Source organism: Giraffa tippelskirchi, chromosome 12 (genome assembly GCF_054371585.1).
Source record: "Giraffa tippelskirchi isolate mGirTip1 chromosome 12, T2T-mGirTip1v1.2.pri, whole genome shotgun sequence".
Taxonomy (NCBI): domain Eukaryota; kingdom Metazoa; phylum Chordata; class Mammalia; order Artiodactyla; family Giraffidae; genus Giraffa; species Giraffa tippelskirchi.
The window spans coordinates 57655813-57727901 of NC_137286.1; the positions used below are offsets into that span (position 1 = coordinate 57655813).

The following is a 72089-nucleotide window of genomic DNA, read 5'->3' on the forward strand; positions in this document are numbered from 1 at the left end:
CTCCTCCGGGGGATTTTCCTGACCCAGGGATCAAACCCACCTCTCTGTCATCTCCTGCATTGGCAGGTGGGTTCCTTACCACTAGCACCACCTGGGAAGCCCTGATCACTGCATTTATGAACTCTAATCTCCTCTAATCTTCAAACAATGTCATTCACATTTACCATGGGTTTGCCACTCTGTTATTGGTAACGCGTTGTTTGTGGCACATGCTCAGTAAATGGAGACAGACTAGCATGCCAAGACGACGCTACTTCTCCTTAGGAGCTTTTCTGATCACTTTATCACTTCACACACTTCAGCTGAGATTTTTTTTAAATGAACATTTTCTTCAAGGGAAAAAAAATGCTTCAAGTGAAGTCACCAGAAAAACAACTAGGAATACATTTTTTTCAATTTATAATGCAAGGCACTGATTTCCTTAATCTGCTGCTGCTGCTGCTGCTAAGTCGCTTCAGTCATGTCCGACTCTGTGCCTTAATCTGCAAAGAACTCTAAATCAATTAGGGAAAGGGTAAAAACTCAGTATAAATTGGGCAAAAGATATAAATAAACAGCTCACAAGCAAGGAACTACAATGGATATTGATATCTCATTAATAATAAAAGGAATGTAATTAAAACTAAAAACACATCTGCTTTCATTATAAGTCTGGCAAAAATAAAAATATTTAAGACATACATTCCAAAGGATGTTGAGAAACATTGTTCTCATGTACCACTACTGGGGATTTACACTGGCTCCACCCCTGTGCTGGAAATGAAACAATTTGCAACATTAAAAATGCATGTGCCCTGTAATTCAGTCATTCCAATGACTGTTCTAACTGTACAAAGATATCCACTGCTGCCTCGTTTGCAATAACGAAAGATTAGAAAGCAACAGGGACCAATTAAACAAGTCACGGTATATACACACAATGGAAAACTGACCAGCCAATGGAAAACTGACCAGCCGTTAAAAAGAATGAGATGCCTTCTGTACACAAGGATATGGTAACGCTGATAAGATGAACTGATAAATGAAAAGAACAAGAAAGAACAGTGTGGATCACATACTATCATCTACCAATGCAAAAAAAAAAAAAGAAAAGGTACATTTTTGTAATTGTATGATTCCCTCTCTCCACAAAAACAGAAAGAAAGAAAGAAAAGAAGAATCACTAGTAAGAGTGATTGCTTCTGGGAAGAAGAATTGGATTGCTAGGATTTATGGGAAGGAGACTTCTTTTTCACTGTGTATTTTCTCAAATCTTTTGAACTGTGGACATAAAGCACTGATTACAAACAATGAAATTAAAATAATCTAAAAAATATATCCAAAAAGGCAGAGACTAGGAGAAAATATTTATCAAATGCATATCTGGATTCACATCCAAAATATATCAAGACTTCTCAAAGCTCAACAATAGAAAAATAAAACAAAAATGATTTTTAAATTACAAAAAAAATACCTCATGTAAACCAACACTCCAAAGAAGAGATATGACCAAAAGCATATAAAAAAGATCCACAGCATCATAGGAGAAATGAAAATTAAACCCACAATAAGATACATTTACACACTTCTTAGAACGATTTTTTTAACATGACAGTAACTAGAGCTGGTGAGTATATGTAATAGCTGAAACTCTTTTGCCCAATACCTAGTGCTGACAGGGATGCAAAATGATACACCTATTTTGGACAGCACATTTTCCTTTAAAAGTAAACTGATGCCTACCATATGACCTAGCAATCTCACTTTCAGGTATTTACTCTAGAGAAATGAAAACACATCCATACAAAAACCTGTATGCTCATGTTCATAGAAGCTTAGTTGGAAATTGCCAAAAATCAAAAATGACCCAAATGTCCCTCAGCTGGTGAATGGATAAACTGTGGTATATTCAGACCATAAAATACGACTCAGAAACAAACAAAAAATACCAAAACAAAACAAACAAACAAAACAGAAAGAAAAAAACTAAGGTACTGAAAGAACATGGATAAATTTCAGGAGCATTATACTAAAACTGCATTATATTAAAAGTGGTAAAGAACCTACCTGCCAATGCAGGAGATGCAGGAGACCTGGGTTCGATCCCTGGGTCGGGAAGATCCCCTGAAGGAAGGCATGGAAACCCACTCCAAAATTCTTGACTGGAGAATCCCATGGACAAAGGAGCTTGGCAGGCTGTAGTCCATGGGGTTGCAAAGAGTCATACATGACTGAAGCAACTTAGCACAGAACACACATACTAAGTAAAAGCAGCCAGTTACAAAAGACTATATGATAATATTTATACAACATTCTGGAAAAGGCGAAACAGGTGAGTGGTTATCAGGAAAGGAAAAACAGGATTGGCTACAAAGGGGTCCTTTGGTGGATAATGTGATTATTACACAACTGTGTACATTTGTCAGAGTGCATAGAACGGTGGTTGGCTACCTAAACTCTGTTTCCTGAAGAGAGTGAAAAGGGTCATGAAAAATTCAGGCAGTTATGCCTGACTCCCTGGGAACATGCTTAACCATCTCTCTTCAAAGATGCTGAAGTCTCTGCAAATGCAGACAGAGCCCTGTTTCAATCATGTTGCCCACAGGGAAAAGCATTCACTAGCTTCATCTACCCCACGTGCTGAGTGACAATATTATCTTTCCCCACTGGACAGGGAGATTTCAAGTTTGAATGTAATCTTAATTAGATGCTCCTCTTTGCAGCTTGGTTATGAAGACAGTTCCACTGAAGTTAGAAGGAGATGAGAGAATTTGATCAAAGCCAGTCACTGGGAAAATAACATGAGCCTAGATGTAGAATCTAAAGAGGATATGACAGGTACACTTCTTTATAATCTTGTCCATTGCATTGACAATTATGCTTTTAGTGGGCGTTTCTATTTTGACTGTCTGGTATATTTACAACATATTACAAAAACAATCATTTAAAACAATTTATTTGAATGATGTTCACTTTTAAAATGTGAGCTTGAAAATACACACACACACTCCTATTCATATGCCCTGCTAAATTGCTTTGTCTTCAATAATCTAGAATTACCTGTACCTCCTGGTTAATGGTTTCATTACTCTGACAGCTGAAATAACACGCTCATGGCTTGTATGAGTCTTGAATGTTTGGGGTTAGGAAAAGCATGGACAGGTTATGCATGATATTTTCTAAATTAACTTGAGCTCTGCGTTTGTCCACAGCGCTACAAAGTTTAATCACACGGATGGTACTTGAAGGGAGTGTGGGGCAGGGGCAGGAAGCAGGCACACGTGGAAGGTTCCAGTTGACTGGACGCCATTGTCATGAGAAGCCAGGTATCACCCCTTGCAGAGTAAAGGAATCAAATAATTTAATCTTGTAGGACAGATTCAACGAATCCATTCTACCTTGAAAGAGATAAATTGGTACATAAAGTGCAAAAAGGAATCCCTTTGATAAGCATGTTTTCATATCTGCCTCATGACTGTGAAACCAGAGAGCAAATTTAATGCTGGTCATTAATATGTTAAAGTTTAAAGCTGAAAAAAAAGAAAAAGAAAGAAGGGGGGGTGGGGATAAGCAGAAAGAGAAGCAGCAGTAGTAGTGGCAGTGGATGGTAAAAACCGCGATGCTGTGACTGTTTCATAAGTGCTTCCTCAGAACGCAGCAATCTTCCTGGGAACTACACAGCGACGGGCTGCAGCTGCGTGACTAGAGACAGCAGCAGGTCAAGGGGCCTTACAAATCTGTCCCTCCTAACCCTGGACAAACAGAACTCAACAACCCAGGAGATCCAGTGACAGGAACTTCCTTATTCCACTTAGAAAAGACAAATTTCAGTGAAACGAGTTACTCTGAGCTAGTGGGATTGGCGGGCTGAACCTAGGGTAGTGACTTCCCCCAATGCCACTGACATGGGCAGAAAGGGAATTTTTAAGGAGATCAAGTGACAGGGGCAAAGAGAAGAGGAAGCAACAGTGGTGGGGAGAGAGCGATGATAGCCCTCTTGGAAGCTGGATGCTGAGTGGAGGTGGGCAAGCCGGCCCAGCAGGGCCTTGGGACCTTGGAGAGACATTCAGGCACCCACGCTGGGAAGTGGGGAGTTATAAGCGCCGTGGCTCTCCTCTCTGACCCTGAAATCCAGGGGCTGTGGACCTCAGGGCCCCATCCAACCCCATCCAGCAACTGCTCCCCCTCAACTCTTGCAAGCACTGAGAAGTCACTCCAGAAAAACAGAAATGAAGAAACCCAGGCTCGGGGAAATGGTCATAGCAACATAAGGCAGAGGATTGGAAATAGGATCAAGGGAAGGTGTGCGCATGAAGGGTGGGGAGACCTCCTTCCCGGGGCCCCACCTGTACCAACCATCGCGCATAGTCAGATACAGAATTCTCGCCTCTGGAAACTTTTCTCAGTATTTAACACTTGTCTTTTTCTGATATGGAGGAGGAAATGGCAGCCCACTCCAATATTCTTGCCTAGAGAATCCCGTGGATAGAGGAGCCTGCTGGGCTGCTGTCTATGCTGGTCGCACAGAGTCGGACATGACTGAAGCGACTTAGCAGCAGCAGAAGCAGCTTTTTCTGATATGGTTAGTATTTATGGAAAGTGTCACTATGTGTCAGGAGCCGGGGGCATCGAGGATGTACTTGTTCAGAGTTTACAAAACAGATAGGATTGCGTTAAAGTTAAGAAGTATAGTTGTGAAGTGGGTGCCCCTGATTCCACCACCCAACTTCAGAAGGTGCCATGGCCAAGCTACGTGGAGCCCACATGTCTCCTCCCACCGCATGACTCGGCCTCTGCTCAAAAGGAGCCATCACCCTTAAGTCTGTGCTTTTCCTTCTCTTGCTTTTTAAAAAAATAATATTCCTAATCGTGCATGTATTCCTAAATGATATGCTTTTTTTGCCTTGTTTGGTAGTTAGCTTGATAAAAGTGATATCATCTTATCTGACTTGGAAAGTCTGAGAAAGTAATTTTCACTTGTCATTACATTTGCTTGCCTGTTGGCTGTGCCACTCGGCATACAGGACCTTAAGTCTTCTTACCAGGGATTGAACCCGAGCCCCCTGCAGTGGAAGCAGAGTCTTAAACACTGGACTGCCGGGGAAGTTCTTCATCATTACCTGTTGGTGGGCAGCATTAGCTAGTTCCTTTTCTTAACTGTGAAATATTCCTCTGAGTGAATATACTCTACCTTTACTTATATGCTTTCTGGTGGATGGAGATTTAATTTGCTCTCATTTTGGTACTACCTACTATGATAACTGCTGAAAGTGTTCTGATACATGCCTTTTGAGTGCCCATGGAAAGGAGTTTCTCCAAAGTATACAGACAATTGTTGGGTCATAGTATTAACTTACAGGCAAGTTTTTAAGATATTGTTTTTCAAAATATTTATATCAGTTTACTCTTAGTTCAACTGCGTGTGTGTTCCTGTTCTTTATATTTCAAACATTTGATCTTAACAGATTTTTTTTTTTTAATTTTCCGAAGTCATTGGCAAAAAAGTATTCCCTGGTGGCCTTTTTGTTTTCTCAACTACACACAAGATTGAACTTATCCTCATAGATTTATTGACTATTTTTATTTCCATCTCTGTGAAATGTCTATTCATATCCTTTGTTAATTTTTTATTGGGTTGACTGTTTTGGGGTTTATAGTAGTCCTTTATATATACTGAATACTAATCCTTTACCAGGAATGTGTGTTGCTACAAGTTTCTATGAGTTTTGGAGTCATCTATTTTTTTTTTTTCTTACAATAATTTCTAGAGACTACCTAAATTACCAAAGAAATCATTCGTATTCAAGGATAGGGAGTCTCAATATCATTAAAAAAAAAAAAAGCCAATTCTCTCCAAAGTAGTCCATAGATTCAGTTCACTTCTGACTAAATCTCAAGTTTTTTTTTGAGGCAACGGTTATTTTGTGTAAAATGGAGCATGTGTTGGAATCAGCAGCCTTTCCTATAGCAGCAATCAATAGCCCAGAGGGCATGGGTTAGGAAGTCACAGAGACACAGGTTTAAGTCCTGGTTGTGTGCTCACCAGCTCAACACTGGACTAAATGACTTCTCTGAGTGTCAACAGGTCTAACACCTAATTGGTATTCAGTTGGGATTAAGAATATCTAATGTAGCTTTGTTAACCAGATAAACCAGAGTCAATATCGAGCACACAGCAAGCACTCAGTAAACGCGGGCTGCCTTCTTCTGCTTTCCTTCACTGCCATCCCCAGAGGCACAGAGCGATAAGGACTTCCTGAGCTGGAGGGCCCAGCCCTGTTAGAAATGAGAGGCTCGCCTCACCTAGGACTGGATGATGAAGTGATGTTGTGGGGCTGCCAAGAGTGCAAATGCCTTTCATCTTTGTCCTAGAACATAATTTAAATCTATTTTTTATCACAAGAACTGGAAAATGCAAGCTGCAGAGACAGAGAGCAGCCCGAGGCCTTGACTGTCTCTTTATTCCCTTTGAACTTGATAAAAGCAGTACCTGCCCTTTCTTGAGCCCAGAAGTGAGGCTAACAAGAGGCTGATGACATTGAAGCTTCAGGGTGTCTCATTTGCACAGGACCCTCTGAGGCCCTGGAAGGGGTGCTGATGGGGTATGTAACCATGTTTTTGTGAAATTTTCAAAAGTGAAGTGTTTTCACTGCCACTCACTTAAGGCTGGGTCTTTCTATTGACATTCCATTCGCATGCTTCACATAACGTCCAGTGGTGGTGGAGGAGTGGCCATGAGTACTTTTGGGGCCAGCCTAAGGGGATGTTAAGTTGGTGATACATTTAGTTTGGTTTTCATGGAATATGTGCATGTGATTTGCAGTCACTTCCTTGTAGAGTTGAGTTAATAAGGACTGTCCTAGTGGTGTCCTGGCACCTGGGGTCACTCTGCCATCCACCATGTGGTCTCATCCAGTGTCACGACATCCAGATGCAAGGCCAGCCCTGTGCTACGTAGCGTGTCCAACATCGAAACTATAGGATGGGAAGAGGAAAAACACAGAATCAGAAGAAGCTAGTCTGTGAAATATCCTTCCAGGTCTCATGGCTCATATATTCATATGAAAGCAACTTGAGATATTTTAAAATTTGACAACAATCTTAAACATTTCCACATCATCAGTGATTTTTATATGTGTTTCTAAGAGTAGTTGTTTGGGAACCTAAAAGAAGCTTTTCAAACTATCAGTAATACTCCTCCCCCCAAATTTTATAAATTAACCACGTCACAGGAAAGACTAAATTATCTTGCCTGGTTATCTGTAAAAAATATCACAAAATTGTCATTAAAGAGAATACAGCCAGAAGATCTAGGGGAAAAAATTGCTGAGTATGTCAGACAGATAATTAATTATAAATTATGAGCTTTTGTGTGATATTTGCAATATTTGCCAGCTTTAAAACTTTACAGCTTATAATTTATTTTCTATTCTACATATTCTCTTTCATACTCAATTTGATTAATTTGTAACTATGTATTCTTATTCTCAGAGAGGATCCCACAATTGCATAAGATTCCGACCCACAAAACTGAGATTTATCCTTTGTCTTACCTGAAGGTGAGAATCTTCAGTTTAATGAGTGACCTTGGACCCAGTGAAGGAGTCTTTTGGGCCTAGAAAAGAAAGCAACAGTCTCCAAGGCCCTTGCTGAATCATCTAACTTTGGAGAAAACAAAACAGAACTTTAGGTCCCACCCTGATGCTCCAGGCTGGTTGCATCTATCTGAGATTTATCACCCCTGTCTAGAAACCTTCCACTCCCTACACCTTCCCAGAAGACTTATCACCCCCTGTCAGAAACCTTCAACAAACCCGCTGTAAATGGGGAGTCCCTCTGATCCCTTTTGGCGTTCAGCCTGGTCATTAGGCCGACTGTCGCCTCTCCTTGCCTGAATAAAGGTAACCTACTTCCATTGAGGTCGTCTTTCCTTTTCTGCCTTGCCTGAACTATACCCTACAGCCAGAGTGGATGTTACTCCCAGGACTGTGGAGGAGACCGCAGAGGGGTGGCCACCATGCAGTCAGGGCTAGGAGCCAGCACTGGATGGGGTGGGCCGAGGGGACAACTGCTCACGACTCTCTTGCCTCATTTGGAGCAAGTAATGGGACACTCCACACACACAAACCCCAAGCCAGCAGTGTTTATTAACATGGCCTTGGGCAGGATATCTTCTACGGTCACCTCTGCAGCTTGGTGGCCCACCGGGATCCAGAGACTTCGAGTTATAGTCCTTAAGGACGGTCAAGGAGAGTCTGAGAATCCCACCTGCTTCCAGGCTGAAAGGAGTCAAACTAAACAGATAGAATATCTCCCTCCGCAGCACCCATCCCCTCCTCGGGAATTCGGAAGAGGAAATGAGATAGTAAGCAAGAAATCTGTCAGGCAGTCAGGAAGCATTTGTGGAATCCAAACAAAAGATGCAATCAAAGTTTAGGCCCCGAAGCAGCCCAGGTTTGTTTGAAGAGTCGAGTTGTTATCTTTCCGTCTGAACAAGACCCAGTTCTGCCCCCTGACCTTGGGCCACTGCAGGGATGTTTGTGACCAACCAGGCTCTGCAAGTATTTGAAACTGCAAAGGGGCCAGCCGAGCTGCCAAGGCTGGGGTGTAACTTCATCCTTACAGGTGAGCCTTCCCTGCCCTGCCCTCAGGCTCTCTGACCATTGGTTTGGTTTTCTGAGCCCTCTAGAAGTCCTAAGGTCCCCTGGAATCTGAACTTGAGGTTCCAGAAACAGATCAGGCTGGGTGCTCCTGTCTGGCATGCCTCCAAACAGTATCCATCAATCCCGCTCCAGTTCATGCCTCGGTGAAAGCACATGAGATTGGGGAGGTGCTTTACAGGGAGAGGCAGGGCTGGGGGGGCCTGGTGGACGGCCAGACTTGATGGGAGGGATAAACAACTTGGCTAGAAGAGCCTGTCCATTCACTCCAGCTTTCCAGGAAAGCAGCTATCAAAGGCTCACTGCAATAAAACATCCATTTCTGTGTATTCAGCTGTACCACATTTCCTAGCCCCTACCTCCATCTATCAATCATCCTTACAGAAGTGATTCAAGTGAAATGGACAGTGAAAATTAAAACTGCCCAGGCCATCTCTAATTCACTGGGGTTCTTTTCACCTGAAACTTGCAGGACCTGTGTCTGCAAGCTGCTCCGGTCCTTGCCAGACAGTGACAGGAACTGGGCCTATCTCCACTTTCCCCTAAATCTGTCTACAGTGCAAGCATTTATTCAGTCTCATCACAGAGAATGTTGAACATCGTACAAAAAAATTCAGTATCAAAAACAGCAGTCTGTCTCATAGCTGATAGGCAAGGTCCTTCTCCGGCACAGTAAGGAAGTAAGTGTTAGTTGCTCAGTCGTGTCCGACTCTTTGCAACCCCATGAACTGCAGCCTGCCAGGCTCCTCTGTCCATGAGATTCTCCAGGCAAGAATACTGGAGTGGGTAGCCATTTCCTCCTCTCGGGGATCTTCCCAACCCAAGGATTGAACACAGGTCTCCTGCGCTGCAGGTGGATTCTTTACCATCTGAGCCACCAGGGAAGCTTATTGTTTCCTCCTCTGAAAAGAGCAGGTTTGCTAAATTGCCCCAAGTAACTGGAAAAAGGGACCTTTTAAGAAATGTTTTCAATGGTGCCATCTGGTGGACTCATCCTAAAAGTGCTATCTGTGCTTGCAATTAAATTGACTTGGGAGGACAGATTCTAGTACATAATGAGACATTTGATCCCTCAATTTTTCCCTGTGGCTTTCCATTATTTTCCCTCTGGGCATTCTTACCCTCCTTTCCATTCCACTACGATCAACTGATCCTTGAAGCTCCCCCTTTCATTTCATAGCTTTTCTGCTGCATTAGAGCCATTTTACGGCAAGATTTATAGCAATGTCAAGAATAAAGAAAACTGTTGTAAAATTACCATGGACAACATTATAAACTGGCAATAAAATTGGCCATAATGCACAGCTGGTATTTATGTGGGCCACCTGTTCCATTTTAGCCACTCCTGATCAACTGCTTTCACCCCATTCACTGTATTCTGAAAGCCCTTTCACTTGCCTCTTTCTCCTCCAAAGGACTTCAGAACTAATGATAATTTCTAGAATGTGCTGAGGCCTCACATCAAGCCAACCTTGCTTGTCCATGTGGCCATTAGCATGCCTAGAGCCCATTATGGCTGATTCCTCCTTCTGAGTCTTTGAGCTCTGCCCAAACGCAGATAACAGATAGAAGAACAGTTTCACCAAAACTCACAGCAGCTACAAAATACACTTAATCCCAACACACATATTCATATCAGAAAATCAAATGAAATGTTCAAGAAACTATGTACTTCATGATGATGGGAAGGTACTAAGAGCCATAATTTGTAGGAGCAGCTCCAATTTAATGAGCACCTATGCAGCACAGTTTGAAATTTTTACATACTGCTAATCACCTAGAGCCAGACATCCTGGAATGTGAAGTCAAGTGGGCCTTAGGAAGCATCACTATGAACAAAGCTAGTGGAGGTGATGGAATTCCAGTTGAGCTATTTCAAATCCTAAAAGGTGATGCTGTGAAAGTGCTGCACTCGATATGCCAGCAAATTTGGAAAACTCAGCAATGGCCACAGGATTGGAAAAGGCCAGTTTTCATTCCAATCCCAAAGAAAGGCAATGCCAAAGAATGCTCAAACTACCACACAATTGCACTCATCTCACATGCTAGTAAAGTAATGCTCAAAATTCTCCAAGCCAGGCTTCAGCAATACATGAACCGTGAACTTCCAGATGTTGAAGCTGGTTTTAGAAAAGGCAGAGGAACCAGAGATCAAATTGCCAATATCCGCTGGATCATCAAAAAAGCAAGAGAGTTCCAGGAAAACATCTATTTCTGCTTTATTGACTATGCCAAAGCTTTTGACTGTGTGGATCACAATAAACTGGAAAATTCTGAAACAGATGGGAATACCAGACCATCTGACCTGTCTCTTGAGAAACCTGTATGCAGGTCAGGAAGCAACAGTTAGAACTGGACATGGAACAACAGACTGGTTCCAAATAGGAAAAGGAGTACGTCAAGGCTGTATATTGTCACCCTGCTTATTTAACTTATATGCAGAGTACATCATGAGAAACGCTGGGCTGGAAGAAACGCAAGCTGGAATCAAGATTGCCGGGAGAAATATCAATAACCTCAGATATACAGGTGACACTACCCTTATGGCAGAAAGTGAAGAAGAACTAAAGAGCCTCTTGATGAAGGTGAAAGAGGAGAGTGAAAAAGTTGGCTTAAAGCTCAACGTTCAGAAAACTAAGATCATGGCATCTGGTCCCATCACTTCATGGGAAATAGATGGGGAAACAGTGCAAACAATGTCAGACTTTATTTTTTGGGGCTCCAGAATCACTGCTGATGGTGATTGCAGCCATGAAATTAAAAGATGCTTATGCCTTGGAAGGAAGGTTATGGCCAACCTAGATAGCATATTTAAAAGCAGAGACATTACTTTGCCAACAAAAGTCCATCTAGTCAAGGCTATGGTTTTTCCAGTGATCATGTATGGATGTGAGAGTTGGACGGTGAAGAAAGCTGAGCGCCGCAGAATTGATGCTTTTGAACTGTGGTGTTGGAGAAGACTCTTGAGAATCCCTTGGACTGCAAGGAGATCCAATCAATCCATCCTAAAAGAGATCAATCCTGGGTGTTCATTGGAAGGTCTGATGTTGAAGCTGAAACTCCAATACTTTGGCCACCTCATGCGAAGAGTTGACTCATTGGAAAAGACCCTGATGCTGGGTAGGATTGGGGGCGGGAGGAGAAGGAGACGACAGAGGATGAGATAGTTGGATGGCATCACCGACTCGATGGACATGGGTTTGGGTAGACTCCAGGAGTTGGTGATGGACAGAGAGGCCTGGCGTGCTGCAATTCATGGGGTCGCAAACAGTCGGACACGACTGAGCGACTGAACTGAACTGAATCCTTGAAGGAAATGACAACCCACTCCAGTATTCTTGCCTGGAGAATCCCAAGGACAGAGGAGCCTGTCAGGCTACAGTCCATGGGGTCGGATATGACTTAGTGACTAGATCATCATCAATCCTTGCAACAATTCTGCAAGATTGGTTGAATCAGTTATTCATTACCTCTATGACTTTGGTAATAATTTTACCAACTTCAGTTTAAAAGTTAGTCTATCAACAGTTCAGTCAACGTAGCGAGATTCCAGTAGTAATAGCTAAGAGCCACCATATCCCCATTCTATGCTAAGCATCCTTATAAGAACTCTCCATATTACCTCATTTTATTTAGTCACAATGCACTCATAAGGGCTTCCCAGGTAGGACTAGTAATAAAGAATCTACCTGCCAATCCAGGAGATGCAAGAGTTATGGGTTTAATCTGTGGGTCAGGAAGATTCCCTCGAGTAGGAAATGGCAACCAACTCCAGTGTTCTTGCCTGGAAAAATTCTGTGAACAGAGGAGCTGGAAGGCTACAGTCCATGGGGCCACAGAGAGTCAGACCCGACTGAGCAACTAAGCAAAAGCACACACTTATAATGTACTGTGAATATGCTCATTTCATAAAAGAATGCTGATACCCAAAGGAGTTAAGTTACTTGCCAAAGCCAAGAGCTAATAAGTGACAACGCCAGGACATGAACCCAAGAAGTCATATTCCAGTGCTCCTTTGATAACTGTGACTACAACTTAATAATTAACTTAAAAAAAAAAATCAATGAGTCAAGTCAGCACGAATGTTGGAGTAAAGACCCAGAAGTTCTCTTCTCCCTAGAAGCAATGAAAAAATTGGCAAAAATTACCACTATCAACTTTTTTCAGAATGCCAGAAATGAATCAAAAGCTTGCAGCAGTTGGGAAAGCATGTAATTAAAACCAGCTGAATCTTGCTGAGAACAATGAGCTTTGTGGGTTTGCTTAACTGAGTCCTATCTCTAACTCTCTAGCTCAGCAGGAACCTTGAAAGTCATTCCCAGTGAAGGCGCAGAGCCACCAGAGGGAGCCAGGTGGGACTGGAGCTCTTTCAATGCCTCATTCGCAAAGAATTATCATTATCTGACCTACTGGGCGGAGAAGGCAATGGCACCCCACTCCAGTACTCCTGCCTGGAAAATCCCATGGACGGAGGAGCCTGGTAGGCTACACTCCATGGGGTCGCTAAGAGTTGGACACGACTGAGCGACTTCACTTTCACTTTTCCCTTTCATGCACTGGAGAAGGAACTGGCAACCCACTCCAGTACTCTTGCCTGGAGAATCCCAGGGACGGCGGAGCCTGGTGGGCTGCCGTCTATGGGGTCACACAGAGTCGGACACGACTGAAGCGACTTAGCAGCAGCAGCAGCAGACCTACTGGGTCAGACTGCCCAGGGGTCCTCTGAAAGATTCCACTTGCAAAGCTGTCTCTGTGTGTGTATTAGTCACTCAATCATGTCTGACTTGACTGCAGCCTGCCAGACTTCTCTGTCCATGGAATTCTCCAGGCTACCCCACTCCCTTCTCCAGGGGATGTTTCCAACCCAGGGATTGAACCCAGGTCTTCTGCATTGCAGACAGATTCTTTTACCATCTGAGCCACTGTATTTGACCTGACCTGGAGACTTACTGGTTCAATCTCTATCCAATCATTAGCTGACCACTAAGCAAACCAGATAGAGATTTCAATGGCCACAAATGATAAAGAATACAGACTTTATAGAACAAGTTCAAAAAAGTCACCAAATAAACAAAAACAACTAACAATACTCCCTGGGGTAGGGAGAAAATCTGATTTCCAGTAGTGCCACATTATATATTGTTTTAAGTGGCTAGTTTTCAACAGAATTTTCAATGTATGTAAAGAAACAAGTATGGCTCTTTAAAAGGACATAAAATGATCAATAGAAATTGTCTCTGAGCAAGTAAAGATATGGACTGTGCTTTACAAGACTTTAAATCAGTCATTTTAAATACACTCCAAAAGCTAAAGGAAATAATGTCTAAAGAATTGAATGAAATTATGAAAATAATGTCTCACCAAATATAGAATATTCATAAAAGGATATAAATTATATACTAAAAATATAGAAATTCTGGAGTTGAAAAGTACAATGACTGAAATGAAAAATTCACTATAGGGAACAATATCAAGTTAGAACAAGCAGAAGAAAGTGTTGCATATTTGAAGATGGGTCAACCAATGTTATCTAGTCTGAAGAACAGAAAGCAAGTAGAATAAAAAATTAATACAGCCTTAGAGGCTCGTGGGACACCATCAAGAAACCAACTTATACAACGATCCCAGAAGGAGAGGAGAGACAAGGGAACAGAAAGACCACTGGAAGAAATATGACTTAAAATTTCCAAATTTGATGAAAAACACTAATATACACATCTAAGAAACTCAACAAAGTCCAAGTGAGAAACATAAACTCAAAGAGATATACAGCCAGGCACTTCCTAATCAAACTACTAAAAGATACAGGTAAAGAAATAATAGTGAAAGCACAAGAGAGAAGAGAATTATCATGTGCAAGGATCCCTCATCATCTGATTTCTCATCAAAGCAGGAACACCAGAAGATGTTGGATGACACATTCAAACTGCTGACCTAAAAATAAAAGCCTGCTAACAAATAATTCTATATCCAGCAAAACTATCCTTCACAAAAGAAAAATTAGGATTATCCTCAGATAGACAAAAACTGAAAGAATTTATCACTAGACCTGCTCTCCAAGGAGTCATTTAGACTGAAATGAAATGTCACTAGAAAACAGAAACTGTAGGAACCAGGAGCAGTAACTACATAAGTAAATATAGAATACTCTATAGAGGTATTTTTAACATTTTTATTGAAGTATAGTTGATTTACAGTGTTGTATTAATTTCTTATGCACAGTAAAGTTATATATATGCACAAATTATATATATGCACAAACTAAATCTTATGCACAGATTTAGTTATGTATACTTAATTACATATATATACATATTATTTTTCATATTCTTTTCCATGATGGTTTATCACAGGATATTGAATCTGGTTCCCTGTGCTATATAGAATGTCTATCCATTCTATATATAGTACTTTGTATCTACTAATCCCAAATTCCCAAAAGCTTGTATTTTTTATTCTTTGTTTCTTCTATCTGACTTGAAAGCTGAATTGTCATAAATATAAATTATGTTAATGGGCATACTATGTATAAAATGTAATTTCTACAGTAATAAAAGCACAAAGGAGGAGGGAGGAGCATAGCTATATAAGAGCAACATTTTTGTACGCTATTGTAGTTAAACTGAATTATACAAAATAAATTCTAATAACTTATGATAATTATAGTCCTCAAGGTAATCACAAAGAAATCAATTAAAATATATAATAAAAGAATTATCAAGGAAATTAAAATAAAACATCAGAAAACATATATGTATATAACAAAAAGGAAGTCAGTAATGGGAACAACAACCAAAAAGGCATACGATAAATAAAATACAAACAGCCAAATGGCAGGTATAAGTCTATATAACAGACATAGATATAAAATAATTAAACTTTCCAATTAAAAGGCAGAGCTTGGCAGGATGGATTTTTTTTTAAATTACATGATCTAATTCAATAACCTAAACTTCTACTTTGAGAAACAAGAAAACAAAGAGAAACTAAACCCAAGGGAAGCAGAGAAAAGAGATAATAAATATCAAGACGGGGAAAAAAAAGAGATAATGGATAAATAAATTTTTAAAAGACAGAACCAAAACTTAATTCTTTGAAAAGATCCACAAAATTGACCAAAAAATCTTTATACTGGCTAGTGGAGGGAGAGAAGTTTTAAATTACTGAAATCCATAGAGAAAGGATGTTTCTACTAACCTTTTAGAAATAAAAAGGATTGCAAGGAATACTAAGAAAATTTATGCCAACAACTTAGACAACCTAGATGAAATGGACAAGTTCTAGAAAGACAAAAACAACCTAAACTTGGTCAAGAAGAAACAGAAAATCTGAACAGACTTAAAGCAAGTAAAGCAATTGAATTATTAATCAAAAAAGCTCCTACAAAGAAAAGCACATGATCACATGACTTCACTGGTGAATTCTACCAAATACTTAAAGAAGAAATAATACCAACTCTTCACAAACTTCTAAAAAAGAAAACAGAAGGGAAAATTTCAACTTATTTTATGAAGCCAGTATTACCCTGATACCAAAGCCAAATGAAGACATCACAAGAAAAGAAAATTACAGACCAATATATCTTATGAATATGGATGCAAAAATCCTCAACAAAATACTAGAAACCAAATCCAACAACATATATAAAGGGTTATATTCTATGAGGGCTTCCCCAATGACTCAGTGTGTAAAGAATCTGCCTGTAATGCAGGAAACACAGGAGATGTGGGTTAGATCCCTGGGTATAATGAAGGAGAAAAATGGCAACCCATTCTAGCATTCTTGCCTGAAAAATCCCATGGACAGAGGAGCCTGGCGGGCTACAGTCCAAAGGGTCACAAAAAATTGGACATGACTGAGCGACTAAGCACCAGCACCAGCACATACTCTATGAACAAGTAGAATTTATCCAATGCAGAGTAGTTCAATATATAAGAATCAATGTAACACATTGCATTAATAGAACAAAGGTCAAATACTCATGATAGTCTCAACAGAAAAAAAATTGACAAAATACAAGACCACTGCATAGCAATAATACTCAACAAACTAGGAATAAAAGAGAATTTTCTCAACCTGATAAAGCAGATATATGAAAACCCCATACTAATATATCTTACTTAATGGTAAAAAGCTGAAAACTTCAGCGACAAGACAAGGATATCTGCTCTCACAACTTCCATTTAATGTTGTGCTAGAGATTCTAGCTAAAGGAATTTAGGAAAACAAAAGAAATAAAATGAATTCAGATTAAAAAGGAAGATGTGAAACTAACTCGATTAACAGATGACATGATCTTGAATATAGAAAAATCCTTAAAAAATCCATTGAAAAACACATTAGAGCTAATAAATATGTTTATTAAAGTTCCAAGGTATAAGATCAAATACAAAGTCAATTGTACTATACTAGAAATGAACAAACCAAAATGAAATTAAGAAAACAGTTCTAAAATAGCACCAAAAATAACAAAATTTAACAATAAGTAACAAATTTAATAGGGGCTTCCCTGTGGGCCCAGAAGGTAAAGAATCTGCCTGCCATGCAGGAGATGCAGATTCAATCCTGGGTCAGGAAGATCCCCTTGGGAAGGAAATGGCAACCCACTCCGGTATTCTTGTCTGGAGAACCTCATGGACAGAGGAGCCTGGCAGGCTACAGTCCATGGGATCACAAATAAATTTAATGAATGAAATACAAGACTTGTACAATAAAAACTACAAAACATTCTCAAAAATAATTAAAGAGAACATCTAAAAATGGAAATACATCCAAATTTATTGATTAGAAGACTAAATATTGTTATGATGGCAATATTCCCCATTTTATCTATATATTAAATGTAATCCCTTTCAAAATTCTAGCTTTCTTTTTTGCATCAATTGACAAAATCATAAAATTCCTATCAAAATGAAAGGGAGCCAGAAGAGCCAAACAATTTTGAAAAGAAAGCAATGTTGGCAGAGCCTCCAATTTCAAAACCTGCTGCAAAACAATGGTAATCAAGATAGTGAAAAACTGGAATAAGATAAGATATATAGGACAATGGAACAGAATTGAGAATCCTGAAATAACCCGTACACCTATGGCCAATTGATTTTTGACAAGGTGTCAAGATCATTCAGTGTAGAAAGAATGGTCTTTTTAACAGAAGGTAGGGGGGATGAATTGGAAGATTGGGATTGACAATATATACAGTATTAATACTATGCATAAAATAGATAATTAATGAGAACTTACCGTATAGCACAGGGAACTCTGCTCAGTGCTCCGTGGTGACCTACATGGGAAGGAAATCCAAAAAAGAAGGGTTACATGTGTATGTAGAGCTGATTCACTTCGCTGTACAGCAGAAACTAACACAACATTGTAAAGCAAGTATACTCCAATAAAAATTAAAACCAAAAAAAGGAGAGAGATAGTGCTTGGATAACTGGATATTCCCATACAAAAGAATAGACTTGGACCCCTACTTTACACCACATACAAAAAATACCTCAAAACTGAGGATCAAAGACCCAAATGCAACAACTGAAACCATAAAAATCTTATATTTTAAAAACTCATAATTTGTCAGTAGCAAAATAAATAAGCTAACTTAATAATGGGCAAAGGATTGGAATAGACATTTGTCCAAAGAAGATATGCAGATGATTAGTAGGCACATGAAACAGTGCTCAGGATCATTGATAATTAAGATATTAACACAGATCAAAACCACAAGGAGACACCATTTCACACCTACTAGGGTATCTATTATAATTTTTTAAATTAAAAAAAAAAAGACAATAGCTAGTGTTGGTGAACCCTCACATATGTTTTGAGTACATAGAATGAGGAAGCCACTTTGGAGAACACTCTGCACTCCTCAAAATGTGACCCAGCAATTCTACTTCTAGGTATATTACAAAGAGAATGAAAGCATGACCTGCATCATGAAACATCACACACACACACACACACACACACACACACACACACACACAAACTTGTTATAAAAACACAACACAACTTCTTGTACATGAATATCCACAACAGCATTATTCATAACACCCAAGAGGTGGAAGTAACCATGGATGTCATAAGGCCCAAATCCATCAAATGATAAATGATAAACAAAAGCTGGTATATCCATATGATGGACCAGTATACAACCATAAACAGGAGTGAAGAACTACTGATGCTACAGCATGGCTAACCTTTAAAACATTACACTAAGTAGAAGAAGTCAGACACTAAGGATCATATAAGTATGATTCTACCTACATACCATGTCCAGAATAGGAAAGTGCATGGAGACATAAAGCAGATTAAAGGCTGTCAGGGGCTGGAGGGAGGAGAAAATGGGGAGTGACTGCTAAGGTACTAGTTTTCTCTTTGGGATAATGAAATGTTCTGAAATTAGATAGTAGTGATAGTTGCATAATCTAGTGAATACACTGAAGAACACTGAATTGTACATTTTAAAATGATGAATTTTATGTTATGTGAATTATATCTCAGTTTTTAAATACATTCTTAAGGTCAAACAAATCTTTTACATTTATGTAGTGATGTGTAGTTCCCAATTTGTGTTCTTTACAGCTTCTGGTTTGACTTTCACATTCTTGTCCCATGTGAAAGTCAAATGAGCCTTACAACTCAGCTGGTCATTTGGGGGTTCAGAGTCTTTCCTTTTTTTCTTTGTCAAACCCTAGGGCATTGTTTTAGTCAGGACCAAAGCCTGGAGCAGCGTAGAACTCTTGTTCAGATTCCACTAGAGAGAACTTGGTCATATGGCTGATATCTACTTTGGATGGAGGCTCAGAAATGTAATCTAGCCATGTACCCAGTGTCAGAGAAAAATCTGTCTATCAGATTCTGATGAAAGGCTTCTCTCTTTGCCACAGACATCAAATTCTTTAGGCAAAACTCATTGGAGGACCAGCCTGTGAGTCACTAGCCATTCTGCAAAAGCACATCTGGAGATGACCACGACCACCTGTCATAAGAAATCAGCTCCTCTGTCTCACCTGCAAGAACCTCCGTCATCTAGCTCCAGCTCACTCAGGCTGCTCGGTGATCCCTAGTCCTTACCCTATGACATGCTCCAGTTCACCTGGTTTCATGAGCGTGCGCTGATCATTCCAGTCCTGCCACCTTGCTCACATGTTTGCCTCTCTCCCTTCGCTCCATCTAACATTTACCCTTCCTCCAAGTCCAGTGTGACCTCGCCCGTGAAGCCACCTCGACAAGCAGCCTGCGCCTGGCTGTGTCTCCCTGAGCTCGTAGCAAGCATGGAGCTCTACCTTGCAGGGTGTTGACCACACTTTATCCAGAATGAAGCACCTTATGGGGAGGTTACCCTGATAGACGAACCTAGAGTGTATCTCCTGGGTCACACACAGTAAGACAAAAGATCTTCCCTCAATTATTTCATTCTCTGATAGGGGAGATAACATCATTATCCATAGAAGACATTCAGTTAAACTGCCCCAGGAGTCCACACGTTGGAAGAAGGTTTCTCCTGAACAGAGAGATGGGAACATTGACTGGAGAAATGTTGGGGTCAGACCATGAAAGTATGTGACAGGCGAGAGACGGTGTCCTTTCCACCTGAGTCCCCCCCACCCCAAACCCAGGGCATCCTTCACACCAGCTACCCAGGGCATCCTTCACACCAGCTACCCAGGGCATCCTTCACACCAGCTACCCAGTGCATCCTTCACACCAGCTACCAAAGTGGTCTTTCTAATACCTGGCCAGGCCAATCTGCTGCTGAAAACCCTTCCTAATTCTCTGTATCTCACAGCAACGTTTTCCATCACATCACAACATCAAGCGTTCCACAGACAGTGAGTTCTCGGCCAGCACTATAATAAACAACCCTCAAAAACTCAAAATGCACATCCACTCAGTTAATGGTCTGAGTGTTCTCTGGTCAAAAAAGGCCACCTACCTTTTTTCAAGTTGTTTTTTTTAATTGAAGGTTAGTTGATACATGATATTATATAACTGACACTATAACAATATAGTGACTCATAATTTTTAAAGATTATACTTCATTTATGTGAAAGTGTTGGTTGCTCAGTCGTGTCCAACTCTTTGCAATCCCATGGATTGTAGCCCACCAGGCTCCTCTGTTCATGGAATTCTCCAGGCAAGAATAGTGGAATGGGTTGCCATGCCCTTCTCCAGGAGATCTTCCCAACCCAGGGATCGAACCTGGGTCTCCCACATTACAAGCGTATTCTTTGCTGTCTGAGCCACCAGGACTCTCCGTGTATAGTTATTATAAAATATTGGCTATCTTCCTCATGTTGTAGCTTATTTTGTACATAATAGTTTTTACCTTTTAATCCCCTACCCTCTCCACACTGGTAACCACTGGTTTGTTCTCTATACATATGAGTCTGCTTCTTTTTGTTATAGCCACTAGTTTGTTGAATTTTTTGGATTCCACAAATAAGTTAGATCATACAGTATTTTTATTTCTCTGTCTCACATTTCACTTAGCATTATACCCTCCAACTCCATCCATGTTGCTGCAAATGCAAAATTTCATTTTTTATGGCTGAGTAGTATTTCACTGTCTATATAAACCATGTCTTTATCTATTCATCTGCTGATGGGCACTTAGTTAATTCCTGCTTTCCTCAAGTGCACTTGACCCCAGGATGTTTTTTTTCCCTTGAATATCTTTTGTCCATCTCAAGGTGCTGGTATGGTCTGTACGGGAAACAGCTGACCTGCCAGATGGCGCTCAACCCCCCTGGAAGCTGATTCCGTGTAGCTGTACAGCCTTTGCTCCCACCCCACCCTCATCTTGCTGTGAGCTTTAGCTACACTGAAATTCTCACACAGCCTCCTGGGTATACCGCTGTGCACTTGCCTTTCTTTTGCCAAGGCCCTCTTTCTTCTTGGGCTTCTCTGATAACTCAGTTGGTAAAGAATCCACCTGCAATGCAGGAGACCCTGATTCGATACCTGGGTCAGAAAGAGAGAAAGGATAGGCTACCCACGCCAGTATTCTTGGGCTTCCCTTATGGCTCAGCTGGTAAAAAATCCACCTGCAATGCAGGAGACCTGTGTTCGATCCCTGGGTTGGGAAGATCCCCTGGAGAAGGGAACGGCTACCCACCCCAGTATTCTGTCCTGGAGAATTCCATGAGTCCATGGGGTGGCAAAGAGTCAGACACAACTTTCACTTTCACTTTCTTTGCTCTCAGGTAAACCCCACGCCCACTCCTGGTAGGTCCTCTGCTGAATCTCAGGCCGGTCCCTGCAGGCAGAGCTGACCTGCTTCCTCTGAACTGCCCTTGAATGTCCTTGGAATTTTGCATGGTTTGGCAGTTACACGTATTCACTTGGTTTTAGATGTTTAAAAGTCAGTGTCTCCCAGTCTAATGGGAACTTCTGAGGATAAAGAATATACCTATTTCTTTTGTTACATCCCTGGTCTTGACCCTGAGTTGTGTTCAGCAGATGCTTCTATGAGTGAGTGATAAAATGGGGTCTTTGCAGATGTGACCTAATACTTTATCCCAGTTGCCTCTGGTTATTAGCTATCCCGGGGGGGGGGGGGAGGAAATATCAGATTTTGTGGTTGAAGTTGCGTGCTCTATTCATTAGAGATCCAGGGAGCACATGAGCAAATTAAGGCTGAAGAGGGAGATACAAGGGGCCTTGTCTAACCCAGCCTTTCCCAAACACACAGGCCCTAACTCTGGGGACTGTGAGCGACACAGAGCCGATGCCATGTTGGCCCAGCCTCTGTGTTCTGCACGGGAAGTGCGCAGATTTCTCTTCTGATGAGATAGGCTCCCGGCCTCTGCCCCGTTCCCCACCCACCATTCCCTCCTCTCGTTTCTCTGCCTTCCCCTCTGCAGGACAGTGAAGACCACGTGGACCCTCCCAAATCTGATCCCGTCCGCTCACGGTGATCTGCCTCACCTTCACTCAGATGTCATCCCTCACATGCCATAAGGCGGTGTCCTCAGCTCCACCTCAATGCCTGTCGCCCCATCCTTCCCACTGTCACCCCATTACCCCATCACTCTCCCCCTTAGGAACACAGTGTTCCAACAGCCCCACAGACACAAAGGAGGAACCTCAGTGAGATTTCCCCCTAGACCCTGATAGCTAAGCCATCACACTAGGCCCCAAATTCAAAGGTCTCCTGGATCTGCATCTGGGTTTGTTGGTAGCTCAGGTTTTAACTGGCAGTAGACAGCCTTGCCCAAGGCCGTTGGGACCCTCCTGTTCTACTGAATTTGATGGGGGCCACCAACTACCTTTACTATAAAAGGTCAAGCCATTTCCCCAGCACAAGTTAAAAGAACAAGCCACAGAAGATAAAATTTAAGAAAACTGTGTCCAAAGAGACTCTCCATTAAGATCTTCCCAAGCTCCCAGGGCTCTTTGAAATGTGCTGTGAGAAAAACAGAGCCAGCTTCCTTTACACGTTTCTCATCTTTATTCCAGTTTTTTCAAGGTTTGGAGACTTCTGTCAGGGGCCACACAGGAGAAGTCACTGGGATGGGGGCAGCAGTCCAGGGTCTGCATGGCATTTTGCCGCAGCAATAGCAGTCACTGGGGTCTTCCGCTTTCAGAGGAAGCCCCCTATCCTTCAAACTGGGCTCTCTTCCTGCCCTTTAGGCTACAAGTCTGATGCAAAAAGGGTCATGCAGTTAGCATGAACCCCTCCACACCTGGCCTCCTGGCTGCCCTGGTCTGAGCTCAGGCCCCCACCTGCCCTCTGATGGCATCAAATGTCATGTTAGGATAACTTCAAGGCATCGTCTAGGTCTTGGAACCTTAGGTCAATCCCAAAGACCTGGGTTCCCTTGGAAAATCCTCGAGGCTGCACAGCAGTACTTGGACCCATTGGCTTGAGGGTACATGTCTTTTAAAAACTCTCGGTGCAAGAGAAAGAAACTTAGGAATCATAGAATAGAATGCCTCCTAAAGGATGGAGCCCATATCACTAGGGAAAGTGAGATGATCTCAAGTGCCATCAAGAGAAATTAAATCACACAGAGAGGAAGTTTTCGATCCTTCTCATTAGGGCAAGAAGAAAGTTCCAGCTTGGTGATACAATTTCTCTAACACTCCCCACCACATACTGATGGTTCTCTTCAACCTGTAGGGACAGGACTTCAGATCTGAGCCTTGGGAGCTGTCATACTTCCTTGTTTTTATGTTACTTGTTTTTTAAAATACTTATTTTCTCTTCATGGCAAATAACAATAGTTTTCCAGTTGTGGGAATGATACAAAGTTTTCTTTCCAAAATAAACAGAAGCTCAAAACAAGTCCACTGGAAGAGAACAAATCAGGGGGTGTTCTGTAGACACCAGCCCTGGCAAGTGTTCTATGAATGATTGAACTGCGGGAGTTCCCTTTTTTCAGAGATGAGAAAACCTAATCAGAGCAGCCACGTGCTCAACCCATGGAGGTGAAATGGACCTGAAAGGCCCAGAGGAAGGGCATTAATTAGGCTTTAACTTTTATTAAGAAGATATAATTGGTGGTAGATCCTACTAGCTTCTCCATCCTCCTCTTCTCCTTGGACCTCCATGTCTAGCTGGACACAATGCTGTCCAGACAAAATGCCCCTCTCCTGTCACTCTCACTAAGGTGTGAGTGATGACTAAGTCCTAATCAACAAGATGAAAACAGGTTTTCTGTGAAACTCCCAAGAAGTCTTTTCATGAGAAAGACCCACTCTCTCCTTTCTCTCCTCCCATCATCTTACCATCTGGAATCATGATGTGATGGCTGGAGCCCTAGAAGCCACCTTTGGACAATGAGGATGAAGCCGCATGTAGCCAAACTGGAAGTAGTCTGGGAAGCTCAACCTGTCGAGGAACACACACCTCTGCACTTTTACATGAGAAGGAGACATTTGCATTGTATTTAAGTTCTTTTAATTTGGAGGGTTTGTGCCACCAAACTTAATGTGAACTGGTATATAAGCTTTGCTCCCTAGTGCAGAATTCTTTGGCATGGACACAGTCCTATATGATCCCTGTCTTGCTTTATCCTCATAACAACCTTGAGAGATATGTAGGTAAAGCATATCCTGTCCTTTTTTGAAAAACATAGATGAAAGTACTGTAAGGCCCATAGGTGGCAGGAGGCCAGAGGTGTTGGTCAGGACTGAGTTGTCACACCCTGAGCCCAAGCTCAGTCTCTGCCTCCAATGAGCCTGACTTGGCAAGGCTCATTCTTGACCTGACCATTCTCCAGCCCCCGAGACAACCATTCAGGAGAGCCCCCACCTCAGTCAGTGTCTGCTTTCCCTAAGCAGCATCTTTGGCTTACATCCCAAAGAACTCTGTATAATATTAGATGAAGCAACACCCCTACCTCACCCACACACTCAGGCCTTCCCTTATTTACAATTTAAAACCACGCTTTCAGCTTTCATCCAAGGCTAGAATAAGAAAGTACCAAGGGCAGCCTTTTACCACTTATTTTTCACAAATCCATGGCAGCCAGTTCCAGACCAGCCATGTGGTCATGGAGATGGCTGGGATTTGCTGCCTGAACTGATGAAACATCATTCCTGCAACAGCGCCTCAGGATACGTGTGGGGTGAGGTGCCTCACCTGGCGCCGGTCCAGGTCAGCCCAATAGCCGCACAGAGCCTGTTCAGAGCCAGGAGCTCCCAGCAGCGTGTGCTGTGTCTTCAGGCCACCTCACCAGGCACAAGGCTTCTGCGAGTACTTTTCCTGCTGGGTCTGATGAAGCAATGGGAAGTTTGCAGGGCTGAGCTTCAGAAAGATGCAGGAGCAGGGCAGCAGTGAAAGCACTGCGGGTCATCGAGGACCACAAGTCTGGAGGTGAGTGAGCCTCCTGGACGGGACTTTCGAAGTTGAGATGAATAAGCAGCACATGGAAGCCCAGGAACTAATCCTCCTGATGGATTCCACATTGCTCGCTTCCTCATTAGCATTCTTTACCCAGTTGGAGGCCTCTGCATCTTAAGAGAGATGTCAAGACCTGGAGATGATTCAGGGAACAGCAATAAAAATGATTAAAGGGCAGGGAAGTAGGTCTTAGAAAAGGTGAGTGGAGACTTTGAGGTTGGAGGAAACAAGACCACGAGTGACTCTAACCGTGGTCTTTGAGCTAAAGGTCGAAAGCATCTGAGCCCTGGAAAACTCACTCACACCCTGGCTGCCTCCAGTGGAAATAATGTCTTGGTATCTTGAAATAACTTCTTTTAAACCTCGATTTTTTTTTTTTTAAATTTCATCCAGGTGATGGTGTGTTAACCCAGCTGAGTCTAAATCAAGCACAGACATTTGCCTCATGAAAGTTATCTCAACCATGTGTTGGTCCCTGTTTTGGACTTTCATCAAGTGAAATGAACACAGGGACTTGTTGAATCTACAATTTTAGATAAAGAGGGTGAAAGAGATGTGGGAATTCTCAACCTGGTCAGAGAATGGGTTGTGAAGGGAGTGCTAGAGTACCATGGGGAAGAAGAAAGACAAAAAGGCCAAACACTCTGTGGGTCAACTAAGGTCGACCAGTTGTCCCAGGTGGACACAGACACCAGGGACAAGTAAGCCCTGGTGCCTGCCCTTGAGGGGCTCTGGGTGAGTTCAACCTTGTGGAGTGAGAAGTGTCCAGACGGGGTCAGAGGCAGGAGCTGTGAACTCACAGATGATGAGCACCCACCTCCCTCTGAACAAGGATATTCTCATCCAATCTGGGAAGTATTTGTCATCTGACCTGGAGTTTTCTGAAGTTTGCTGCCCGAGGTTGCAAAATCAGTGAGCAACACAGCCAAGATGAATTTGAGAAAGCAGCTCTAAACTCATCCCATTTTATCCATTTAAAGGATCATCTCCTCTTATCTGTGGCTTCCCAGATGGCTCAATGGGTAAGGAATCTGCTCGCAATGCAGGAGACACAAGAGACTCAAGTTCGATCTCTGGGTGGGGAAGATCCCCTGGAGGAGGGCCTGGAGAATCCCATGTACAGAGGAGCCCAGTGGGCTACAGTCCATGGGGTCGCAAAGAGTCAGGCATGACTGAGCAACTAAGCACAGAACAGCACTCCTCTTAGCTACCTAGAGAGAAACTAACAGTGATCAACCAACCAGTGTTTACTGAGGACCTACTACATCTGAGATGCTATAGAGGTTTATGGTCAAGACATCTGACCCAAAGTGACTAGGATCCTAAGGAGAATCAGACAAGGTTATTTATGAACACTAGGTAGTTATGAGACATCACAGAGTCCATACTGGTCCACCTACTCACCTCCAACCTGTTTTTCAGGGTTTCAGGATGCAACTGTGGCCCAGAAAGGTGAAATGACTTTGATGGTGGGGTCTTTTGACTCCCAGGCCAGGGCTGTCTGCAGCAGCCAGTGCATCAGGCTACAAATGGTAAGAACCCAGTATGGATGCCAGTCCTGAGGATGTGTGACCTCAGACAGAGGAGAACAGATTCTATGCAGTGGAACAGGATGACTCTGGGGAGAATTACAACTAGAAGAAAAATGATTGCACTGATCTGGGGCAAAGAGGTAGGACAATCTCATCCATGAAAATAGCCTTTTCTTGTCCCACACATATTAGAGTAAATCAGTATCGATATGCCATGAAGCATATTGATGCAGTCATAATGCAGTCCACTAGTTCACTTCAGTTCAGTTCAGTCGCTCAGTCATGTCTGACTCTTTGTGACTGCATGGACTGCAGCATGCCAGGCCTCCCTCTCCATCACCAACTCCTGGAGTTTACTCAAACTCATGTCCATCGAGTCGGTGAGGCCATCCAACCATCTCATCATCTGCCATCCCTTTTTCCTCCTGCCTTCAATCTTTCCCAGCATCAAGGTTTTTTCCAATGAGTCAGTTCTTTGCATCAGATGGCCAAAGTATTGGAGCTTCAGCATCAGTCCTTCCAGTGAGTATTCAGGACTGATTTCCTTTAGGATGGACTGGTTGAATCTCCTTGCAGTCCAAGGGATTCTCAAGAGTCTTCTCCAACACCACAGTTCAAAAGCATCAATTCTTCTGCACTCAGCTTTCTTCACCGTCCAACTCTCACATCCATACATGACCACTGGAAAAACCATAGCTTTGACTAGATGAACCTTTGTTGGCAAGGTAATGCCTCTGCTTTTTAATATGCTGTCTAGGCTGGTCATAACTTTTCTTCCAAGGAGTAAGCGTCTTTTAATTTCATGGCTGCAGTCAGCATCTGTAGTGATTTTTGGAGCCCAGAAAATAAAGTCTGTCACTGTTTCCACTGTTTGCCCATCTATTTGCCATGAAATGATGGGAACAGAAGCCACGATCTTGGTTTTCTGAATGTGGAGTTTTAAGCCAACTTCTTCACTCTCCTCTTTCACTTTCACCAAGAGGCTCTTCAGTTCTTCACTTTCTGCCATAAGGGTGTTGTCATCTGCAAGTCTGAGGTTATTGATATTTCTCCCGGCAATCTTGATTCCAGCTTGTGTTTCATCCAGCCCAGCGTTTCTCATGATGTACTCCACATATAAGTTAAATAAGCAGGGTGACAATACACAGCCTTGACGTACTCCTTTTCCAATTTGGAACCGGTATGTTGTTCCATGGCCAGTTCTAACTGTTGCTTCTTGACCTGCATACAGGTTTCTCAGGAGGCATGTCAGGTGGCCTGGTATTTCCAGCTCTTTAAGAATTTTCCAGTTTGTTGTGATCCACACAGTCAAAGGCTTTGGCATAGTCAAAAAAGCAGAAATAGATGTTTTTCTGGAACCCTCTTGCTTTTTCAATGATCCAGCAGATGTTGGCAATTTGATCGCTGGTTCCTCTGCCTTTTCTAAATCCAGCTAGAACATCTGGAAGCTCATGGTTTACATACTGTTGAAGCCTGGCTTGGAGAATTTTGAGCATTACTTTGCTAGCATGTGAGATAAGTGCAATTGTGCGGTACTTTGAACATTCTTTGTCATTGCCTTTCTTTGGGGTTGGAATGAAAACTGACTTGTCCAGTCCTGTGGCCACTGCTGAGTTTTCCAAATTTGCTGACATATTGAGTGCAGCACTTTCACAGCATCATCTTTTAGGATTTGAAATAGCTCAGCTGGAATTCCATCACCTCCACTAGCTTTGTTCATAGTGATGCTCCCAAAGGCCCACTTGACTTTGCATTCCAGGATGTCTGACTCTAGGTGAGTGATCATACCATCATGATTATCTGGGTCATGAAGAACTTTTTTGTATAGTTCTTCTGTGTAATCTTAATATCTTAATATCTTCTGCTTCTGTTAGGTCCATACCACTTCTGTCCTTTATTGTGCCCATCTTTGCATGAAATGTTCCCTTGGTATCTCTAATTTTCTTGAAGATATTGCTAGTCTTTCCCATTCTATTGTTTTCCTCTATGTCCTTGCAATGATCACTGAGGAAGGCTTTCTTATCTCTCCTTGCTATTCTTTGGAATTCTGTATTCAAATGGGTGTATCTTTCCTTTTCTCCTTTGCTTTTCACTTCTCTTCTTTTCATAGTTATTTGTAAGGCCTCCTTAGACAACCATTTTGCATTTTGCATTTCTTTTTCTTGGGGATGGTCTTGATCACTGTCTCCTGTACAATGTCACAAACTGCTGTCTGCAGCTCTTCAGGGACTCTGTCTATCAGATCTAATCCCTTGAATCTATTTCTCACTTCCACTGTATAATCATAAGGGATTGGATTTAGGTCATACCTGAATGGTCTGGTGGTTTTCCCTACTTTCTGCAATTTAAGTCTGAATTTGGCAATAAGAGGTTCATGAGCTGAGCCACAGTCAGCTCCCGGTCTTGTTTTTGCTGACTGTATAGAGCTTCTCCATCTGTGGCTGCAAAGAATGCAATTAATCTGATTTCGGTCTTGACCATCTGGTGATGTCCATGTATAGAGTCTTCTCTTGTGTTGTTGGAAAAGGATGTTTGCTATGACCCGTGGGTTCTCTTGGCAAAAATCTATTAGCCTTTGCCCTGCTTCATTCTTCAGTCCAAGGCCAAATTTGCCTGTTACTCCAGGTGTTTCTTGACTTCCTACTATTGCATTCCAGTCCCCTATAATGAAAAGGACATCTTTTGGGGGTGTTAGTTCTAGAAGGTCTTGTAGGTCTTCATAGAACCATTCAACTTCAGCATTACTGGTCGGGGCATAGACTTGGATTACTGTGATATTGAATGGTTTTCCTTGGAAATGAACAAAGATCATTCTGTCATTTTTGAGACTGCATCCAAGTACTGCATTTCGGACTCTTTTGTTGAGTGTGATGGCTACTCCATTTCTTCTAAGGGATTCTTGCCTACAGTAGTAGATATAATGGTCATCTGAGTTAAATTCACCCATTCCAGCCCATCTTAGTTCACTGATTCCTAAGATGTCAATGTTCACTCTGATAAAACACCTACCTATACATGCACACACAGCTGTAGTCTCTCCAGATTGCTGCTGCTGCAAGAGATGATGTGCATGTGTGTTTGTTGCTCAGTTGTGTCTGACTCTTTGTGACCCCATGGATTATAGCCCACCAGGCTCCTCTGCTCATGGGCTTTCCCAGGCAAGAATACTGGAGTGGGTTGCCATTTCCTTCTCCAGGGAATTTTCCCAACCCAGGGATTGAACCCAGCTCTCCTGCATTGCAGGTGCTTGCTTTACCTTCTGAGCCTCATGTTCTCAAGAGATAATGGGAAGTCAATAATGCACTGTCCACTATTTAAGGATGTATTTAACACAATACAACATTATGAATGACACACTATTTATTTTGGAAGTGGAGTCAGGAAGCTTGGAAGCAGGAGAAAAGAAGAGGAAACTTTCATAAAATAATTATCATCCATTCTTAGAGTATCCCATGAGTGCCTCTGCAGCAGACCCTGGTGCTTGCCTGCCTAACAGACATTCCCCCTTCACCTCACTCCGTGCCATCTGAATTCTGGCTTTGTATCGGGACTGTGTGCTCTACCAAGGTCATGAGTCACACTGATTCTGCATAGGATGGCAACACTAATCTCATTTTTCAGACAACCAGGTTCTCAACCTCCACTGTAGTTAGAGTGGAGGGCCCATATGATTCAGTTCTTACCTATAATGTTTATGGGAAAATCCTCTAGTTAGGACACAAGCTTCAGGGGCACCAAACAAGACTTGCCCACTCGGTGGACTCCCCTCACTGCTGTCTTGCAGGCTCAGCCCTAAGTGGGATGCTTGCCATCCTCATCTTGCACTCTTGTAGCAAGCCCAGCTATTGGAGAACTGAGCTCAGGGTCTGCCTCTTCTATTAGCTGGTCCTGAGGAGCCCCCCATCCCCCACTTGCAGCCATAAGTCTGAGCTGATGGAGATACAGAAGATTGGTGGTGCTGGTTAATCTGAGAACCTGGGCCACCTGCCCATGAAGCTTACTTGGTCCCACTCTCAGATGCACCACTGTCACCTTCTGCCTTGGTGAGTCAGATGGAAGCAAACTCACTGTGGGACTATGTGGTCACCTGGTGATATCCAATGACAACTGCTCTGCTCCTGCTGGGCTTCTTGGGTGGCTTAGACAGTAAAGAATCTGCCTGCAGTGTGGGGGACCTGGTTTGGATCCCTGTTTTGGGAAGATCCTCTGGAGAAAGGAAAGGCTACCCACTCCAGTATTCTTGCCTGAAGAATTCCATGGACAGAGGAGCCTAGAGGGCTACAGTCCATGAGGTCACAGAGTTGGACATGACTGAGCAACTAACACACTGCCTCTGCTAGGGCCAGTTTCATGTCAGGATCTTTGTCTCAGGTGGTTGATAATTCCTGATGCAGATGCTGTGGCCTTGCCCTAGAACCCTAGGTATCTACATAATGGTTCTCACACTATCTTGGAGCTCACAGTTACCATAGAGGATCCTCAATAGCTTGAACCACAGCCTGAAACTGCTACAGCCCTTTCCTGCTCTGCAAGAAGCAATACTTTTGTTCTGTTCTTTGAAGGAGCTGTCACAGTATGCATAAGACCACTAGACCCATAAAAAGGAGCCACAAACTACCAGAATACAGAAAGGCCACCCCAAACACAGCAATCTAAACAAGATGAAAAGGCAGAGAAATACTCAGCAGGTAAAGGAACGTGATAAATGCCCACCAAACCAAACAAAAGAGGAGGAGATAGGGAGTCTACCTCAAAAACAATTTAGAATAATGATAATAAAAATGATCCAAAATCTTGAAAACAAAATGGAGTTACAGATAAATAGCCTGGAGACAAGGATTGAGAAGATGAAAGAAATGTTTAACAAGAATCTAGAAGAAATAAAAAAGAGTCAGTTAATAATGAATAATGCAATAAGCGAGATCAAAAACACTCTGGAGGGAACCAACAGTAGAATAACGGAGGCAGAAGATAGGATAAGTGAGGTAGAAGATAGAATGGTGGAAATAAATGAAGCAGAGAGGAAAAAAGAAAAAAGAATGAAAAGAAATGAGGACAACCTCAGGGACCTCTGGGACAATGTGAAACACCCCAACATTCGAATCATAGGAGTCCCAGAAGAAGAAGACAAAAAGAAAGGCCATGAGAGAATACTCGAGGAGATAATAGTTGAAAACTTCTCTAAAGTGGGGAATAAAACAGTCACCCAAGTCCAAGAAACCCAGAGAGTCCCAAACAGGATAAACCCAAGGCGAAATACTCCAAGACACATATTAATCAAATTAACAAAGATCAAACACAAAGAACAAATATTAAAAGCAGCAAGGGAAAAACAACAAATAACACACAAGGGGATTTCCATAAGGATAACAGCTGATCTTTCAATAGAAACTCTTCAGGCCAGAAGGGAATGACAGGACATACTTAAAGTAATGAAAGAGAATAACCTACAACACAGATTACTGTACCCAGCAAGGATCTCATTCAGATATGAAGGAGAATTCAAAAGCTTTACAGACAAGCAAAAGCTTAGAGAATTCAGCACCACCAAACCAGCTCTTCAACAAATGCTAAAGGATCTTCTCTAGACAGGAAACACAGAAAGGGTGTATAAACTCGAACCCAAAACAACAAAGTAAATGGCAATGGGACCATACTTATCAATAATTACCTTAAATGTAAATGGGTTGAATGCCCCAACCAAAAGACAAAGACTGGCTGAATGTATACAAAAACAAGACCTCTATATATGCTGTCTACAAGAGACCCACCTCAAAACAAGGGACACATACAGACTGAAAGAGAAGGGCTGGAAAAAAATATTTCACGCAAATGCAGACCAAAAGAAAGCAGGAGTCACAATACTCATATCAGATACAATAGACTTTAAAGTAAAGGCTGTGAAAAGAGACAAAGAAGGACACTACATAATGATCAAAGGATCAATCCAAGAAGAAGATGTAACAATTATAAATATATATGCACCCAACATAGGAGCACCGCTTTATGTAAGGCAAATGCTAACACGTATGAAAGGGGAAATTAACAATAACACAATAATAGTGGGAGACTTTAATACCCCACTCACACCTATGGATAGATCAACTAAACGGAAAATTAACAAGGAAACACAAACTTTAAATGACACAATGAACCAGCTTGACCTAATTGATATCTATAGGACATTTCACTCCAAAACAATCAGTTTCACCTTTTTTTCAAGTGCACACGGAACCTTCTCCAGGATAGATCACATCCTTGGACACAAATCTAGCCTTGGTAAATTCAAAAAAATTGAAATCATTCCAATCATCTTTTCTGACCACAATGCAGTAAAATTAGATGTGTATTGTCATATGTGAAACAGAGCACCATTCCATGTTCGATGCATGTGACAAGGGCTCAGGGCCGGGGCAATGGGATGATCCAGAAGGATGGGATGGGGAGGGAGGTGGGTGGGGGGTCCGGGAAGGGGAACACATGTAATCCCATGGCTGATTCATGTCAATGTATGGCAAAAACTATTACAATATTGTAAAGTAATTAGCCCCCAACTAAAATAAATAAATTTATAAAAAAAAAAAAAAAAAAAAATTAGATCTCAATGACAGGAAAAAAAAACTATCAAAAATTCCAATATATGGAGGCTAAACAACACGCTTCTGAATAACCAACAAATCACAGAAGAAATCAAAAAAGAAATAAAAATATGCATAGAAAGGAATGAAAATGAAAACACAACAACCCCAAATCTGTGGGACACTGTAAAAGCAGTGCTAAGGGGAAGGTTCATAGCAATACAGGCTTACCTCAAGAAACAAGAAAAAAGTCAAATAAATAACCTAACTCTACACCTAAAGCAACTAGAGAAGGAAGAAATGAAGAACCTCAGGGTTAGTAGAAGGAAAGAAATCTTAAAAATTAGGGCAGAAATAAATGAAAAAAGAAACAAAAGAGACCATAGCAAAAATCAACAAAGCCAAAAGCTGGTTCTTTGAGGAGATAAATAAAATTGGCAAACCGTTAGCCAGACTCATCAAGAAACAAAGGGAGAAGAATCAAATCAACAAAATTAGAAATGAAAATGGGGAGATCACAACAGACAACACAGAAATACAAAGGATCATAAGAGACTACTATCAGCAGCTATATGCCAATAAAACGGACAACTTGGAAGAAATGGATAAATTCTTAGAAAAGTATAACTTTCCAAAACTGAACCAGGAAGAAATAGAAGATCTTAACAGACCCATCATAAGCACAGAAATCGAAACTGTAATCAGAAATCTTCCAGCAAACAAAAGCCCAGGACCAGATGGCTTCACAGCTGAATTCTACCAAAAATTTAGAGAAGAGCTAACACCTATCTTACTCAACCTCTTCCAGAAAATTGCAGAGGAAGGTAAACTTCCAAACTCATTCTATGAGGCCACCATCACCCTAATTCCAAAACCAGACAAAGATACCACAAAAAAAGAAAACTACAGGCCAATATCACTGATGAACATAGATACAAAAATCCTTAACAAAATCTAGCAAACAGAATCCAACAACACATTAACAAGATCATACATCATGACCAAGTGGGCTTTATCCCAGGAATGCAAGGATTCTTTAATATCTGCAAATCAATCAATGTAATACACCACATTAACAAATTGAAAGGTAAAAACCATATGATTATCTCAATAGATGCAGAAAAAGCCTTTGACAAAATTCAACATCCATTTATGGTAAAAACTCTCCAGAAAGCAGGAATAGAAGGAACATACCTCCACATAATAAAAGCTGTATATGACAAACCCACAGCAAACATTATCCTAAATGGTGAAAAACTGAAAGCATTTCCCCTGAAGTCAGGAACAAGACAAGGGTGCGCACTCTCACCACTACTATTCAACATAGTTTTGGAAGTTTTGGCCACAGCAATCAGAGCTGAAAAAGAAATAAAAGGAATACAGATAGGAAAAGAAGAAGTAAAACTCTCACTGTTTGCAGATGACATGATACTCTACATAGAAAACCCTAAAAACTCTACCAGAAAATTACTAGAGCTAATCAATGAATATAGTAAAGTAGCAGGATATAAAATTAACACACAGAAATCCCTTGCATTCCTATACTCCAATAATGAGAAAACAGAAAGAGAAATTAAGGAAACAATACCACTCACCATTGCAACGAAGAGAATAAAATACTTAGGAATGTATCTACCTAAAGAAACAAAAGACCTATATATAGAAAACTATAAAACACTGATGAAAGAAATCAAAGAGGACACAAATAGATGGAGAAATATTCCATGTTCATGGATTGGAAGAATCAATATAGTGAAAATGAGTATACTACCCAAAGCAATCTATAGATTCAATGCAATCCCTATCAAGCTACCAATGGTATTTTTCACAGAACTATAACAAATAATTTCACAATTTGTATGGAAATACAAAAAACCTCGAATAGCCCAAGCAATCTTGAGAAAGAAGAATGGAACTGGAGGAATCAACTTGCCTGACTTCAGGCTCTACTACGAAGCCACAGTCATCAAGACACTATGGTACTGGCACAAAGATAGAAATATAGATCAATGGAACAAAATAGAAAGCCCAGAGATAAACCCACGCACCTATGGACACCTTATCTTCGACAAAGGAGGCAAGAATATACAATAGAGAAAAAACAATCTCTTTAACAAGTGGTGCTGGGAAAACTGGTCAACCACTTGTAAAAGAATGAAACTAGAACACTTTCTAACACCATACACAAAAATAAACTCAAAATGGATTAAAGATCTAAACTTAAGACCAGAAACTATAAAACTTCTAGAGGAAAACATAGGCAAAACACTCTCCGACATAAACCACAGCAGGATCCTCTAGACCCACCTCCCAGAATATTGGAAATAAAAGCAATAATAAACAAATGGGACCTAATTAAACTTAAAAGCTTTTGCACAACAAAGGAAACTATAAGCAAGGTGAAAAGACAGCCTTCAGAATGGGAGACAATAATAGCAAACGAAACAACTGACAAAGAATTAATCTAAAAAATATACAAGCAACTCCTGCAGCTCAATTCCAGAAAAATAAACGACCCAATCAAAAAATGGGCCAAAGAACTAAACAGACATTTCTCTAAAGAAGACACACAGATGGCTATCAAACACATGAAAAGATGCTCAACATCACTCATTATTAAAGAAATGCAACTCAAAACCACAATGAGGTATCATTTCACACCAGTCAGAATGGCTGCTATCCAAAAGTCTACAAGCAATAAATGCTGGAGAGGGTGTGGAGAAAATGGAACTCTCTTACACTATTGGTGGGAATGCAAACTAGTACAGCCATTATGGAGAACAGTGTGGAGATTCCTTAAAAAACTGGAAATAGAACTGCCATATGACCCAGCAATCCCACTGCTGGCATACACACCGAGGAAACCAGAATTGAAAGAGACACGTGTACCCCAATGTTCATCGCAGCACTGTTTACAATAGCCAGGACATGGAAGCAGCCTAGATGTTCATCAGCAGACGGATGCATAAGGAAGCTGTGGTACATATACACAATGGAATATTACTCAGCCATTAAAAAGAATATATTTGAATCAGTTCTAATGAGGTGAATGAAACTGGAGCCCATTACACAGAATGAAGTAAGCCAGAAAGAAAAACACCAATTCAGTATCCTAGCGCATATATAGGGAATTTAGAAGGATGATAATGATAACCCTATATGCGAGATAACCCTATAAAACCCTATAAAATGATAACCCTATAAAAGAGACACAGATGTATAAAACAGTCTTTTGGACTCTGTGGGAGAAGGCAAGGGTGGGATGATCTGAGAGAATAGCACTGAAACATGTATATTATCATATGTGAAAGAGATCACCAATCCAAGTTCGATGCATGAGACAAGCACTAAGGGCTGGTGCAATGGGATGACCCAGAGGGATGGGATGGGGAACACATGTAAACCCATGGCTGATTCATATCAATGTATGGCAAAAACCACTACAATATTGTAAAGTAATTAGCCTCCAACTAAAATAAGTTAATTTTTTTAAAAAAGTACTATTCAACAACAACAACAAAAAAGACCGCTAGACCCCTGCAAACGTTAGTGACATGGCAGCCTCCTGAATTTCTACAAGTGCTCCCTTACTGTCTGGAGTTCATGTGTCTGTCTTACCAAGGACTTCCTTGCACCTTCTTGCTCATCAGTTGCCAAGAAGGCCCTCAAAGTGGTTTCACACTTTGCTTTACATTGTTGATTAATCACCCTCCGCCTCTCATTGTCTTTCTCTGATGCATTGGTAGCCCCATTAGTAGCCTTATAATTTCTAACTTTTCCAGCTTTACCAAACTCCCTTATGTGCTGTGTCCACCTCCCTCTGGCCAGCCCAGTCCAGCCCGTGAAGTACAGCAGTGCCCAGGCCAGGACCACCAGACTCCGCCTGTCACAGGGGAGGGTGCTTTCACTGTCCGTTGGCCAGCAGTGACCCAGCCCCAAATCCCACTTTTGAATCTGCTTGCTCAGATCACTGTTGGCACCAACAGCTGTTGGTCAGGCTTCCCAGAAAACAGGCTGTGATGGCCCTGAAACTGAGGGGTCTCTAACTGAGGCAAGTTTGCCCGGCCTTCAGTCCTCATCAACCTGTCCTTGGAGGCAAACTGCCTCCAGGCAAGGGGCACAGCCGTGGGTGAGATACATCCCTTAAGACCCAGAGAGGACAATGCTTGGAGAGGGATGCGATTTCAGTGGTCAGCAAGCAGCATCCCCAGAAATTAGGGGAACAAGGGCCTTGGTCTTAAAGGGAGACTCAGGCACCATAGCCAGCATTCATTAGAGCATCTTAGTCTAAATAAATCAAAGAAGCTTGTAAAAACTGTACCACAGAGGTGAGGAAAGTGGAATGAAATAGAAAAGCACACAAAAAGCAACCAAACAGGACCCAAAGAGGCCTCCTCAAGACAGACCCCTTCCCCTTATCCTTTGCCATCACTCCTCTCTGAAATGCGTAGATAACAGCAGTATCTGATGCCCATTTCCTGAGTTGCTTTACAGACACTCCAGGCACCAAGTGGAAGAAATTTAGTTGATGACCATGAGCGGTAGCCCCCAGACCCGCCCCCAGACCCTCCCCCAGACCTGCCCCCGCCTAAAAGTTGATCATGTTAACCCCCGTGACACCACCTTGTTAGCTCACTATCAACCAATCAGAGAACTGTGCACACGCTGATCACAATCCCTGTGACCCCCTTCCCTGGTGCGTGAGTCCTAAGTCGCTTCAATCGTGTTCAACTCCTTGCAACCCTATGGACTGTAACCTGCCAGGATCCACCATCAGTGAGATTCTCCAGGCAAGAATACTGGAGTGGGTTGCCATGCCCTCCTCCAGGGGATCTTCCCGACCCAGGGATTGAACCCTCACTTCTTACATCTCCTGCATTGGCAGGCAGGTGCTTTACCACTAGCGCCACTTGGGAAACCCCACTTTGTCTTTAAAAAGGCTTTTCTCAAATCCATCTGGGAGTAAAGGCTTTCTGAGCACTGGCCATCTCAGACTCCTTACACAGAGCCCTGTGATAAACGCTGGGTTTTCCTTCACCGCAACCCAGTGTCGGTAAATTGACTTCATTGCGTATGGGCAAGTGGACCCATTTGGATCAGCAACAAAAATTTGCCCCAAAGATGCTACACATCTATTGAACAGGAGCCACAAACTTGGTTGTAATCTTCCCAGAGATGGTAACAAGAGGAAAGGTGATCATCTTCAAGATTCACAGAATCTATAAGACAAATGTGTCCTACACCCTCTAGAACATGAAAATTGTTCAGTCGTGTCCGACTTTTTATGTCCCCATGGACTGGATATTCTCCAGGCCAGAACAGTGGAGCGGGTAGCCTTTCCCTTCTCCAGGGGATCTTCCCGACCCAGGAATCAAATTGGGGTCTCCTGCATTTCAGGCAGATTCTTTACCAACTGAGCTATCAGGGAAGCCCACACCCTCAAGAGCATTACTGCTTTTCTTGTGGGTGAAGTCTAAAACATTTCTCCTCTGGATCCTGATAGATCATGGACTCCATAAGCTGGACAAGAAGGCCAACAGAACCCCTATGAACAGTGTAACAGTGAGTGTTTCACAGCAACTGCTCAGGGCCCACCTCGAGGCTTATCTCAGGCACAGCACCCAAGAGCAGCAGGACCAGCAAATTGAAAGACTGTACATGAAACTCTTCCCAGGCAATTTCATCTCAAGTTCCACCTTCTCAGAGAGAAATGTATGAAAACATTCTCAGAGCACCTGTCTATCCGTTAGTAAATTTTTTAAAAAGTAGGTACAATAATTGCAATAATCTGTTGCATTTTTAAAACATTTGTTCAGCAAACAGTCTCTAAAAAAAAAAGCAAATCATTTTCATTTAGTTGAAAGGTTGGTAATAAATTAAGCCTTTCATGCCCATAGAAAACGATTTTGTGTTTTATTTCCAAATCTCCCTTGTCAGCATTGAGAGAGACATATTTATGGGAAAAAAAAGCAAAACAGATGATCTGGCTGCAGTGCTGAATGAGGGCCACATCTGTCTCCAAGCACCACGAGCCGTTTACCGGGATAAGTCTCCCTGTCCCGGAAGCGACCGGGCACTGGCCCCTGGGCCGCCTCCTCGCAACGGCCGTGGCTCAGCCACCCCACCAGCCCCCGCCGTCTTGGGACCCCTGCCCGCTTTTTCCCTTGGAGACTGAGACCTGCTTCCTTTTCCCCATGTCATCGACATAGCCACAGTCTTTTCCAGTTTGGGGAGGTCAGGCGTTAGTCTCCCCATATTTTGCTGCATTCCACGTTTATTTTTTTTACCACTTTTGAAGGTCTCTGACCATTTCCAAGAGTCAAAGCGTCAATGGTGAAGCTGGAAACGTTTTCCTCTCGTCTGTCTTTCAGCCTTAAATTGGAGCCACATAACCAGCACTGGAGAGGGAAGTAGAGCCTCCCCAGGTCTGTCATGCTCTCCCTGGGAGACAAGACCAAGCCTTTCTTGATCCACAGCAGTTGACAGAAAAGCAATCCCCAGGCTAAAGTCTCATTGAGGCCAGTCACCAGTTCCAAGTCCAAAGGGAACAGAAAGTGTCCCTGAATGAGATCAGCTGCAGGTTTTGAGCAGGGGCAGCATGGGAAAGGGCATGGGGTGTGATTTAGACAAAATTGAATGCCACGTGCCTCTTCCTGTATCTTTGTGGGCTTCACTTCGCTGACCTGTTAACAAAGATGATAACTACAAAGCCCGCCTCCGCATTTGTTGTGGGGATGAAATGTCAGCTGGTCTTCACGGCTTGGGTTCCTATCTTAGCAGACCATGAGACCAAGACTTAAGAAATGAAGCATTTCCTGCCATATCCATAAACAAGGATGTCAGAGCCATCAGTGATTCCGGCCCTCCGCATGTGGATTTCTGAGCCCCGAGGGTACCCAGGAAAAACAATGCCTGCTACCCGGCAGCCACGGGGCTGCCACCACTACCTTTGCTGGCACTGAGGGTCTGTGGAGGGGGGGGGATGTCTGAAAAGATGCAGGATACTGGCCCCAGACAAATGAGATGCCTATGAAAGGAATGATTTCAGTAAGCCCAGACGCTTGCATCTTCCCATACATCGAAGAGTGCTAAATTCCTTAATTTGAGATATCTAATAACCTCAGATATGCAGATGACACCACCCTTATGGTAGAAAGTGAAGAAGAACTAAAGAGCCTCTTGATGAAAGTGAAAGAGGAGAGTGAAAAAGTTGGCTTAAAGCTCAATGTTCAGAAAACTAAGATCATGGCATCTGGTCCCATCACTTCATGGGAAATAGATGGGGAAACAGTGGAAATAGTGTCAGACTTTATTTTGGGGGGCTCCAAAATCACTGCTGATGGTGATTGCAGCCATGAAATTAAAAGACGCTTACTCCTTGGAAGGAAGGTTATGGCCAACCTAGATAGCATGTTTAAAAGCAGAGACATTACTTGGCCAACAAAAGTCCGTCTCGTCAAGGCTATGGTTTTTCCAGTGGTCATGTATGAATGTGAGAGTTGGACGGTGAAGAAAGCTGAGCACTGCAGAATTGATGCTTTTGAACTGTGGTGTTGGAGAAGACTCTTGAGAGTCCCTTGGACTGCAAGGAGATCCAACCAGTCCATCCTAAAGGAGATCAGTCCTGGGTGTTCATTGGAAAGACTGATGTTGAAGCTGAAACTCCAATACTTTGGCCACCTCATGCGAAGAGTTGACTCATTGGAAAAGACCCTAATGCTGGGTAGGATTCAGGGCAGGAGGAGAAGGGGACGACAGAGGATGAGATGGTTGGATGGCATCACTGACTCGATGGACATGGGTTTGGGTAGACTCTGGGAGTTGGTGATGGACAGGGAGGCCTGGCATGCTGCAGTTCATGGGGTCGCAAAGAGTCAGACACGACTGAGCGACTGAACTTAACTGAACTGAATTTTCCTTAATTGATAATAATCTTTTGATATACAGACTACCCACCTCTTGTTGCAAACTTCCATATAGCCTGGCTCCTCCCCTCACTTCCTTGGAGCAGCTCTCTCAGGGTCACTTGCGATGCTGTTTCCAGGGCTTGAAGTCCTAAAAGAGAGTGAGAAAGAGAGAATGAAGTCACTCAGTCATGTCTGATTCTTTGCAACCCCATGGACTGTAGCCTACCAGGCTCCTCCATCCATGGGATTTTCCAAGCAAGAGTGCTGGAATGGGTTGCCATTTCCTTCTCCAGGGGATCTTCCCGACCCAGGGATCGAACGCCAGTCTCCCACATTGCAAGCAGATGCTTTACCATCTGAGCCACCAGGGGAGTTACTGAAGTCCTAAAAATTCCCCCCAAATAAAACACAGCTCTCAACTTTTAGGTTGTGACTATTTTCTTTAGTCAATAAGGGCAAGAGATAGATTTGGAGATAAACCTGTGTTAGTCTTCCAGCCCTCCCCTATTCCCGCAGACCAGGGGGTTTAGACACAGGAAGGCATTGTCTCACAGTCCGTAGTCCAGAAGTTCAGGATCAAGCTGTCTGCAGGCCTGGCTCCTCTTCAGGACGATGAGGGAAGGACCTGCTCTAGACCTCTCTCCTTGGCTTGTCTGTGGCCATCGTCACATTTCTTGTCTCTCCCTCTCTTCACATTGATTCTATTTCTGTCCCTGTCCTAAGTCTCCTCTTCTTAAGGACACTGTCACACGGGATGAGGGTCTACACTCATGACCTCATTTTAACTTACAAAAATGTGGACAAAAAATGCCACCTGCCATATCAGTAAACAGCCATCAAACCTTCAGCCGCTGCCGCCCGACCGTGCACCCTGGAGGGGTTCAGGATGGAGAAGCAGGATACTAGACATAGACAGCTAAGGTGCCCGTGGAAGGAAGGATTTCAGTGAGCCTAGAGTTTGTTCTTTCCCAACCCAAATCCCCATAGTGGTGGTGGTGGCGGGGTGCTGATGTGGCCAAGGGCTTAATGGTCACAGCATCCTTCATTTCCTGAAGGAGCAGGGGATGGTCCATGTCCAAGGTCTCTAAGTAGTGTTCACAGCTGGACCTTCAGTCCCTGACATAGGATGACCACCTCCGTGAAAGCACATCCCCAGGGCCCAGGGCTGCCCAGGGCCCAGCTGGCACCTCAGCACCGTCTCCAGGTGCTGCCTCCTCTCTTGAAAGGGCCTTTGGTGGAGGCACCTCCCCCGGCAGGAGGACATGGGCTTTTCCTGTGCCTAGAGATCCCCTTGCGTGTTAGTTGTCCAGTCGTGTCCGATTCTTCATGACCCCATGGACTCTAGCCCGCCAGGCTTCTCTGTCCATGTGATTTCCCAGGCAAGAATGCTGGAAAGGGTTGCCATCCCTTCTCCAGAGGCTATTCCTGACCTAGGTATTGAACTGGGGTCTCCTGCATTGCAGGCAGATTCTTTGCCATCTGAGCCACCAGGAAAGCCCAAAGGTCCCCTTAGGAGGGCTTTTAACTTCAGATTCCTAGAGCACACTCTTTGTGGGCATTATATTTATTGTGGGCACAAGAGTGTGGGCACAACCTATTGTGCACTTAAATGCAGATTCCTAGGCACACTCCTTAGGAATGCTGATAGAGAAGGTTTAGAATCTTTCCTAGCATTTTTATCCAACTGAACTGGCAGTTCCCAGGCACTTGGCCAAGGGGCCACAATGAGAGAAGTGTCCTCTGTAGCGCCCACTCTTGGCAGTGCCTGTTTGCTTCTGGAGAAATCAGCACCCACCTGCCTGCAGTGCCCCTCAGGCCTCCACACACACACTCGCACCCCGGCATTGCCAACTCAGTCCCCAAGGGACTTCCACTTACAGGCAATGGGCTTAACCCCCTCACACAGATAACTGTACTCCAACTTGCATCCTCAAGTCTTATCCCGAGTACCTCTTAACTCTGAAACTCAAGACACCAATCTGGGTGCAATCAGGAGACAGAAATTTGATGAGAGATGGCAAGCTGGGGAAAGAATTGCCTGCCCCAGAGCAGGATGCGAGGGTTAATATGAAGAATGGCTATGCCATTGTAAATATGTAACAAGGACTCAAGGGACGCCCAAAGGGAGCTTAAGGAAGAACACATCTCCCCGAGGCTGGGATTCAGACCTCATTGGAGAAGGTGTGGTTTTGGACGACTGGATGATTTCACCTGGATGCCCAAGCAGAGCTGGTACACCGGCGAAAGGCAGGCGGGAAGCAGCCTTCCAGGGTGCAGGCTGACAGTGGGGAACAGAGGGGTCACGGTGCCCAGAGTCCGCTCACAGGTGAGCTAATGGCAGGCCTGGGTGTGTGTCTGCACTGGGACGGCTCCAGGAAGGTGGCCAACAGGCCAGGGTGTGTGCAGTCTCGGCTCAGGGCTGGAACAGAGACCCACGAGACTCCCCCCGGCAGCCACACTGGAGACGGCAAGCGGAGCTGCATCCTCCTGCGATGGCCCACCGGCGCTCTCTACTGGCAAAGCCTAACACTGCGGTCAGCGTGAAGGAGAAAAGCCCTTGTAAAGATATTTCTCCAGAGTAAAGGATAAAATGGGGCCTCAAAGGTGAATTTGGAATTGAGAAGAAAAATGTTGCTAATCAGTAGACTCAAGGAAACAATGGGGGAATGAATCCATGTCAGGGCACGGTAAAAGCTAACAACCCTAAAATGTTGACTTTTCCATAAGAACCACACAGCACAAATGTATTATGCTGGGAAAATAGGAGATGGAAGTGGATTCCTCTTCAAGGCAGGTACTAGTTTAATATGGGCTCTTCAGCAGTTGTCTTAAGTTTAGGAGATTATGCCCTGTGCTTAAAATTGTAAAGAAAAGAGAAGAAAAATATAATTGCTCTGTCTCAGGTGGAAAATATCATCTATCTCCACTACTTTTCTTTCTTTCTCTGTGTGTGTGTGTGTGTGTGTGTGTGTGTGTGTTTGTTATGCACACACACTCCTATACACACATATCAAAGGTAGGCCAGGAAAATAAGCCTTGGCTTAGAATTAGGAAATACACTACCTTCTCAGGGGAAACTGTGGCTCAGCTGGTAAAGAATCCGCCTGCAATACTGGAGACCTGGGTTCAATCCCTGGTTTGGGAAGATCCCCTGGAGAAGGGAAAGGCTACCCACTCCAGTATTCTGGCCTGTAGAATTTCATGGACTGTATAGTCCACGGAGTCACAAAGAGTCGGACACAACTGAATGACTTTCACTTCACTTCACTTTACTCAGGGGAACCAGCAGCAAATCCAGGAGACTCTGGCTCACATTGCTCTTTCATTTGAAATGCAAGCCAGGTTGCAAATCCTGGGTGGTTGGACCCCATGGTCAAACATACACGCTAAGCAAATTTGGTTTCAAATAACAGAATGCCTGACAAAGAATGGCTTAGAAACCAAAGTCTGAAGGAAGACTGCTGCAGGACTGATTCTGTGACTCATCAAGGCCACGGAGCTGGCTCAACAACCCTGATATTTTCTTACCTTTCCCCTCATGGTCACAAAATGGTTGCAGGAACTCAAAGCATCCAATTCCCACATAATATTACTTGTACAGGAGTCAAGAGTGCCTTCTATCTTATGCTACTCTCTTTCATTATGAGGGAGGTTTTGCCCAGAAAACCCCATCTCATGTTCCATGACATCTCATTAGCCAGGACAGGGAGGTCACATGCTTACCTCTACATCAATCACTGGCCAAGGGACTGGCATTGTCATGACTGACGGGCAGTAATCATGGTTCATGTCAGGAGATGAACACATTTACTCCAAACAAAAGCAAAGAAGAGGAAAGGGATCAACCGACTAGAGGCAGCAACTTGGCGCAGTGAGCATTTTATTAACCCTCTCCGCGTTAGACTGCAAACACGCTAAAAGAGCGACTCTGCGTAGAAAGTAAACACCACATTTTCATTTTAAAATCAGGGTTTTAAAATGAATGAAACTACTATTGTCGAAATTAGAAAAGAAGTTCTGTTTTGGAATTCAGACAGGAATCCCTAACAAGTTATAAAGAGCTGCACGTGGAAGAGCTATGAATTCGATGCTTTAGTCAGTTTTTAACGAGTAATCTTTAATTCTCCGGCAAATTCCAAGAATTGTCTCCAGAGGGAAAAAGGAAAGGCAGGAAGGATGGAAATACATGCGTTCATAAAGTGTTCTCTTGACTCCTCCCCCACTGTCCTGACCTCCTTCGTGTCCTCACCTGCCTGGCCACTAGAGAGACAGCTCAGGAGAGCCAGGCCCCCGCGTTTCCATCTGAGGACGGTTTCCAGGAGGCCCTCATCCTCCCGGAGGTCGCTGCAGCAGGAGACGACCCCTTCACCTCTCCTCCCACACACTCGACCCCTTTGCCTTGCTTCCCGTATCTCAGTAGCACTGGCCATTAGCATTTTCCCTTCAGCTCTGAAACACCGTATCCTCTCAGGGCCAGGCCCTCTGCCACATGAGGGGCGGCGCTGGTTCCATTCTACCCAGCGGGACGCTGGCGCCGGCCCTTCTCCTTGTCTCACGCTGACGCGTCGTGGGGCATCATCTCACAAACCTCTTGCAGTGAGAGGGTAACAGGCAGGAAGGCCAGGGGTCTCCAAACAGAGGACATAGGCGGCAAGTGTCAGACATTTTTATCTCTCCCTTAAGCGGCAGGAGGAAATAAACTACAAGTGTCAGAATTTTTTTCCTTCTCCATACAAAATTAAAAGGAGGTTTCTCTGTGGAAATGTTTTTCTTAAGCTATGTTAATGAAACTGTCTATTTGCTTTGGAATTTGCCTTTCTTCAAAATGGTTCCACTTAAGACTAACTTTTTTTTCTTTTCTCAAACCTTGGGCTGATAATAGCTCAACAAAGCAGTATTCACATCAATTGTTTTATGGCTGAGGGATGATACACCTCATGTCATCCTATCTCAAAAATGCATATTGTGGGAGAGGGGCCTGGTAAAACTCTGTCAGCCTCGAGGTGTCTCTCTTATCTGACTAATAGCTTTCTAGCAGACATAAAAAAAGTTATGACCAACCTAGACAGCATATTAAAACGCAGAGACATTACTTTGCCAACAAAGGTCCACCTAGTCAAAGGTGTGGTTTTTCCAGTAGTCATGTATGGATGTGAAAGTTGGACCATAAAGAAAGCTGAGTGCCAAAGAATTGATGCTTTTGAACTATGATGTTGACAAGACTCTTGAGAGTCCCTTGGACTGCAAGGAGATCCAACCAGTCCACCCTAAAGGAAATCAGGCCTGGGTGTTCACTGGAAGGACTGATGCTGAAACTCCAATACTTTGTCCACCTGATGTGAAGAACTGACTCATTGGAAAAGACCCTGATGCTGGGAAAGATTGAAGGCAGGAGGAGAAGGGGACGACAGAGGATGAGATGGTTGGATGGCATCACTGACTCAATGGACATGAGTTTGAGTAAACTCCAGGAGTTGGTGATGGACAAGGAGGCCTGGCGTGCTGCGGTTCATGGGGTCGCAGAGTCAGACACGACTGAGCGACTGAGCTAAACTGAACGCACATAAAACAGCTTGCTAAAGACTCTCAGGGGGACACTCTCCATCCCCCTTCAGATGTCTGTGTCAGAAGCTCTCTCTGTCCCTTTTTATATTTTAATAAAACTCTGATACACAAAAGCTCTTGAGTGATCAAGCCTGGTACCTGATCCTGAAGTTAAATCTTCTTCGGAGATCACAAATCCAACACCATTCACCATAAACTATCAGCAGCTATTTGTCTGTTTACTTGGTGACCCAGCCCTGCTTGTAATGAGGAACCCTGTGGCCATCACAGAGAGGATGCAGCAGAGGTGAAGCAATCTGGGGGAAAAAAAAAAAAACCCAAGGATTTTGAAGGTAAGCAAATCTGGGCTCCAAGTCCCAGTTCTACCTCTTACTAACTATGGATGTGGTAGATGAAAGAGATAAAATTCCTTGCTACTCCTCCCATTGAGATGAAATCCAATCTCTCTCCTCTTAAGCCTAGACTGGCTTTAGTGATTTGCTTAATCAACAGAATATGGCAGCTGTGACAATCTGTGACTTCTGAGGCCAGATTGTAAGCAGTCTTGCAGACTTTTGTAACCTCTGGCCTGGGGAAGGCCAGCTGCTGGGCAAGAAGTCCAGCTGCCCGAGGCCACTCTGCTGTGAGGGAGCCAGGCTAGCAACGTGGAGAAAGGAGCTGGAAGGAGAGAGGGATGTCAGGCTAGACCAAGTACAGACAAGGGGGAAATTTCATGTGGGCTTTCCAGCTGCAGCCAGTGTGATATGGAGAACCGAGGAATCTAATAGAAACCGGAACCCAAACCAAGTTATCCCAGCCCCCTTCAGTCACTGGGGCCAAACTAGCTGAGAACTCTGCACAGTGGAGCAGAGGTGCCTTCCTACTGTCTCTGAATTTAACAGCCCTGGTTTCGTGCATAGATTTAGATGCCAGAACAAGAGGCAATGGGCAGATCCTCAAGCTTTCTGAGCCTCCACTTTCTCATTACAAAATGGAGCCAAGGATAGGACCTATTATATCTATATTACCTGGCTCAGATGGGTTAAATAAAGCAGTTTCCTCAAAGTGTAGTGCAGTGCTTCATAAAGGGTCGGCAATGATTTACCATTGGGTCTCCTGATACAAGGTGAAAATATATTCTAGGTAACCACATGTTAAGTTCTAATTAGGAAGCTGTTGATCATAGCTAATAATGGCTCTTTTTTTAATCAGTGGGAGTTGAGTTGAAATCAAGAGAATTGTTCATGAGGGTCTCTTAGGTGCCAAGCAAAGCCCATAGAACCAGCCCCAGCTTACGCTTCCCTGGAAGATGGCCCAGCTTATAAAAACTATCTGTGCTAACAGGAAAAGGCAAGCAGCTGTGGTTTAGGGCCATTGCAACAATTCTGAAGCCATAGGAGATGTGCTAGGTATTACATATTATATATTATATATATGTACATCCTATTGGTTCAGTGTCCCTGGAAGACCCTGACTAACACAGTTTTCAGCCCTAGACATCCAATTGCAAAGTGAGGCTTGTCTTATCATGAATTAACCATATAAACTCTTGAACACCTCCTTGATTTCAAGTTAGCTTCAAAACTTCACAAACTAAAGAGGTCTTTAGAGATCCTTGAGCCCAATCTTGTGATTTTCTCTTTATTTAGTAGTAAAATTATGAATAACTTTCATCTAGGTTTTTTTTATTGAAGTTATAGTTGATATATAATATTATATAAATTATAAGTGTACAATATAGTGATACAGAATTTTTAAATGTCATACTGCATTTATAATTATTCAAAACATTGGCTATATTTCCTGGAGTTTGTACCTCTTAGTCTCCTACCCCTGTATTCCCTTCCCCCCTTCCCTCTTCCCTCTGATAATCATTAAGCTTGTTCTCTATATATGTGAGTCTGCTTCTTTCTTTTGGTTATATTCACTAGTTCATTGTACTTTTTAGGTTATACATACAAGTGATACCATAAAGTATTTGTCTCTCTCTTTCTCACTTATTTCACTTAGCATAATAACCTCCAAGTCCATCCATGCTGCTGCAAGTGGCAAAATTTCATTCTTTTTCATGGCTGAGTAGTATTCCATTGCATCTGTGTCTACTTATCTATCTATATCTCTCTATATACATATATACATATACATATCTGTATGAAAAAAGTAAAATTGTTAGTGACTCAGTGGTGTCCAACTCTTTCTGACCTTATGGACTATAGCCCATCAGGCTCCTCTGTCCATGGGATTTTCCAGGCATGAATACTGAAGTGGGTGCCATTTCCTTCTCCAGGGGATCTTCTCAGCCCAGGGATCAAACTGGTGTCCCCTATGACTCCTGCCTTGGCAGATGGATTCCTTTAACACCGAGTCACCTGGGAAGCCCATATATATATATACTATACCTTCTTTATTCCTTCATCTATTGATGGACACTTAGGCATCATTTCAGTTTGACAGGATTATAAGTTTGTTGTATCATAGATTGAGCAAGATTTATTTTGGTGGGGGAGGAATGATCTTTAATTCACTCATTCGTTCTACAAAGGTTGAAAGTACCTACAGTGTGCCATGTAGTGTGCTAGACAATGGAAATAGGGAAGTATATCCACTCTTTTGGAACTTACATTGGAGAAAACAAGGGCTGGATTCAAGGGAAAATAGGTGGCTCAGTAGCTGGATGACCAGCTCTACCCAGCCGGGGGTGATGGCACCCAGGCCATATCAAGGGGACTGTCTATCAGGCCACTGTGGGGCTTCCAGTATATTTTTAGTTTTACTCTTATTTACATCACTTCACTTATTTTATTTTTTGCTTGTGACATATGCTCTCCATATGTGCAGATGACTAAAGCTGGAAGGAATTTGGAGGGTGGGCTGTGGATAACTGCTGACAGATTCCCCACAGGCATTGACAGACTAAAGCGGTGGGGCGATGGGGAGAGCCCCTTTAGATGAAATTTAGCAAAGATACACCCGCCCTGAGAAATAATCAAAGAAATGCTGAAAGGGAGACAGGTGGCCTGGGCACAGCAACTTATAGGAGAGTTAAAAATAAGCTTATTGGTGAAACGTGGCCCCCTAAATGGTCGTCGTGACTCTCGCTGGGGAGCTGGGTTCTCTGGCACTGTGTCATCCTGGGTTTGTTTTTACCTCTCTGATGGTGAGGGGAGGGCTCTTTTTTTTGCCTTTGTTGCTGTCCTCCAAAGCTTTGTCTCCACCTCATCTCTCCTTACTCTCTCCCACGCTCACCCAATATCGCTTCAGGTTACAGTCCCAGCTGCCCATGGTCCCCAGACCCCAGGGCACACCCATCCCGAGTGCTCTCAAGGACTTTGCTGTTCCACGGGGAGATAGACTCAACACATCGACAGGTGTTAAATACTGGAAATTTGCTAGGGTAGCAAATTTCAGGTACTTTCACACTCACACACACACACAAATGGCGACTACGTGAGATGTATAGATGAATAATTTTGACTCTAATCATCATGTCACTCTGTACGTGTATATCACATCATCCTGTACATCTAAACTATACACAATTTTTATTTAATTTTTTTTAAACCAAGTTGACAAGTTCAAAACCAAACTTCTGGTCTTTGCCTGAAATCTGCTCCACCTTCTCTCCCCATATTTCTCATGTCTGTGGTTGTATCATCACCAGTCATCAACAAACAAACTGGTATTTGTTCTTTGTGCCACATTTACCCTCACTTTCCACACCCAATCAGCTATTCCCTGAGTGGAAATTCCTCCTGCAGCAATCTCCTCCCTCCTGTCCTTCCCACTGTGAGGGTCTTGGTTCAGCCCCTCAACATCTGACACCAGCTTCGTGGCTACAGAATCCTAACTGGTCTATTTGACTCTAAGCTAACTTAGCTCTAATTTAGCCTCCCCTTTCCCAGAAGAGAAGTATCTAAACATAAATCTGATCATTTCACTCTCTTGTGAAAATCCGTCATGCAAAGTTCATAACGCTATACTTGGCATAGATGACAAGGTGCTCTGTGGTTTCGTCCCTGCTCCATTTTCCAATTTTATCTCCTCCCCACTACATTCACACCCTTCATTTTAGTCAAGCCAAACTTCTGCAGTGTACCTATGATGGTCTTTTGGGCAAAGCCCATGCCTTGAATAGCTTTATATTCACAGCACCTCTCTCAGCACTGGATACTTTCTATAAGTGGAATACACTGTGGAATAGATGGATGAATAAATGAATTAATGAATAATATACTGATGACCCAAAGACAAGAGTAGCCAATTCAATTTGGAGAGTTCAGAGAAACCCTTGCCAAGCAAGTGACATTTGAATGAGCCTGAAAGCATCGGTGGAAAAAAACACTCAGGCATCAAGAATAGCAAATGGAAAGGTTTGGAGGTATGAAAAAGCATAGCAAATTCCATAATTTTCTGTGGTTTGTTAGGTGGAAGTGACAAAGATGACACAGAAAAATAAGGAGAAGGATGATAATATGAACCCTTTTATCACCACAGATAGGCATTACAATTTCACATGCTAACAGGGGTCAGACAAGCAACCAAAATGTATGCAGAATAGAGAAAAGAGAGGTGAGGGCCGGTCCTCCTTAGAGTTCCTGACCCAGTGAAAAAACTTCCAAAGTGAGTATTACAAATGGGTATTGATCTGGTGAAATAAAAGATGTCTTCGGGTCAGATTCTATCTGTAGGACACCAATTTAGATGATGGGGAGTGTTGAAAGAATCGTGATCAGTTGGGATTTGGAGAAGACTGGCTTGGCAGGAGTTTCTAGGAGGAAGGCGGAATTAGGGTGGAGTAATGGCAGAAAGTGAAGAGGAACTAAAGAGCCTCTTGATGAATGTGAAAGAGAAGAGTGAAAAAGCTGGTTTAAAATTCAACTTTCAAAAACCTAAGGTCATGACATCTGGTCCCAAAACTACATGACAAATAGATGGGGGAAAAATGGAAACAGCGACAGACTTTATTTACCCAGACCCTAAAATCACTGCAGTGACTGCAGACATGAAATTAAAAGACACATGCTCCTTGGAAGAAAAGCTGTGACAAGCCTAGGCAGTGTACTAGAAACCAGAGACATCACTTTTCCAAAAAGGTCTGTCTAGTCAAAGCTATGGTTCTTCCAGTAGCATGTGCAAATATGAGAGTTGGACCACAAAGAAGGCTGAGTGCCGAAAAATTGATGTTTTTGAACTGTGGTGTTAGAGAAGACTCTCGAGAGTCCCTTGAACAGCAAGGAGATCCAACCAGTCAATCCTAAAGGAAATCAAACCTAAGTATTCATTAGAAGGACTGATGCATGATGCTGAAGCTCCAATACTTTGCAACCTGATGTGAAGAGCTGACTCATTGGATAAGACCCTGAAGCTGGGAAAGATTGAAGGCAGGAGGAGAAGGGGATGACAGAGGATGAGATGGTTGGATGGCATCACTGACTCAATGGACATGAGTTTGAGCAAACTCCGGGAGATAGTGAAGGACAGGGAAGCCTGGTGTGCTGCGGTCCATGGGGTCGCAGAGTCAGACACGACTGCGCGACTGAACAGCAGCGACAACAACAAAGGTAGAAAGAGATGGATGAAGAGGGTGCTATTGAATCACTGGGATAAGAGATGACAGAGAGTGAATGGGGGCAGTGGTGATGGTCATGGAGAAAAAAAAAGAGACAAGTTCCACAGCTACCGAGAACTTAGTACCAAGATAATGGAAGATGCAATGTGGTGATCCTCTCAACAGAGGCACTTCTCATGATGTATTAATTCATAGTGTCCTCTTTCCCAGAGCCATGGTCTGTGTATGTGCCCAAAGCATGAAGACATTTAGCAATTTCTGCAGTTCAGTCTGAATAAATCAGGTTGACTTTTAAAGGCTCAATCTAAAAGGAAAAAGAAAAAAAATTTTTTTACCTTTTGGCAAATTAAATCAGATTATCATGCAATCAACTCTCTTCTCCGTTTTCCAGCTTTTCTAAACTAATCAGCACTTTGCCAGCTTAGACATCTCTATGACATCCCCAGTGGGTGGCTGGGGGGTGTGAGACGCAGAGGGTCATCAGCGCTACATTGCTGGTGAGTGCTCTGCCAGAAGGGGGAAGGGGTTCCATCAGCTGGGTCACTGCGTTAGCATTTACCCCATCCAAGACTGTTCCTCATCTACTCTTCACTAATGGATTACCCTAAGCCCATCAGCCTGTACTTATCACTGTTTGGTAGCTTTCTGTGAGACATGGTTTCCTCACTTTTATTATTTCTGCCAGCAGTAATAAACCCTTTTCTGACATCACCTTTGTATTTATTTAAGTCAGTAAGCATTGGCAGATGCATGAGGCAGGGGTTTCTAGACCCAGAGCAGATCTGGGCAGGACAGGCTCTCAGCTGGACATTGTACCCTAGACTCAGCTCCAAGCTAGCAGGACCCAACCTGTCATAGATGAACCCCAAATAGAGGCTATACTCAGCTCCCATCCCAGGTGACCTTATTGTTCTGAGATGCAGGCTTATGGCCAAACTTTCCCCATTATCTCATCTTAAAAGGAAAATTTGAGGGAGCTGTAGAAGATGCCATTAGTACCCATTCCTATCCTCTTAGCCCTCACCGTCTAGTATCTGCCCAGGGATTCTTTCTATGAGCACCTTCTATCCCCTGCTTAGGGCTTTCTCTGGCCAAAGGAGCTTGCCACCTGATTGCTTTCAATTTTCTGCTTATTAATAGAGCCTATTTGGGGAAGTGGTGAAGGGGGGCAGATGAGTCCAGCTCTAGGAAAGGGTGGAAAAGCCAGAGAGTTAATGCCTGTCCTTGTGAGCAGCTCTCAACAGTGATGGATGGGTGATGGAGGAAAAATAACCCAGCCCACTGAGGCATGTTCTACACAGACTCCCCGAGGGCCATAATAGGAGGAATTCCAGTTGCCCACAGTGATAATTTACTTATTAAGGCACCTATATCAACTTGCTTCCCTTCCCTGCCTTTCATTAGGACCTATGTTCCTATGTAAGGAAATATCTTTGCTTCCTGAGATGTCTTCCTAAATAAACAACTTACATCCAAATCCTTGTCTCAGGGTCTTCTAGAGAATCTGAATCAGAGATTAGAGCTATAAATAACTTCTCATTAACTTTATTTTTTAATTTAAGTATAGTTGATTTACAGTGTTGTGTTAGTTTCCGGTATACAGCAAATTGATTCAGTTTTATACACACACACACACACACACACACACACACATATATATATCCTTTTTCAGATTCAATTCCTTTATAGGTTATCACTAAATATTGAGTAGTTTCCTGTGCTATGCAGTAGGTCCTTGTTGGTTATCTATTTTGTATATAATAGTGTATATATGTTAATCCCAACCTCCTAATTTATTCCTAACCCACTTTCCCTTTTGGTAACCATAAGTTTGTCTTTTTGTCTGCACATCTATTTCTGTTTTGAATATAAGTTTATTTGCATCTTTTTTTTAGATTCCACATATGAGCAATGTCATATGGTACTTGTCTTTCTCTTTCTGGCTTACTTCATTTAGTTTGATAATCTCTAAGTCCTTCCATTTTGCTGCAAATGGCATTATTTCATTCTTGTTTATGGCTGAGGGGTATTCTATTGTATATAATCTCATTAATTTTAGATCATTTCCAGCCCTACAGTTTTGGTTTCCCAATTATCTCACAACTGCATCCACTTCTCTACAACACATTGTTCAAAGCCTCATCCTTTCCCAACGTGACATAGAAATAGCTCTTTAACTCATTTTCTTCTCTTTCTCTATGGCCCCTTTCCATTTCTCTCCTCCACTGCTGCAGTCACCTCTGTAAACTTCAAATCTCATCAAGTCATTGATTTAATCCTTCAAAAAGTTCCTATTGACTAGAGGAATACTTTCAGACTACATAGTCTAACCTAGAAGACCTCTCCCCTTTGATTTGGCTATATTCTCCATATCCAGTCCATTGCATGCTCATACACAGAGTTCTGGGATCAGAGTGCCTCTGTCAAAAACTTCCTTTTCCTTCTATTGATACTTCTTTATGATCCCATTGGTCTTTATCCATTAAAAGCCAGCTAGGAGCATGCTGTCCTCTTAAATTTGTTTTAGAAAGCTTCGTCTTTCTTGTTGTCATGAAGGTTTTATGGAATGAAGAGAATTTGATCTTTTGGTGCTAAACCTAGGGGAGGACTCAGGTCCAAAATGCAAGATGCTGAGAGTTCCCATGGAGAAAATCAGAAAGGATGTCACAAGATAAGCCTTTCTCAACAGGGGGCAAGGTTCACAGCAGCAGGCTGTCAAAACTCACCCCTGATAATGTCGAAAGAGGTCATGGTAGGAGGAGAAATCTGACCTTCAGAGAGAATTTTAAGTTTCAACGAGTGAGGGTTTTTTCTCCTCTGATTTCTTTAAAATCCTGGTAGGAAGGATCTATCCCTTGCTCCCAGAATACGGCAGACTTCATAATACCAACAAAAATACTCTCAGATATCATAATCAGTCAAGTTTCATTTCTTTCTGTTACGTCAGAATGCATAGAACCAGGGTTTCTGAACTAAGGATGCTGTTAGTAGATTTTACATGTGGAGGTGTGGATGCACACACATACATGCGTATTGCTTTTCATGGAATCATCTCAGTAACTCACTGAGGTACTTGCCTCAGTTTTGTTGTCTCTAAAATGAGGGAAATAATAGTATCTATCTCATTAGGGTCTTTTAAGGAAAAAATGATTTAATGCATGTCAAACAGAACAACACCAGGCACGTAAGGGCTGAAGCTTATCTTTTCGTCATCATTATATTTGCCATCATTATCAATATCCTGTGCTTAAAAAGAAAGGAAATGATTCAGAGCTCTGTGCTTAGTCTCTCAGTCGTGTCCGGCTCTTTGCAACCCCACGGGCTGTAGTTCACCAGGCTCCTCTGTCCATGGGATTCTCCAGGCAAGAATACCGGAGCGGGTTGCCGTTCCCTCCTCCAAGGGATGTTCCCAACCCAGGGATTGAACCCAGGTCTCCTGCATTGCAGGCAGATTCTTTACCATCTGAGCCACCATAGAAGCCCTGGACACACAGAGAACTGATTAATTTGTCCAAGATCCAAAAGCTGTGTCAGAACAGGAGTCAATACCCATGCTCACACCTGTCTATGGCGTTGCCCCTCCAGCTGTAACTGAACTCGGAGCTGCCGCAAATGCAATAGTCTCCCAGGTGCAATACTCTGCACCTTTGCATATGCTACTCCCTCTGTCTGGCAAACACCTACTGATACCTTTAAACTCAAATTTTCTGTGTCCCCACAGAACTATGGTATCTTATGGGTTATGAGATTCTGAACTCGTTTAGAGCCTTCTTTGACCTTTCTTAATTGTCTTCTTATTCCCAGCATAGAGAAGAATATCTAACATATGGTTAATCTCTAAATATATACGGAATGAGTGTATATATGAATATATAAATACATGAAGATGTTGGCTTTATCCAAGAAAATGAGACAAAAATATGTTTCATTTAGGAACCTTGGTTGATACTTCCAAGAGCCTCCAGATTAATTAGTCCCCTTCCTATCATTTGTTTCTTGATTGAGTTGTAAGGTGTCCAGAGGCAGAAGCTGGGTATGTTTGTGGGAATGGAGAGGAAGGGTTTGTCCAGTTCTTCTGGAAGTCTCTATAATTCATACTTTCTACAGAAGAAAAGAAGTCATATTTCAAACATGCATCCATACACTCACTCACTCATTCATGTGTTCATTCAATAAATATTTATCTCCTTTATTCAATAAATATTCAATAAAATATTTTAGTGTTTAAGTCCCCCTAGAGTATAGCTACCCTTTCCAGTTGCAGAAAAGTCTTGGTAGAAAGAGTTGGTAGAAAGTTTGAAAGAGACAAACTTTCATGGGATGGAGTCTAGTTCTTGGGTAAATCACTTAACATCTCTAAACCTGACCTTCTAAAATCACTTTCCCCACCTATAGGGGGCCAATGATGCACCAGAAATGGTGCCAGGGTCTTTTCACACCAGCTTTTTCATCCTCACAAACCTTCAAGCCTACTCACCTCTCAAAAGATAACTGGAAAAGAATTAGATATAAAGAGTTGAGGGCTCTTGGAACCAAACTTGGCAGGAAGTGGAAATTAGTCTACTACAATCTACAATAGAGTCTACTACAATAAAGTCTACAATATCCCCCCCTGCACAGGGGATATCATTCAGTGAACAAGCTGTATTCCCTGTGTCCCCAGCCCATCAGTTGCTAGCCCCCCGAGCTGGTCTGAGCCATCTCCCCCCGGGGGGCTCTAAGCAGGACTGCCCGTGTCCACACTCCTGCTCCACAGAGTGACCACTGGCCCTCTTCTCACTCACTGATTGTACTTCCATAGGATGTTGGAACATTTTGTAAAACCCATGTTTCTCCTCAACTCAAGCAAAGAAGAGGATCTCAACATTTAAGAGCTCAGCGTTGCTTGAGGTCAGAATCGATAACAAAAACCAAAAGGGAGGAGAGGGTGAGATGTGTGGAAAGAGTAGCATGGAAACTTACATTACCACATGTAAAATAGATAGCCAACAGGAATCTGCTGTATGTCTCAGGAAACTCAAACAGGGGCTCTGTACCAACCTAGAGGGGTGGGATGGGGAGGGAGGTGGGGGGGAGTTTCAAAAGGGAGGGGATATATGTACACCTATGGCTGATTCATGTTGAAGTTTGACAGAAAACAGCAAAATTCTGTAAAGCAATTACCCTTCAATAAAAAATAAATTAATTAAAAAAATAAAAAGTTGAAATAAGAAAAAGTAAAATAAACCCAAGCGGGGAGTATAATGGAGTCAGCAGGCTGCAGAAATCCTTCCCAACCCAAAATGCACAGCCCCCCAGTGTTCATGGCCCTGGGACAAGAGGAGCCCTGGATGGGGACCTCAGATGTGGGGTCCAGGGCCCGCCCCTCCTCCTTGCTCACAAGTCCAAGATGCCCAGAGAGAGGTGTCCAGTGTGCCACAGAGAAAAGCAACAAAGCTCTGAGCACTGACCATGTGCCAGGGGCTAAGCAAGGTGCAATCCATACATCAGACCTCATTCTCCTCAAGAACCCTGTGAGCCTGAGCTGAACATTTTACAGGAGAGGGCCTTGAAGTTCAGAAAAGTGGAGCACCTGCCTGAGTCACCCGACTCACAAGTGACAACAGGGCTGGAAGTCGAACCACACTCTATCTGATTCTACAGCACATGCTTTCCACTGAGCCATGGTGTTTCCTTAACAAGTTGGTTAGTATTTGGACTCTATCCCAAAGAGGGCATTTATTGGCTGTTGACTGGATCACCTTGGACCCTCAATCAATGGTAGCCACCATTGTTATACTCCTGTTCTTTAACAATAATAGTAATAATTATGACTATCTTACAGGGCATAGTAAATAATACAAAGTACTCAAGCTTTCACTTGCACCAGAACTTAACTCACCTATGAAGACTAAGATAAAGAGAAAGATGATCTCAACCTGAACAGTTGCCCAAAGCTGGGCCCTCTTGGAACATCTCCTTTCGTGTTAAGAGACAGATTATTTGTTTAATGAGACAGCAAGCCATTATCCTACCGTGACAGGACCCTGTCTGTGAGAGAACACTCTGGTAGATCTCAAATTCCATTAAAAATCTTCAGACTACACAACATTATAAGCCCTAAGGTCTCCAGTTTTCAACTCCTCCTCGACTGCAGACAAGCTACAAGCTCCCTTGATAAAGATCTGACAGCATCTAGAGGTAGCCCCACGGCTCCTTGAGGTTGGGGCAGGGCTCATGTAAACCAAAGGTGTCTTGTCCCGTATTTTCAGTGCTGACATGTCTAGAGTCTACCCACATCTATGAGAATGTGAAGTCCAAGTTGACTTTGCTTACTTCTCTGCTCTTAGCATGGAGCCTAGCCTGAGATACTCAGTGAATGTTGGTAGGATAAGTAAATGAATGATTGGGACCATTGTAATTGTCTCAATGTAAGAGTCTGCTGCAATATGGGAGACCTGGGTTTGATTCCTGGGTCGGGAAGATCCCCTGGAGGAAGAAATGGCTACCCACTCCAGTATTCTTGCCTGGAGAATCCCAGGTACAAAGGAACCTGAAGGGCTATAGTCCATGTGGTCACGCAGAGTCAGACACACTGAGCGACTAACCTTCACTTTCTCTGGAGCACAAAGGACTAGAAGAAGGATGGGTTACTCCTATTCTCCTGGAAGGCCCAGAGTTGCTACGTCATGTCCGACTGTTTTGCGACCTTATAGATTGTAGCCCGCCAGGCTCCTCTGTCCATGTTATTCTCCAAGAATCCTGGAGTGGGTTGCCATTTCCTTCTCCAGGGGTTCTACTTGACCCAGGGGTTGAACCCATGTCTCTTGCATCTTCTACATTCCAGATGGATTCTTTATGGCTGAGCCACAAGGGAAGCTGAAGGAAGCAGGGAGGGAGGTAGACAATTCTATGCTGTTATATCAATACTGTGAGGAGAAGGAATCATCAAGGGCATCTCTGAAAGATCAGAGAAGGGACTCCACAGGCCCAGAAGTCAAAGAAGTTCCCTGGAGAAGATGAGACCTTACCATGGAGGGTAAGTATGAGTTAATCAGGCCAAGAAGCAGGAGAAAACATTCCAGGCATCAGCAAAGGAACAAAACATTTCACAGAGAGAGCAGAAAAGTATGAGCAGTTCCAGGGGCTGGAGGGTGGTGCTGGGACGGAGGAGCCCAGGGGTGAGGTTGGAAAGTAGAAGGGGACGTCCTTTTTGTTAATATCTAAAGCAGCACTTCCTAGAGTATCCCCTGAAAGAGTACTTGTTGCTTTTTTTATATTTTTTGAGATGCTTGTCAAGAAGAGGAATCTATGGTCAAACAGATTTGGGGAACACTCTTCTACCACTCTCCCCAAAATGCACACTGTACACCAGCGGTCCTTAGGAGGCTTATGGTAAAAACCTTGAGTGAGGTTGTTTGCACCAGTATATTCCAGACTCTTAGGAAGAAAGTATCTGACCATAGAAACTTCATATTTTCTTTGCAAATCTTATAGAGAGACCCAGAATACATATTGGAAAATGCTCTGCAAAGGTATTCAGGAGTGACTGAAATGTTTTAATCAAAGGAGTGAGATAAGTTTTCATTATTTACACTTTAGAACTGATAATTGGCAACAATAAAGAAGAATTAATGAGAGGGGAAGCTTTGTGGATAATGGTGGAGTGTATCACCTGGATCAACCCTGTCTCTGAGGAGAAACAGAATAAGCTGGACAAAGTGAAATAACGATAACAAAATATCTTCTTGAAGATGTCAGAGTAGAATTATGGGCCAAGAGGAAACACCAGAGAGGTGGAGGTCAACATTTAAAAGGCTTTTTCCTCGGGGAAGGAGTGGGCGAGGAGATATTATTAATTTCAGATGAGACTGAGTCTGAAAATTGCCTATTCATGGGGGAAAAATGAAACTTGACCCCTACCTCTCAGTGTATACAAAAATTCCCAGGGAATTATAGATCCAAGGGCTTCCCAGGTGGCACTAGTGGTAGAGAACCTGCCTGCCAATACAGGAGATGCAAGAGATGTGATTTCGATCCCTGGGTCAGGAAGATCCCCTGGAATAGAACATGGTAACCTGTTCCAGAATTCTTGCCTGGAAAATTCCATGGACAGGCAACAGTCCATGGTGCTGAGGTCAGTTGACAAAAAGTCAGTCATGATTGCACTGAACACCGAGCACTGATAGATGTAAATGTGAAAAGCAACACAGTAATTAATCGTAATCACTTCAAGGAAGGGAAATGTTTCTTTAAAAAGGCGTTAGTCATTAAGAAGTTTGGTTTGTTAACTGGCTGCATTAAAATCAAGTACTTCTGTTCATCCAGAGACATCACTGAAAGAGTGAAAGGGGAAACAGTGAAAAGATGCTTGTAACCCAGGTAGCTAACAAAGGTCTTATATCCAGGATATGCAAAGGACTTATGCAAATCAATCTGCCCAGAAGATAGTCAAACCAATCAAAAATAAGTGTATAATAGGAACTTCAAAAGGAAGGATATCAAAGTAGACAATAAACAAATGAAAATCTGCTCAATCTCATTAGTAAACTGTACATTAAAACTACAATAAAATATCACTTAACTAGAATGACTAAAATTGAAAAGACTGACAATACCAAGTGCTGACAAGGACTAGGGGGTAATGGGAGGTCTCATACGCAACTGGTGGAATTTGAAGTCAGGACGAGAAGTTTGGGAAACTGAAATTACCTAGGCTGAATATATGTATGTATATGTATACACATACATGCACACACACACACACATATGCATGCCCTACAAATCATAAATTCCAATCCAACAAATAGATCAACAAAAATATGTACACATGGATATCAAGAGACTTGTACAAAAATGTTCACACTGGTGTCATTCATAATGACTCCAAGACAGAAAAATAGACAAATAAAATTGTGGTATATTTATTCAATGGAATGCTGAGCCACAGTGCGTACAAAACATGGATGAAGCTCAGGAACATGATTTTGAGTAAAAAGAAGCCAAACTCAATAAAATACATCCCACATAATTCCATTTGTGGGATGTTAAATAGGAAAATAAAACCCAATCACAGTGTCAGAACTCAGAATAGGGGAAGGGATGGAGGGCATAGTGGCTGGCAGAGCATGTGCAGAGGGCCTTCTAGGTGCTGGCAGGTTCTGTCTGTAGAAATGCTTGTTTGGTGAAAACTTTCGGAGCTGTATATTATGTTTTATGCCCTTCTATGTACAGGTTAAACATCAAAATAAAATAAAAGATTTTTTTTAAAAAAGAAACATTGGAGGAGAGGTGAGACCATAAGCAGAAAGAAGCTGTCATTCTTTATGCAAAAGCTTATAAGGCAGTGAGGAAGTGGAGGAAGGGTTTGATAGCCAGAAGTTACCATGGGAGAGAACTGGCACAGTTTCAGAGGCTTTAACCCAATAGGTATCTTTAAATCCATGAATTCACAATGACTTTAAGGGAAAAATAAATCACGTTCAGTAGCTGAAAGGAAACCAACATGCTATCCTGAAAACTGTTTAATAAAGGGAAAAAATCAAGTATTTATTCTGCTTTTTTCATGAACTGAACAACTGAGTGACCAAAAGGCAAATAAGAAGAAATGTCTCTTTATGAAAAAAGTCCACTGAATATATGGCAAAGAAATTACAGAGTTACAGTATCACTATTTGCAGCCCTCCGTTAAGTTATGGACTTAGGTACTGCCCACTATAAAAAAGAGACAACCAGAAACCACAGGCCTCCTGTGAAAGGACACGGGGTCACCCATTCATCTGGCCAAGAAGGTCTAATCTGAATCTGAACAAGGTTCTGGATCCAGCTGACCATGTGCAAGAAATGCAGAGGAGAGAGGGGCAAGAGTTGTACCCTGTGTGTGCCATCAGCAAAAGCCTAACTGTGCAAAACTGCAGATCTATATAAAGTGCAAGGAGAATCAAAGTATATTAAAAGAGCTTTAAAAGATGTATCATTAACCTTTTAAAGGCAAGACTATATCATAATGTTTGGGGATGCACATCTGGGTAATGAAAAGAAATACAAGGAAGTACCTTTTATAAAGGTCGGGATAGCAGGGTCTGCAAGATGGGACACATGGGGTGGGAGTGGGTGCTTCCTGGGTGACAAAGATAGCCTACGTGGCCAATTCTATGTCTTATCTATGGTAGTGGATGCAGGATGTTCACCTTACGACTTATTAAGCCATATGCAGATGTCAAATGGTTTTCTGTATCTGTGTTTTCTTTTCAGTAAAAATATATTTGTATACTAGCATTAGCTTTTCAGAATAATCTACCTAAAGAGAAACTTAAATTCTTTGGAATTCCAAGAGGAATATACATTCAACATACAGCATTTATACAGCACTTTGTACTATTTTTTTGGCCATCCCACATGGCTTGTGGGATGTTAGTTCCACCCCCCAGGGATTGCACTTGGGCCCTCAGCAATGAGACTGCAGAGTCCTAAACAATGGCCCGCCAGGGAATCCCTAGCACATAGTAACTACAAAGAAACTTTCACTTACATTACCTCATATAATGATTACTCCAGTCCTTGGTGGTAGGCATGATTATACCCATTGATTAGATGAGGAATATGTTAGTCATGTTTTGCCCATGTTTCTTTTATCTATATTTTTTCCAACTCCAAATTCTATATCTCTACTTAAAACAATATTTGGACATTTTTTAGCCATGGATTCTGTGGCTTATCCACTTGCACCATTACCAATATAAATTTCAATGGGAAAAAAAAAAAACTATTATAATAACAGAAAAATAATTTAATGAGAAAAAATACTTAGAGAAGAATATCACATTTTGAAACAATGTCAGTTCATAGGATTACTGCTTCATTGCCTTTACTCAAATGCAAATGTTAAAATATATGGAACAGTGCATAATTGCATGGTAGAAACTCAAAAGAAAAATGCACGGTTTGGGATCTGTTTCTAGCTCCTGTGCCAGGAGCACTTTTCATAACAGCAAAATAACCTAAATGTCAGTAGAATAAATGGATATACAATTTGGCATATTCCTATAACATACTATTATTAAAAATTATAAAGTAACCTCAAAAATACATTGAGAAAGAAAAGCATTCTTTGTCCACCTTCCTGTTCTTTTCCACTTCCTGAATAGGTCTCAGGTTAGCCCTCTCCTCCAGGCCCACTCATCAGATGCACCCTCTTCAGCTCCTGGCAGGGTTGCCATGTAAGCCCTCAATGCTCTCTGCTCTCAGCTTTGCCCTACTATGGCGCTGAGCAGACTTCTTAAAGAAGACTAATCCAGAAGCGCATATAGAGAATTAACTTCTACGTACAGACTTGCAACCAAATTCTCTCTGTACCACATAATAGTCATGTGAATTTAGTCAAATCCCATACCTTCTTTGAAGCTTAGTTTTGTTATCTGTAAAATAGGAATAATCATTGTGCTCATCTCACATGCTAGCAAGGTAATGCTCAACATTCTTCCAGCTACGCTTCAATGGTTCATGAACCAGAACTTCCATATATATAGACAAGTTGGATTTAGAAAAGGCAGAGGGACCAGAGATCCAATTGCCAACATTCATTGGATCATAGAGAAAGCAAGGGAATTCCAAATACCTACTTCTGCATCACTGAGTATGCTAAAACCTTTGACTGTGTGGATCACAACAAACTGTGGAAAATTTTTAATGAGATGGGAATACCAAACACCTTACCTACCTCTTGAGAAACCTGTATGCAGGTGAAGAAACAACAGTTAGAAACAGACATGGAACAACGGACTGGTTCAAAATTGGGAAAGGAGAACATCAAGGCTATATACTGTCACCCTGTTTATTTAACTTCTATGCAGAGTACATCATGCAAAATTCCAGGCTGGATGAAGCACAAGCTGGAAATCAAGATTGCCAGGAGAAATATCAATAACTTTAGATATGCAGATGACACCACCACCGTTTGGCAGAAAATGAAGAGAAACTAAAGAGCCTCTTGATAAAGGTGAAAGAGGGAAGTGAAAAAGCTGGCTTAAAACTCAATATTCAAAAAACTAAGATCATGGCATCCATTCCCATCACTTCATGGCAAGTGGATGGGGAAAAAATGGAAACAGTGGCAGACTTTATTTCCTTGGGCTCCAGAATCATCCCTAAGGCAGTGACTGCAGCCATGAAATTAAAAGACTCTTGCTCCTTGGAAGTAAAGTTATGACAAAGCTAGAAAAACAGCATTAAAAAGCAGAGACATCACTTTGCCAACAAAGGTCCAGATAGTCAAAGTCCACCAGAATGGATCAGTTTTACACCTCCTTCTAAACCTATCGACTACTTTCAGTCATATGTAAGTGTACCTCCACCCAGAGCATGGTGGTCACCTTTAAGATCTGACCTAGTTAGGGCTTTTCTTGTGGCTCAGCTGGTAAAGAATCCGCCTGCAATGTGGGAGACCTGGGTCCGACCCCTGGGTTGGGAAGATCCCCTGGAGAAGGGAAAGGCTACCCACTCCAGTATTCTGGCCTGGAGAATTCCATGGACTATACAGTCCATGGGGTTGCAAAGAGTTGGACACGACTGAGTAAGTTTCACTTTCACTTTTCTAGTTAGGTGTCCGTGCTAGTACAGAGAACCTGTATGAATGACTTTCTGGGTCATATATTCTCCTTTAGTCTGAGATGATTGCTGTAGATTCAAGGCCCTGAGAATTGTGAGGGAATTTTAAGCAGAGATTTGGCCACACTTCTGAAATCAGATTAGCTTCCCAATTTGATATGGCCATGGTGCCTTCAAAGGCAGCTGTGGTTTCCTAAAATAAAGGCTGCCTGCTGTAGGTGGAGTTCAGGAATGTACCCCTGGGGGACAGCAGGCAGTCTGAATTTCTTACACCAGGTCAAGAATTTATGTCACAGCTAGAGTCTGCACCTGGGGCTGGACACCGAGAACCAGCCCAAGAGACTGTCAGTGAGAGAAGGTATAGGATTCCTGCCTGGGGTACTCCTCACTCAATTTTCCTGCACAAAACTTGGCCCTGCTTTAGCCCTTCTAGTTTTTTCTTCTCTGAGTGACAATGGGCCAACCATGGATCAGACCTCCCTGCCTTCCTCACTTCCTGTTTCCAGAAGGTGAGGAGTTGGGCCTCCTGCCTTTATGATGCAGGCAGTCAGTTCCATGTCAACCAAGAGATCTCAGTTTTCTTTTTTAAATATAGCTGATTTACAATGTTATGTTAGTTTCTGATGTATAACAGTGGTTTGTGTATATATATTCTTTTTTATGTTCTTTTCCATTAAATTTGTTATGGGATATTGGATATAGCTGCTTATGCTACAGAGTAGGACCTTGCTGATTGTCTGTTTTATTTATACTAATTTGTATCGGCTAACCCCAACCTCGTAACTTATCCCTCCCCCAACCAATAGTTCTAATATACAAAAAAATTTTAATAGCAAAGGAAAAGGAAATATACTGTTTCCTTTGTGAGGAAGGTTTACTAAAAGTGCAGAGGTTGCAGCTGAATTAGCTTCTGTACCTCAACACAGTTAAATCTTGGAGACAGAGTTTTGGGTGAAATAGAACATAGCTTTGTTGCTTTGCCAGGTAAAGGGGGCCACCATGGGCTAATGCCCCAAAACTGTGTGTCCCAGCCTGGCAGAGGTAGTAAGAAGTTTTATAGTAATGATTCAAAGAGGGTCATGGACATTCTTCTGATTGGTTGGTGGAGAGGTGAGTCAGCATCATCAACCTCTGGTTCCAACAGGTCTGGGGTCTGCATGCCTGTGGGTAGATACCATTAACTTTTTTCAGCATCTGCAAAACAGCTCATAGATATTGTTATGTGTATCCCTTGAGGCGGAACAAAAGGACCCTGCCCCGAGATTTTCTTTTGCTTCTTCTGACTCTTTCTTTCTTGTCTCCATATCCTTTCCCTTCCCTAATTAGCATCTGCTTGAACCTGCTCATTGGAACTCAGGGGAAGATCATGGAGACTGAATAAACCCTATTTCCTGTAATCAAGAAATAGGGGACACAGGAAAACTTTTGTGCCCTGGAGCCCCACAGGGTCCTATCAGGTGTCAATGTCCAAGATGGGGCACAATTTTCTGGGTCCCCAATGGTGCTTACACCACCCTGATCTCGCCCAGCACAGGAATCAGTCTTCGTTGGATTTGAGGTTCTCCCAAAAGCAGACCCAGAAACAAGAAATGGGGAGAGTGTTTTGTGTGGAAGATGATCCCAGGAGGATGTAGGGGAGTGAGATAGGAGGGCAGAGAGTGGATTGCACTGCAGGTAATGGGACTCAACCCACTCTCACCACTTGCTGAGAGCCTGTATCGACAGGCCCCAGTGTTGTGTCACTGAGGACTGAGGGAGCTGGCGCGTTAGTTCACTAGCCTCTATGCTGGCCAGCTGAGGGGACTCCTGGGTCATCAGAGCCCAGGCACTGCCCCTTCTTCTCTATCCAGGGCAGAGTAAGATTTCCGGCCTGAAAACAAAACCACATTTGGGAAGTCTCTCTGTGGGGGGAAGCACACTGACTGAAACTGCCCTCCCTGGCAATACACCGTAGTAACCATTTGCATGAGTTAGTTTTCAATAGGAGATCTTGGTAAGGAACACAGAACTAACAAGTGCCAACCGGAAGAGTCTGGGAAAGGTCAAAAGGAGACACCACGTGTCTGACCACCTCCCAGAATCCTTCTCGCTGGCATCCATCTTGGCTGAGCGACGCACGCGCCACCAGAAAGGACCCTGAGTCAGAATGACTGGCCACAGACAACCTGGAAACTAATCCCATCACCATGAAACTTGAGACCGCGAGCCACATGGCAGAGCAATCCTCCCGGGTTCCTTTACCCTGCGGCTCTCCGCCCGGGCGCCCCTTCCCAGTAAAGTCTCTTGGTTTGTCAGCTCGTACGTCTTCTCGGACAACTCATTTCCAAGTGTTAGACAAGACCCTACTCTTGGGCCCTGGAAGAGGTCCCCCGTGCAGCAACAGCTTCAGTGACCAGGCGTGTTTCAAGGGCCTGTGGGCAGGACATGGAGGTTTCTCTTCCACTCCCTGTGTCTGTAGTGTTCTTGCCTTGGGGGAAGCCTGTCATATACCAGCGGTCAATAGGTTTAGGTTGAATGAAGAGGGGCCATGGATGCTGCCACTGACGTGTAAAAGGATGAGCTACATATAACATGAGCATGGGGACAGGGAAGATTCTCAGCTAGCAGAGACTTATAGAGGGTTTCATCAATTTGTTGATAGTTTGGACAATAAGCCAAACTAAACAGGAGAAGAAGCCTGTGGAAGCTTCCTGATGGGAGGAACTTGCTGTGGGGAGAACTGGGTCTTGCTCTGGTGGGCAAGGACATGCTTACTAAATCTTTAATCCAATTTGCTGCTGATAAGTGGGGCTGTGTTCCCTCCCTGTAGTTTGGCCTAAGGACAAACTATGGTAGGGGTAATGGTGACCTACTCTAAAGGACTTATGCCAACATGACATTCCTCCCAGGCAAAGCATAAGGAGAAAAGAAAGGATATACCCATCTGAATGCAGAGTTCCAAAGAATAGCAAGGAGAGGTAAGAAAGCCCCCTCTAAGTGATCAATGCAAAGAAGTAGAGGAAAACAATAGAATGGGAAAGACTAGAGATGTCTTCAAGAAAATTAGAGATACCAAGGGAACATTTCATGCAAAGATAGGCACAATAAAGGACATACACAGTATGGACATAGAGAGGCACAAGATATAAAGAAGAGGTGGCAAGAATACACATAATAACTACATAAGAAAGAGCTCAACAACCCAGATAACCATGATGGTGATCACTCACCTAGAGTCAGACATCCTGGAGTGTAAAGCCAAGTGGGCCTTAATTGAAGCATCACTGAGAACAAAGCTAGTGGAGGTGATGGAATTCCAGCTGAGCTATTTCAAATCCTAAAAGATGCTGCTGTTAAAGTGCTGCACTCATTATGCCAGCAGATTTGGAAAATCGGAAGTGGCCACAGGACTGGAAAAGGTCAGTTTTCATTCCAATCCCAAAGAAGGGCAATGCCAAGCAGCGTTCAAACTACCACACAATTACACTCATCTCACATGCTAGCCGGAGAAGGCAATGGCAACCCACTCCAGTACTCTTGCCTAGAAAATTCCATGGACTGAGGAGCCTGGTAGGCTGCAGTCCATGGGGTCACGAAGAGTCGGACACGACTAGTGGCTTCACTTTCACTTTTCACTTTCATGCATTGGAGAAGGAGATGGCAACCCACTTCAGTGTTCTTGCCTGGAGAATCCCAGGGACGGCGGAGCCTGGTGGGCTGTCGTCTATGGGATCGCACAGAGTCAGACACGACTGAAGCGACTTAGCAGCAGCAGCAGCAGCAGCAGCAGCACATGCTAGCAAGGCCATGCTCAAAATCCACCAAGCTAGGCTTCAACAGTACATGAACTGAGAACTTCCAGATGTAAAAGCTGGATTTAGAAAAGGCAGAGGAATCAGAGATCAAATTGCCAACATTTGCTGAATCATAGAAAAAGCAAGAGAATTCAAGAAAACATCTACTTCTGCTTCATTGACCATGACTGTGTAGATCACAGAAAACTGTGGCAAATTCTTAAAGAGATGGGGATACCAGACCACCTTACCTGCCTCCTGAGAAACCTGTATTCAGGTCAAAAAGTAATAGTTAGAACTGGACATGGAACAACAGAATGTTTCCAAATCAGGAAAGGAATGCATTAAGGCTGTATACTGTCACCCTATTTATTTAACTTATATGCAGAGTACATCATGCAAAACCAGGCTGTATGAAGCACAAGCTGGAATCAAGACTTCCGGGAGAAATACCAATAATCTCAGATACGCAGATGACACCACCCTTATGGCAGAAAGTGAAGAGGAGCTAAAGAGCGTCTTGATGAAAGTGAAAGAGGAGAGTGAAAAAACTGGCTTAAAACTCAACATTCAAAAAATTAAGATCATGGCATCCATTCCCATCACTTCACAGCAAATAGATGGGGAAGCAATGGAAACAGTAAGAGACTTTATTTTGGGGGACTCCAAAATCACTGCAGATGGTGATTGCAGCCGTGAAATTAAAAGACGCTTGCTCCTTGGAAGAAAAGCTATGACCAGCCTAGACAGCATATTAAAAGCAGAGACATTACTTTGCCAAAAAAAGGTCCATCTAATCAAAGCTATGGTTTTTCCAGTAGTCATGTACAGATGTGAAAGTTGGACCATAAAGAAGGCTGAGCACTGAAGAATTGATGCTTTTGAACTGTGGTGTTGGAGAAGACTCTTGAGTCTCTTGGACTGCAAGGAGATCCATCCAGTCCATCCTAAAGGAAATCAATCCTGAATATTCATGGGAAGGACTGATGCTGAAACTGAAACTCCAATACTTTGGCCACCCGATATGTAGAGCCAACTCATTGGAAAAGATCCTGATGCTGGGAAAGATAGAAGGCAGGGGGAGAAGAGGATGACAGAGGATGAGATGGTTGAATGGCATCACTGACTCAATGGACATGAGTTTGAGCAAGCTCCTGAAGAGGGTGAAGGACATGGAAGCCTCATGTGCTACAGTCCATGGGGTCACAAAGAGTCAGACACGATCGAGTGACTGAACAGCGAACAGGAAAAACTATGGCAGAAAGAGAGTGAGGAAATTGATGTGGGAGGGAAGTGGAGAAAATAAAAGAATGGATCTGTCGGTAAAAGAAGAAAGCAGAAGAAAGATGAATGAAAGGAAGTAGTAAGTGAGAAATGAGTAATTAACCTGGGAGGAAATTTGCAATTCCACTCAAGACTTTTTTTTGCATGGAAGCCTCTTCAAGAATGTGCTTGCGAGCTAAGTCACTTCAGTCATGTCCAACTTTTGCGACCCCATGGACTGTAGTCCGCCAGGCTTCTCTGTCCATGGAATTCTCCAGGCAAGAATGCTGGAGTAGGTTGCCATGCCCTCCTCCATGGGGTTTTCCCAACCCAGAGATCGAACCCGTTTCTCTTAGGTCTCCAGCACTGGCAGGCAGGTTCTTTACCACTAGTGCCACCTGGGAAGCCAGGTTGATGTAAGCACAGCTGGATGTAAAAGAGGCAGAGGGTGAGAGGCAGGATGAGCACCCCAGCCACCAGTAAAGATGCCCATGTCATAATCCAAGAACTTGTCCATGTGGCAGTATTTACATGGCAGAGGATGGTTTACAGATGTGACTAAAGTTAAGGACATTGAGATGGGGAGATTACACAGAATTATCCAGGCAGGCCATATCTAATCTCACAAGTCCTTAAAAGTAGTTTTTTCACAAGCTGTAAATCTGAGAGAGATGGCAGCAAAAGAAGGATTCAACACCACTTTCTGGTTCTGAAATGTGTGTAAAGACCAGAGAGGCCTCTAGAAGCTGGAAAAGGCAAGGAAACAGATTTACCCCCTGGAACCTCAGAAAGGAACACAGCTCTGAAGACATCTTACATCTAGCATGACTTCTGACCTTGAGATCTGTAAAATAATAATTTTTCTGTTTTAAGCCACAAAGTTTGTGATCATTTGTTACAGCAGTAATAGAAAATGAATACCCCTATGGGCATCAAAAATGGAAAATTATCAAAAATCACTGACACCCTGCTATTCTGCCTGTAATCGGTTTCCCATTTAGGCTGGGATTGTTTTTCTTCTCTGCAGAACAGAGGATGCCTGCTCACAGACTCATTAATATGCATAGATGGTGGCATAATTAGTTGCCACAGGTAACCCCACTCTGGCTGCGTGAACTGAGCTGATGTGCAGACGCCTGGTGCATGGAGAGCAGGGCAGTGCGCATGTGTAAGGCCTCATCTCATAAAAGGAAATGTTTGAATAATATGGAAATGCACTGGATGTTATTAGCAGGATGTCAGGTTTGACAGTCCGTGTTATTGTGAAAATAAATGAGTTTTGACACAAATAACTTAGGTATGCATTGATTTTTTTAAGCAAATCTTGGAACAAGATGTTATGTATTATGCTGTAGGTTTACAAAGATTTTGACGGCTATTAGGGGAAAATCATGGTGAAGGATTGTTTATTAATGTATTCATTAAGCTGCTCTAAGGTGTAACAATCATTACTTTCCCCCAAAATGTATACTCTTCCTCTTGCATATTTAGTTGACTCTGGCAACCCATGTTTAAGACAATGAGGGGAGAGCCGTCAGCAACGGGAAGACAGAAATAAAGAAAAATCAAATCTCTATCACTGACATCAAAAAAACCCCCACACTGCGTCTTTTAACTGATGGGAATCTTTTCTCTAGGCTGATTCATCTCTGAGCAATCTGAGATATGAACAAAATTTTTTTGGCGCATTTCGTTTTCTTTCTTTCAGATCGTGAACCTCTTGACTTTTCTTTCTTCAGAGGCTCTGGTTGACAGGCAGGATTCAGCACCCGGGTCAGCATTCCTGACAGATCATCGGGACCTGGGAGTCTTCACCCAGATTCCCCTCGTTTGTTCTTGAGAAGCAG

At 42.8% G+C, this 72089-nt stretch overlaps 1 long non-coding RNA gene across 7 annotated transcripts; it reads right to left on the bottom strand.

Annotated features, from left to right (window-relative positions):
* Window positions 1-6394: 6394 nt before the first annotated feature.
* Window positions 6395-53270, bottom strand: LOC145530255 (uncharacterized). 7 transcript variants are annotated; one of them, XR_014071609.1, is made up of 8 exons: window positions 52957-53226; window positions 47212-47369; window positions 41558-41656; window positions 25231-25624; window positions 24375-24477; window positions 17880-17919; window positions 7533-7594; window positions 6400-6954 (listed from the first exon to the last, which is right to left on the bottom strand). It is a non-coding gene; the product is annotated as an uncharacterized LOC145530255 (long non-coding RNA). The 7 variants fall into 7 exon arrangements; XR_014071612.1 differs by having other exon boundaries at window positions 6406-6954; window positions 7533-7637; XR_014071611.1 differs by having other exon boundaries at window positions 6418-6954; window positions 7533-7641.
* Window positions 53271-72089: the final 18819 nt, after the last annotated feature.